Source organism: Macaca fascicularis, chromosome 7, assembly GCF_037993035.2.
Source record: "Macaca fascicularis isolate 582-1 chromosome 7, T2T-MFA8v1.1".
NCBI classification, from domain to species: domain Eukaryota; kingdom Metazoa; phylum Chordata; class Mammalia; order Primates; family Cercopithecidae; genus Macaca; species Macaca fascicularis.
The window spans coordinates 39535078-39597314 of record NC_088381.1 but is presented as its reverse complement, the minus strand read 5'-3'; the positions used below and the strand labels follow the sequence as shown (position 1 = coordinate 39597314).

Below are 62237 nucleotides of genomic sequence, written 5' to 3'. Positions count from 1 at the left end.
GGACCACAGCAGTTAACTTTTTGTTTTTCGAGATGGAGCCTCACTCTGTCATCCAGGCAGTGGCATGATCTTGGCTCACTGCAACCTTCGCCTCCTGGGTTCAAGCGGTTCTCCTGCCTCAGCCTCCTGAGTAGCTGGATTGTAAGTGCATACCACTGCGCCTGGCTAATTTTTGTAAGTTTTTTTTTTTTTTTTTTGAGACGGAGTCTCGCTTTGTCGCCCAGGCTGGAGTGCAGTGGCGCGATCTCGGCTCACTGCAAGCTCCGCCTCCCGGTTCACGCCATTCTCCTGCCTCAGCCTCCTGAGTAGCTGGGACTACAGGCGCCCGCCATCACGCCCGGCTAGTTTTTTGTATTTTTAGTAGAGACGGGGTTTCACTGTGTGAGCTGGGATGGGATGGTCTCGATCTCCTGACCTCGTGATCCGCCCGCCTCGGCCTCCAAAGTGCTGGGATTACAGGCGTGAGCCACTGTGCCCGGGCCAATTTTTGTAACTTTAGTAGAGACGGGGTTTTGCCATGTTGGCCATGCTGGTCTCATTCGAACTCCTGACCTCAAGTGATCCACCTGCCTCAGCCTCCCAGAGTGCTGGGATTTGCCTGGCCGAGCAGTTAACTTACATGGAACAAGCCTTAGGCGCCTGGTACTGTACCGTGTACTTGAAGTGGTTACAGATTTGACTCCCACAATGATAAACTATGAGCTAGGTGCTAATCTCATCTCTATTTTAAAGATGGAGCAGCTCAGATTTAGGAACTTGACAGGTTAGGCAGCCTAATAAAGGTGGAGTCCTAATTTGAAGCCAGATCTGGCTCCCAAGTGAAAAAGGCCAGGTTTAGGAAAGGCTTCCATGACTAGAGTGATGCAGAGAGGGTTTTTCCTAGCTGAGGATTGGCAGAGGGGAGGCTAGGGGTGCTGAAACTGTAGGAGGGTCGAGACCAGTGCATTTATTTGCCATGAGCAAGGGGACAGCTTTTTGGAAGGAGACCTAAAACCAGGTTCCGGGACCCTGCTTGGATTCTTTGCCTTACAGCCTTTGTCTTTCTGTGGAGAAGAGATTCCTGATTAAGGGGCATGGAAATACAGCTACAGAGATATTTAATACTTTTGAATGAAAATATATCTGCATCCAAATGAGTTTTCATTTATTTCCATTCTGTTTGCTTTTGGTGAGAACATCCTTTTTTCTCCCTGCAGACAGTTGAAGCCAGTATTGTTTGTAATCTATTTTTATTTGCTTAGAGTCTTCAAGAGCTAGGGAAATGACTGATGACATTTTTAGTTTCCAAGTCTGAGAAAATGGAGACGTCTTGGAATTGAGAACTCACAGGAGTTGGGAAGCATAAGGCCATAAAGACTCACTAAAGCACTAGTTTCAGTCAAATCACATTGCTGGGGGACAACAGCCGATCTGGCACATTAACCCATCCTTGGTTCTTGTGTGGCTATGCCACTGCTAGAGACTTAGCTAATATGTCAGGAAGAAAAATCCCCAAACCAGTAAAGCCACTGCCAAAGTCCTACATGGATGTGCAGATATACACCAACAACATTGAAAATGACGTTTGGAAAGGGCCTCTCCTGCTTGGTTATAACAGACCAAAATAATGCTGCCTTCAGTGTTTCTGAGAAGGTAACACATGAAACCCAGTTTCCCCTGGACTCTGGGATACCGTTTTGAGAACCTATTTGTGGCGGAAGGCAGGTCAGTGGCATGATCAAAAGTTCACAAATGAAGAACGTACAAATGACAGGACCACCAAATTTAGAAAATGTCCTACAATGTGCATTTTATTCCATGTCATTATACAATGTTTACATATAGTTATAACTCTCAAGAAAATGTCCTTTACCAATTGGATGTAGTGTCTAAATCTTTCACTTTAACATGAAGAACTGAAAACAGTGGAAATCCACATTGTTATCCTACAGATTGTCATGAGCTGCACGTGTGCCAATCAGAAAGGAATGGAAGTCTCGAAGAGCAGCGTGGCTTACAGACCCTTGGCTTTAGTGAATTCAGGCATGCGGGATCCATAGTCTCATCTTGTAGTAAAACTCAAGACAAAATAAATTAGTGTTGGACAGAGTTCTACATTGTACAATGTTGAACAAAGGACCACAGGGGGACCTTTTGTTTAAAGTAGCACCAATCCACACCTGATTGTGTTTCCAACATTCATCTTCCTGTTGACTCTATCATTGGCACTTTGAATGGAACTTCTTCTGCTTTATTGAGGATTCCTACACTGACTAAGCATACCGTGTTGCTAAACTCTCTACAAAGTGTGGCAACATCAACCCGGGAAATGGCACATTTAAACCAGGATCGCCCTGACATGGGCTTGCCTTTTTGTGTGTGTTTTCTCCACCCCCTGACCTAGCTGGTATTTCGTGGATGTTTCTGTGACAGTGGTAAAAGTAAATAAAAATGCATTTAAGGGGTAAGCAGGTGTTTAAAAACAAAACAAAACAACAACAAAATGAAAGAATGTGGTCGCAGCTAAGGAGGTTTTCACATGTTGTTTAACTCCAGTAAAGTCTGATCCAGCATCTGATGCATACTAAGGTTTTCTTCTTTGGCATGAGCCACTTTCTCTGTGGTGGGATTAGAAAATTAAGTCATGAATAGCTGTGCTTTGGACACAATGGTGGTTTGTACATTTAGGCAGGCACACATCAATCACAAACACAGGATGAGATGATTAGAACTAGGCATGCTTGTAAGACATTACTCATTTCTAGACAAGAACCTAAGATGGGGGAGGACGTCTTTGACCCAAAGGAGCCATGGCACGGATTCTCATAGAGCAGTCAGGTGCACCTCCACCAACAATGCACTGAGGATAAAATGCACATGGGGTTTGCTGAAGGTTCACTGACTGTGTGCCGTGGGAACAGGGAGAGGTAAAAAACCAAATACAGCTGCAGCACTGTTATACAGACTGGAGAAGTTACAAACGGCAGACATTTCGGAGGTACAGGCAGTTAAAAGTCTAGGAGTTGTGTGGTAACACAAACTCACAAAAACAAAGATGACATAAATAGGTTTTCTGAGAACTTTTAAAATGATTTATTTCTGTTGCTCATAAAAAATTATCAACATGTTTCATGCACACTTCATTAGGACATTCTCTTAATATTTTTATAGTGTTCTATGTATTAGCATGACATTCTCCCCAGACTCCAACAGCACCATTAGACTGAGTAAAGCATACCTTTCAGACAACCAGGAGCTTCTGGCATGAATTCCTGTTTTCAAAAGCTATTTTGCCCAAGCATAGGAACATTTAATCATATTTCAAACACTATACCATATGTTTAGAAGTTAGGAATATGAATACCTAATAGGAATATATATACACACATATATATGTATACTTAAAGTAGGACTCATGGCTGTCGGGAAATAGAAAACATGTTTTTGGGGGGGAGCTCCTCATTATTTATCAGTTCAAACAAAAGGACCTGCTATTTCAAAGAGCAGTGCTGAATTGACATAAGTATTTTACCATAAAAGCTGTTTTGTGATTAAAGAGAACGTAATTATTCCAGCCATACAGAGAAAAATGCAGGCAAGGCCAGCCTTTCAGCCAATTCCTTGTATTTGCATTTCTGCAGAAAGCAACTGTTTTCAACTCTATTAGTTGAAGGTAGGACAGTCTTAGATTTTCTGCACATGGGCTCCACTCCTAGAATTCAGCCCAAGTTTTTTCACTCTTAAGTTTAATCCTCATTCAGAGCCAGCTTTAGTTCATTAGTGAGGCGGCGGTTTTGCTCAAGTTGCTGGTAGAGTTGATCTGTACAGGTCAGCAAGCAGGTTAGCAGAAAAGAGGCAGAAGGAAGAGAGGTTAGCAGACTGGGTGAGAGGCAGTTAATAGAGAACAGAGACCTCAAGCAGGACAGCAACTGGTCACTTGCTGAGCAGTTTACTCTTACCCCATAGTCACCTGTCCTGTATTCAGGAAGGGTAGATCCTAAAAAGCTTGGTAGACTTAGGAAGGGTCAGAATTTCTCTCTTGGTGGGGAGAGGAGGGGAGGAGGAGCAACATGATAAGAGGAGGAGGAAGAGTGCACGTTCCTCTTATACCTCACTAAACCACTTTGTGAGCTGAGCCATACACTTTGTGAGCTGGCAACAGATTTGGGAATGGAGGCCTGGCTGGAGGTGAGCCCAGTGCGACATCCACCCCTTGCTAGGGCTATGTTGAACTTAGGTGAAACCTCGACCTGCCCGGTGCTGCCCACCTCTTCCAGAACCCCTTTCCTCTCCACTCACAGGGCAGGCTTTCCCCTCAGGTAGTACCAACTGGGGGTTACTGCTTTTGCTGCACTGAAATTTTCTGAAATTTGGAATTAAGTCCCTGTCCTTCCCCCAGTCACCACGATACAGGGTACACATTCTGACTCTCATCTAGCTTTGATAGTGTTATCCATTCAAACAGCAAAAGAACAAGCACTTGTCACCACTCAACACTGATTTAGAATTTATCTGCTTACTTCTTTTTTTTTTTTTTTTTTTTTGAGACAGAGTCTCGCTTGTCACCCGGACTGGATGCGGTGGCGCAACCTCGGCTCCCGGGTTCACGCCATTCTCCTGCCTCAGCCTCCCTAGTAGCTGGGACTGCAGGCGCTCACCACCTCGCCCGGCTAATTATTTTTGTATTTTTTAGTAGAGACGGGGTTTCACCGTGTTAGCCAGGATGATCTTGATCTCCTGACCTCGTGATCCACCTGCCTCAGCCTCCCAAAGTGCTGGGATTACAGGCGTGAGCCACCACCCCGCCCAGCCCTATCTGCTTACTTCTTGAAGAGGATGGCATTCATGTGTGGTGCTAATGGATGTGTATAAAATGAACAGAACTTGCAACACCTACATGAAGACCAGCGTGATATACATTTTACACACTGACACGTGATCTGCTTCTGGGGGAAAACAACTGCAGGAGTGTCTGTATCTGACGATCCAGGGGACACCCACGCTATGATAAGCAAGAGCCTGCTATGCACTGGCAACAGCCGGAGGATGCAGGGTGGCTTTGAATGCTGGTGACAACTTGGACCTAGAAATACTTCATAATCTTGAAAAGCTAACAGTCCTACCCCTGGGGAAAATGTGCCTGCAGCCCCCAGGTCTGTTGGGAGATTGAGCAGTTCTCACATTAACATTCTCTCATAAATGGTAGGACATGGGAGGATGCTATGCTTGTTATGTTTTCTCGCTTGGAATATCTGCTGCTCTGTCCTCCTCACTCATCCACATTTTCTGAATACGCAAAACTCCAGTCAAATGTCAGCAACCTCCTCCAGGGAGCTCCCAGTCAGAACAGTTCTCTCTTCCTTGTTGGCTCCAAATGCACATGCCTATGAGTTCAGACTCACTTCACTCCTCTATCTCCCCACCAGATGGCCAGCTCATTGAGGGCAAAGAGCCTTTCCAGCCCATCTCTTTACACACCCCCACTGCTTCCCATGGTGTTTTGCAAGTGACATATGCTTGGGGGTTGCAAGACATAAATCCCATGACTACATTCACACTATGGACACAGGGAACTGTCACCATGGGTAGGGAGCATGTCTCAGTTTGCTGAGCCCAAATGTTTGGCCAGGCTAGAATGGAAGAACTTTGGCGAAAATCTGGAGAATCTAGAGGGTCAGTGTGAACTCAGCAGGAAGGACAACGGTCCCTCCGACAGCTTCCTCTGGACCCGCTCTGCTTCAGCTGCTGTGGAGCTGGTGTGCATGGGTGGCCGAAAGGCAGGCACAAGACATGCTCATATCCTTGGAAGTGTTTTCCTTCCCGTTCTATAGAGACTCCCAGCTGTCTGAAGCTTCAAGTGCCCAAACTCAGTGATGCTTTTGGTTTGGCCTCCACTGGAGCAGCTGTAGCTATGACCTGGCCCTTTGAACCAGAAGCCTGGGCTCCAACAATTTCTTGATAAACTTGACTTGCTGTTTGCCTCTTGCACGTGCACACCTTGGGCTACTCCTGACCTGCCCTCCCAGTCCATTAGTGCCCCACTTCCCCTTGTAGAGTGTACTGATAGAAAGTGTGAAAGTCTCTGGAAGGATTTCCATAAAACAGATGTGCCTCCAGAATTACATGGACATCTGCTCAGCAGAACTTTCAGACTTGGCATTTTGTCTACGTCAGGAAGCAGAATTTACTCAGAGAAGGGTACTCTTCTCTTATTCTGAATTTAAAAAAGAACAAGGAAGGAATCATAGAAGCAGGCCCAAGGATTAAGAAAAGAAAAACATGAAATCATAGAAGTCTTTATACACTCAAGGGAGAGACACTGTCCAGATTCTAAAAGTCCACCATACTACGACCACAATACTTTAATTCTCAGCTTTCTTTTAAAAACATATTTCCTCTATGCTTTGAAGTCTCTGTAGAGTGAGAATGACACTATCTTCTGAGTTTGTCCAAATTTATTTCAGTATGGTGGTGTATCAGCCCTCTCCGGCTACAAAAACTATATACAAAACACGCAGATCATCCATGTTAAAAAAGAAAACCAGGAGAAATATATAGCTAGATTGTTCAGGAAGGAGAAATGTTGAGGATTATGACACTAAAGTCCATATAAGTTAAAGTTCTAATTTTTACAATGTATTTTTTTAAAAAATCAGTTAATTGCTGTTTGTGAAATAAAACAGAAGCCCAAATGAAATACAATTGTCTTCTGAACAATTTCCACCAACTATCTTTTTGGGAAGAAAAAAAAGAAACTTTCATTGCTATATTTTAAAAATGTCCACAAATGAAAACACAGCTATTGAACACAAAGATTATGAACAATCCCTCCAAAAGAGTATGTGCTAAAAATCACAAATCACGACTGACCAGAGTAATCATATTTAGAAAACCTAAGGTGTCATTTTCATGATCAAAATAAAAGTGGCTGAGTCATGAATATACTTCAAAAAAGCTTGAACTTTTCTTTGTGCTATAAAAGGATGATCAACAATAACCAAAACTTACATTGTTTGAATCCAAATTCTTTTTCACCCTTCTCAATGTATAACTTCCTAGTAATATGGGACAGCTATGGAACCATTCATCATGAGCCTTTGATTAGTTAGCCAGGTCCTCCCAAGCAGGGCCACCGAAACATCAACATAGAGGGGTCACTACATCCTGAGCTAAACCTCCAGCAAAGGAACACACTGATCAAGCCAGACCTTTCAACTCTCAACAAGCAGTGTCCCCTGTGTGTCCCAGACTCCAAAGCAGAGCCATCACAATTCCCCCAAAACCCCCACAGATGTCCAGACCTCATTCTAACCTTTGAAAAACAAAGGGATGCAGGCCTGGGTATTTTGTTAAAGTTCAACAAGGAACCACTGCTTTAGAAACTCCTGATACAATTCTGTATAGTGTTCAGAATTTAAAAAGAAAAAGACAGCAGCAGCCAAACACTAACCCTCATATGTGTGAAGCAGCTTTGTAGTTTTATTCGATGTTGAATCTAAAATGTCAATAAATAAGAAGTAAAAAGAATAGCAAACAGAAATAGCTTACACAGTGTTTATTTGACACTGAAACGAAGAGCTTCTGTACAATAGAAAGCACAGTGTGTGCCTGGCTCTAAAGCAGGATGCTAAGAGAGAGAACCAGGGTCAGCTGGAGAACAGACAAATGCAGAGCTCAGAGAGGTGGGACATCCAGCTCGACGAGGGAGTCTTGGGAGAAGTGAAGCAAAGAAACTTATCTGCGTGAAGATAAAAAGGTGGGAGGAAAAAAAAGTGACGCAATGAGAAAAAAAAAAAGAAAAAAGAAAACCAAACCAATAGATGACAGCACCTGAAACACAGACAGGAAGCAGTCATGCAAAACCCACTGCCAGCCACACCCTTGGGAGGTCGTCCCACCTGAGGCCGTCACAGGCCGCCTTTCAGCAAGGGTCCATTTTAAGAAAACCCATGAACAGAATTTAAAAACAAATTTTAAGCTACACTCATCTTTCAGAATATTTAATCATACTTGATGCAAAAAGTTTTTCCCAAAGAAATCACATTTTAGTACTGGAAAAGACCTTAGAGACAGATGATCGGCTCCTCCCCCTCATTTACAAATGAGGGGTGAGAAGATAGACTGTTCTCTGGTTTCCATGGCAACAGTCATGTCTCTAGGGGCTTTTTTGTTGAGTGTGGGGATTCTATAACCTCTAAGGCCACAGGCACATGCCATACTCTTCAAGTTACCATTTTTCCTGCATGGGTAAATGAATGACAGGTGGGCTTGGAAAATGACATTTCCAGCTTCAGTGGAATTTAGGGTGATATTAGAATGAAGAACTCTGAAACATTCCAGGTTAGAATTTAAAGTAGTAGGATAAGTTTAATATTGAAGTTTGGTTAGTAATACGTAAATTAGTTGTATCTGTTGAAGGTTCTTCTCATGATAACAAGACTACCTACTCCAACTCTTACTGCCTAAACAGTAAAATGTGGGCCATTAACTCCCAAGCTCACATTGTACAATCTGTGTTGAATTTCCCATTTCTTTGACACAGGTTGTGGTAAGTATTTATCGTGGGTATTTTAATTCTTTTCATGAAAACAGAAAATTAAAAGGCTTAGTTACTCAGCAGAGGGTTCTTTTCACTCTAGAATTCTTTGGTTTTTTTTGTTTTTTTTTTTTTTTTGAGACGGAGTCTTGGCTCTGTCGCCCAGGCTGGAGTGCAGTGGTGTGATCTCAGCTCACTGCAAGCTCCACCTCCCGGGTTCACACCATTCTCCTGCCTCAGCCTCCTGAGTAGCTGGGACTACAGGTGCCCGCCACCACACCCGGCTAATTTTTTTTGTATTTTTAGTAGAGACGGGGTTTCACCGTGTTAGCCGGGATGGTCTCAATCTCCTGACCTCGTGATCCGCCCGCCATGGCCTCCCAAAGTGCTGGGATTACAGGCGTGAGCCACTGTGCCTGGCCTACTCTAGAATTCTTAAAAGTAAAAGAGATGATCTTTTATAGTACCACTGTTAGGGCTGTATTGGATCATGCCAATTTCCTTGTCCTCAGATTCTCAATAACCTGACACTTTAAGGGTTCCTTCAATTTCTATTTATTTTATGAAAATGATTATGTTGTACTTAGTTGAATCTCAGGAAACAAAGTTTTGATATTTCTTGAGACGTTCCTGTACAACAAACAGCATGGCCATCTAGTTTTACTTGAGTTTAGCTTAATTTCCCAAAAGGATAGTGCTCAAGGTCACTCACTCTAGTTCACTGCTCTAGTTTAGCACTTACAAAATAAAAGGATTCTGAAAAGAAAATGGTTTGTATAGACACTTAATCTAGTTGGCCTTCATATTAGTAGAAAGTGAAAAAACAATAACTATTCTAGGTTATGACAAAAAGGGTGAACACAAGAGTGCAAAGATGGAGATCTGGGAGCAAGGAAGGGATGGTGGTGAGTTTATTACATTAGCATGAGGGCAGGGTGTAAGCAGGCAGAGTGGATGCACGTTTACATGGAAGTCATATCGTTGAGAGCGTGGTCCAGCTCCTCGCTGATGGCTTTGTACTTCAGTTTCTGAGCGTACAGCTCGTCTATGACCAGGAAGTGGAAGGCAGAGGTGCAAGAACATGGAGAGTGATCAAGAGATGGAAGGTGAGTGAGGGTGGTGCATGCACCATCCCAACACAGCAGCAAGAAAAGGGCAATGCATGAAGGGGTTGGTGCCGCAGCAGGTGGCCAATGCAGGAGGCGTGCGTTTTGTTTTAAATAAATTGAAACAAAAACAAAGAGAACAAAACCCATTAGAAAATAAAATGAGAAAGACTCAATACGAAAATCATAACAAATATGGTAGGTATATCAGTAAACCATGTTAAATCCTAAACGAAACCACAGAAGGCTGTCTCCTGGTGAGGGGAGACAGGGGCTAATGGAACATCTTTCTTTTGCAGAGCTATATTTTAATTACACTGGAGTAGTCAGCCATCTGCAGCTATAAACAATGGGAAAAAAAAATCCAACGGCAGTGTTTTGGAAGAACAATTTGTGACTACAGCCTGTAGTCCTTATCTGGCTCCACCTTCAAACCACCGACTTCCTGACCACACTAGACCACTGGGATAGCGATTTCTTAGTGTCATTTAAGCTACTCCTGTGGTCTTCCCACTCAAGCTGCCTATTACTGGTCCAGGAGGCTTGAAAAGCAATGAGTGCCACACTTTATATGGCAGTGGTATGGCAAGTCTGCAATTTAGTTTTGTAATGCTGCAGGTTTCATACTTTGCTGCACTTTGGCAGATCATTTTGCAACCATTTGTCATTCTCTCTTCTCCACTATTTTGATTATCTGTACCAAACACTAGTTCCTTCTCTAATCCCTTCTGTGATGTATATATTTGTTTGTCTTTTTTCTTTCTTGTTCACAGCTAATCCTTCACAAACGTCAAAGCTCAACATTTAGGATATCGGTGAGATAGAGTGGTTATTACTAAAATAAAACCTAAGTGCCTTAGGGGAGAAATGCTTAAGTATAATTTTTCCCTCCTCCTTCAGGATATAAAGTAGTTTGATAAGATAATACATGACTTAAAAAAACCCCCAAATCCTTACTATGAATTCATACTTGGAAGAAGATGGGTTCTTCTAAAAACAAGTCCATGATCACCACATCATTCCCAATTTAATTAGGAAGTAACACTAAAAATATAAAATATACTGAGTCATTCTCACCTATAAGCACCTCACTCACAATGAAAAATAAACCTGCCACACTTCTAATGAGCATGAAGTCAAGCTGGATGGCATCTGCCACTATGGCTGGTAGCTAACTAGTCACCTGGTGAGCAAAAGACTCAGATTCATGAGTTTAAGAGCCACAGAGGAAAACCCCAGAGGACAGACAGGAAGAATGTGCAGGTGCAAAGGAGCGTATCAAGGTGGATGCCCTTGAATTGGAAAATTGTTTTGCCACATCACTATTTAACCAGAAGGATTAAACTAAAAACACTACTTAAGATCTTACCTTCTAAGTCATCAATGCTTTTCTCCAATTTAGTTACTGACCTCTCCGCAAACTCAGCCCGAGTCTCAGCCTGTAATGATTTATTTGAGTTAAAGTTGGGAAGTTTGGTGTTTCCTGCAGCTACAAACACAGGGAAACTAGAGGATGTAAATGAAGCACATCACCCATAAAGTGGATCTGAAACTACTTGTCAGTTTCAGTCACCTCTGTGAGAAATGGCAGCTAGCACTGTACACACACTCCAAGGCAACCTTAGAATATTCCTGACTTGGATCACTAGAACTTTAAAATGAAAAGGCCCTGACCAGTTCCATGAAAACAAACTCATTTAAAATCCAGTTGGCTTCATCCACAACTCTCATATTACCTCCTTCAGCTTGTCGGAAAGGACCTTGATCTCTTCCTCATATTTGTCTTCCTTCTGCGAGTACTGTAATTAGAAAGAGCATTCCAGATGTCAGGCTGCAGCTCAATCTACTCATGGCTTCTCATGCAAAGAACTCGCCAGCCCAGCCAACAGATGTTAAGGATCTCTTAGGAGGTAATGGAACCTCTGATATCGAATGGCACACTGCAATACATTCTCTGCTTTCTTGCCTATTGTTTTACATGGGATAACAACAAGATAACTTATCCACTTGGCACTTGGTTTAAATTAAATTGATGACTCATATCCCTAAGATAAAATAAATTCTCTAGTTAATAAAAAGAATTTGTTACCTAGTAACTCTCCAAAAATCACCTCACAATATTGCCATTTACTAAAATGTCTACTGTATGTGTTGCTTTCACTGGCAGGGCCTCTTTGGAGCAGCTCTTAAAAGACGCCTTTCCCCCACACCATGCTCCTGGCCTACCTTCTCAGCCTGAGCCTCCAGTGACTTCAAGTTGTTCGTCACAGTTTTCAATTCTTCTTCAAGCTCGGCACATTTGCTAACGTTTTCGATCAGAGGCAGAAAGGGTGGGAGACAAGCCAAAGGAAGGAGGAGAGAAAAAGGAGAGGGATGGGAAAAAATGAAAACCGAGTCCTAGAGACGAAGGGCTGCCTGAAAGTAGCCAAATCATCGGGTATTAAAATGTTTAGTTTTGCCAGGAACACTGCCCCCCAACCTCGCAACAGCAGAAGGCAGGGTGACAAAATCCAACAACTTTGAAGTGCAATAATTTGGCTCCTTTTTTGGCTGCCCAAAGAGCATTTATGAAGGGAAAACAAAGGAGCATAAAGGACCAAGGGAAAGCACTTAAAGCAAGATATAAATAGCAGAGGGTGAAGTGAAGGTGCAGTCGTTATACCAAACGAACCAGTAGGCATTGGAAGCTGAAAGACGTCTGGGTTGCAGTTAAACCTAAAAACCACACATGAGCCATCAGTACCTTATCCTCTGCAGCCATTAATGCTTTCAAGGTCTGATCCATTATTCTTAATTGTTCTTCCAGCTGTCGGACTTGGCTGTTAGTGGACACAGGAAATGCACAAGGCCATTCACAAAATCAGTGTGCAGGTAAGGCATGCAGTGATACACGCATTCATACATAGACACCCCACACGAGTCCTCCATGTTCCATACTCGTGGCTCATCCACATCAAATGAGCACAAAAGGAGCCCGGAGCTGAAACAGGTAATGTGCAGCTGCCAGAAGGTCATGCTGTTTAGTCACTGCTCTGCAGCACCCCATTCGTGGCCTCCTGGTGCCGGGCCTGCTTACCCTTCTGAGAGCTCAGCCCGCTCCTCTGCACGTTCCAGGTCACTCTCAATGATGACCAGCTTACGGGCCACCTGCAGCAGGAAAACACAACACACACACCATGGATCTTGCAAGTTTTGTGTAGGAGGGCAGGGGGGTAGCGATCAGATCCCATCAGGCACTAAGGGTTTTGTCTACAAACAATATGATCCTCTTTCTGGTAGACCGGAAAGAAGCAACTCTCCATTAGGAGTGCGAGCAGAGAGGAGATCAGAGGCTTCTGCTTAGACTCAGAATGGTCAGCTGTGCTTGGGCAGTCTCAATTGGAAGTCTGATCCGGAACTGGCAGCCAGGCCAAAATGTGGAAGGAGGGAGAAAATACAAATTCACAATCTCAAAAACGGCAGTAGGATGAGACATATACTGAAAAGGTGGGGGCTGCCAGGAAAACAAAATAAACCTAAGAACTCCTTCAATTCGATGGCTGATCTGTACATCTACCTCCTTATTGCAGAGGAAGAATATGAGAGATACTAACGTGAGACAAGTTGGTGAGATAATTGACAAAATCAAATTTGTATTTAGTGGAAGAACCAGAGAGAGGAAGGGAGCCTCTGAAGCAGATCAAAACTTGTGAGCACAGTGTAATCTGAAGGTAATAATGATAATGAAAAGGAGGGGCAATGCTGTTTCAGGATAGCCACAATGTGATCCAATAAGGAAAAAACAGAAATCTTAATAATCATATTGCCTCTTATCGCAGGAGGCTGTTTTCATGGGAACATGACCAGCAGCAAATTCTACTGAAAATCTGCATTGATAATAGTTTTCTACCACCCTTGAGGAGAGAGGCCTCCATGAATCCACTGAGAAACTGTCTGTGGTCTCTGGGTTGCCCAATCTGGATGTGCCAGGTGACTCTGAGAAGAAGTGACTTGCACCATGACAGCATGAGAGCCTCTTTTCACAAGACACAGGGCCCAACTCTCCCTTCTGGCCAAAGATCTTCTGTCCAGGTCTTTGTGGTTTGGGGAGAGGAGTTTTGGTCCTTCTTCCCAGTGCCACTGATCGGCTTCCTGATAAAGCCTGGGATCCCCTAGCAGGATTAAAATGAGAACTGTTTTCTGGAGACAAAGGAACTTTGCTTCTCGAAACCACCCATTTCTGCCAACCAAGCAGATGGCCTCACTGAGGAATCAAGACTGTGCATTGCTCCCTGGCCTCCTGAAGGCCACTGTTGGAAGTCCACAAGGCTGTGGGCCCCAGGACCTGACCTCTTCATATTTGCGGTCGGCATCTTCAGCAATGTGCTTGGCCTCTTTTAGTTGGATCTCCTGAATTTCCATTTTTTCTTCATCCTTTTGGGCTCGACTCTCAATGACTTTCATGCCTCTGGAAAGAAAGACAAGCAGGAAAACCCAAGATTTAGAGCTGACCTTCCCAAATGCACCCTGCACTGCTGTGGCCTGTGAGGCTTAGTGTAAGTGGTAGACCAAAATAGAGCACAGAGCTACTTTTATTTTCCAAACCAGGAAACAACAATTTCCAGAGCTAAAGGTGGAAAAAAGAGACACATATCTCTCTGTTCATTCACTGTGAATGAACTCTCTCACCTTGAGTACCGATCAAACTATCAGGCATCTAACATTAATGATAAAAGGTACCATGTCAGGATCCTGTCTGAATCTTGGCAGCATGAAACCGGAAAAGCCAATATGCTTTACTATTAAAAAGATAATGAGATTTCTTGCCTTTCCTGTGGGAAGCCTCAGCTTGCACATGAATCAAAGCTAGAACAAAATCAAACTTATCTTTATATACCTCTTTCTACAAAGAATCTTCTTACCCTGCCAACCATAAGCAAAAATATTAGACTTAATAAAATATTAGACTTAATATTAGATTTAATAAACTAGTAGGCCCACAAAAAATGCTGATATTTGACCATTTCAGACAAGTAATAATGGCAATTTCCTATGGTTCACCTGAATTCTTCAAATTAAGTTTTACCTGTAATGGAACCCTTTCATGACAGCAATGCTGGGAGACAGGCCTGACACTGTCCTTACAGAGTGTATTACGGTCCTATGGCATGGTGTTATGTTTCAGAAAAATACTAACCGACCTATGATATTTTACAGATATATGGAATAACAAATATGTAAAATGGAATTCATTTATCAAAATTTAAGTAGGCAGTATAAGTGAATCACTATTTTTTTATTTTTATTTTTTGAGACAGAGTCTCACTCTGTCACCCAGGTTGGAGTGCAGTGACGTGATCTTGGCTCGCTGCAACCTCCACCTCCTGGGTTCAAGCGATTCTTCTGCCTCAGCCTCCCGAGTAGCTGGAATTACAGGTGTGCACCACCACACTTGGCTAAGTTTTGTATTTTTTAGTAGATTTAGGGGTTATGCCATGTTGGCCAGGCTGGTCTCGAACTCCTGGCCTCAAGTGATCTGCCCACCTCGGCCTCCTAAAGTGCTCGGATTACAGGTGTGAGCCACCACATCTGGCCCACTATCTTTTGATGAAGCACTGGAATACAGTTGAGGAGATCTGGGTCGCAGTCTTGGCTTAGCCACAAATATGCTGTGAGCCTTGGTGCAAGTCACACTGGTCTCTGAACCCTAGTTTTCTCATTTGTAAAACTAAGGGACTAAATGACCCCCAAGTCCCCTTTACTCCGAAGTCTAACACTACCAGACTGCCTTTAAGGTGCGCTAACAAGTATATTTCAGAAGGAAGTCAGCCACAAAACCGCTCTTATGTGTACACTGTAAGAGATGATTAGGCATCTTAAAGAAGTCCAAAATGCTTGGTTAGCAAAGAAACACTAAGCAGCAGTGGATAATGGCCTAAAAAGTTTAGCTAAAAATCTTCTCGAATCCTAAAGTCTGAAATCACTCTTTATACCGGGTACCTGGTGGCAGGATCACTTCAAAGAGTGAGAAATGGACAAGATGACTGTCTGCCTTCACTTGCCCAGGTCACAGCACAGATAGATACACATTCAGTGTTCTGAGCCCTTCATGCGATGCCATCCCTCAAGCAGCAGAACGCTCTCTCACTTCACGGAGTCTCTCTTGAAGTACTTCCATGCAATACGGCAAATCCTTAATTCCAACAGTTGAGCATAAGGGAAAATGCCTTCTAGACCACCCAAGGCTGTGCTGGTCTATACAAACCATGCTTTCCTTTACTACCACAGAGCTGAATCTTAGAGTAATGATTCAGCTAGAGCCAGATTACAGCAGAGGAGGGCTCAGAACACACGAGCATCTGACTATTTGTGTGCACGTGTCTTCTGTGTATAGAGACCAAGTCCAAAATATTTTACTTTTGCAGACCGTATTTCTGCTTTGTGTTTTTCCTTCCACCTATTTGTTAAGCTATTTGACAACTGACAGTCCACAGTTCCTTTATTTAGGCCTAAGCCTCCTTGGTATATTATAAAATAAAGTTATACTTTAACAAACGCACAACTGCTCTGTGGTCAGTAGGAATGAAAGGGCCAACTCGTATCCCTGACATTTCTCCTTTACATATCTGTCTGCCTCATTAGAGGGTGAGCTCAGTGAAGGCAGGAACAAGATCTTCTTCTTCTTTGTAACCTTAGGGCTTAGGACAGTGCTTCGGACATAGTAGGTGTTTCACTGATGCTAAATGAACAAAACCAACCGAGTTATACCTGGGATCAATAGAGGAAATGATCCCACCACCAGGGGACTGAAAAATTCTTAAACCTCAAAGATCACGGGAGCCCTCCGGTTTATTCCACCAGGAAAGGCAGCTGCAAAAGATGGCTGATGGGGCATTCTCACCTCTCACTCTCATCTGCTGCCTTCTCAGCTTCCTCCAGCTTCTGCAAAGCTGTTGCCAGACGCTCCTGGGCACGATCCAACTCTTCCTCAACGAGCTGGATGCGTCTGTTCAGAGAAGCTACATCGGCTTCAGCCTAGGTAGAGAGAGTGAAAAGCATTTCAGAGTTGGGGAGAAAGTGAGGGCGGTAGCTGCAGGAAATGGCTGGGACTGCAATGCTGATTTCAGACAGGAAGATTGTCTTGTGGTGAGCTACCTTTAAGTGCATTACAAGCCCTTATCAACTCCGGAGTTCTCGGACACATTCATACATTGATTCATACAGTGAACATCCATATTTGTGTATACACAAATCTATACACACAATTCTCATCAGACAGATCCTTAGCACATGCTCTTCCACATGGTTCCTTTCTTCCACAGATTTCAACACCCTGGCTTTACTTGCCTGTTAAACAAGAGCGTCATCACAGCCACCTCACTCACTGGGGGCCTGAAGTGTGAACTGAGACAAGACTTACCCAGGCTCAGCCATGTAAGACAATAGCAGTACAGCCAGAAATCGGACTCAAGAGTTTCACGCAAGTCTTTTCTTCTAGCCACTTTATCAAAGGATCCTTACAAAGGAACTCAAATAGTTTAAAATTCAGGGGTTCTAAAATACACACCACATGAAGGCCCAACACGATCCAGTAACCCCTTTTAGAATAACTGGCCTCACTGGAACAGAGCCAAGACAAATTTCCCAAGTGTTTTTGATGTAAGCCTATGAAATTTCTTCGAAGTCAAGGTTAATACAAGAAAAGTATCAAACTACTAAAAAGAAAAATAATACAAATACTGTTTTTACTTGGTATCTATCTCTGAAATAAAATGTTGGTTTCTTTGAGAAGTAATGATTTTTTCCCTGTCATAAGAAATTGTTGCTATGAGTCTCAGAACACTTGTAAGACTATGATGGTCCATTATACACACTTGCACTGGTGGCTGTTTAAATATTGTGCATGGAAGTGGGAGGCAGAATTTACTCATTAGGTACAATATCCTCATCCACTGTGAATGTATGTTCACTAAGGGGTGGTAGGGTTTTCAGAACACTTAGGAGTTTTCTAGAAATTACAATACACACTTAGGGACCCATGGTAATAGGATAACAAATTTCTCTACACACAGCCCTGTCTTTGCCATTGACCTGTAAGCTGCTCGCATCCAGAGAACTCACAGTTCTCTGCACAGAGTACGGGCTCAGTAAGATAAGTAAAACCAACCTAATTTTAATAAAAGCAATGTTCTTAGCTTATGGATCCACAATACAGAGTTGGAAATGCAAATGTAGTTAGAGACTGTGGTCAGTCTTTAATCAAAGAAATCTGAGAACCTTCAGCTCTTTGCTCATCTAGATTTGTAAGATTTTAAATGCCAAGTTTTATCTGAGAAGACAGGTGAGTAGGGCATCTCCAACCACGGTGAAGGACTCTATAAAAACATGTGAATACACTTTTATCTTGACAAAAATGTAGTAATTGGTTGATGGAGGCAGGGAGCAGGGCAAATGTGAAATAAACCAGAGGAAGAGCATTTACAACTGTACTGCCTACGAAGTAAATCATTATCAGTGCACAGCTGGTAAATGGGCCCAGCTAGGAATTACTGGCAGATGACTGTTGTTTCTGGTGTGTGTGTGTATTGAAGGGCAAGGGTAATAGGATAACAAATTTCTTAATTATAGAGAAGTGTCTTTGAAAAACCACTGGGCTTTTTTTTATTACTATTACTGGAAGGATGTATATATTAAGGATATACTTCTGGGTCAGTTAAGATTTCTTCACTTTTCTATATTTTCATTTTCCAGTAAAATTCTATTCCTTTTGAGGGTGGAGGGGAACTCAAAGCTGAAGCAAAAACAAAGGGCAAACAAAACAAAACAAAATTAAAAACCACACAAAAAAACCAAGCACACAATTCAAAAGCCCTACAACAACAAAAAGCCTCCGTAGAATGTCTAGGTTATGTATTCAAAAGCACCGTACACTTTCTTTTCTTTCCTCCTTTCTTATTATTTTCAATATGATGGCAAATATCCTTGTTACAGAGGCTATGGCCTATTAGAGCAATGCCAGCAAGATTTTCAAAACTTTTTTGTAGCTACCAAGTTCTAAGTTCTCTGCCCTGCTTTAGATCTGGGCCTAAACCTCAAGGACTTTGTACTCGCAGAAAGATGACTGTTTACATTTTGGGGATAGAACCCTCTGGGTGACAGGTCTCTATCCCCAGCTCCCCACACAGCTGAGTCACCAGAAAGGAAGGAGACAGCACCTCATGTTCATTCCAGCCTCGCACATGAGATCTCCCTACCCAAAGGGCCCCCACCAATCCATCCGTGTCTTCCCTCCGATCAACCCCACCCCCATCCTTTCCCTTAGCTCTTGGCACTGCGTGTACAGAATGCTGTTGTCTAAATGCCACTCCTGTGTTTCCCCAGGGTCATTCTGTAGAACCTCAGACTCCTGGAAATCAGAAAATATGTCCTACAGGAATACCAGCCAGCAGGGCTTCATACAGGGTGCCCCAGCAACAACTGGGCATGGAGACCCATTTCTAGGTGCCAGTTTGTGATACAGAGAGAGGAATGGTAGGGCACACACAGCAGACCTGAGGGTGCCTGCCCCTTCCTGAGGAGGCCCTGTAAATCCAAAAAATAGGGTCTCAACTTTTGAGCTAGAAGGATCCCTAGGCATTGTCCACATCAGCAATTCCCACAAGTGACTGAGTGTCAGAATCAACCCAGAGATGAGCATTAAAAAAATCAAAATTTCAGGTGGGCGCTGTGGCTCACGCCTATAATCCCAGCACTTTGGGAGGCCGAGGCAGCTGGGTCATGAGGTCAAGAGTTTGAGACCAGCCTGACCAACATGGTGAAACTCTACTAAAAACACAAAAATTAGCCAGGCGTGGTGGAACGTGCCTGTAATCCCAGCTACTCAGGAGGCTGAGCAGGAGAATCACTTGAACCCGGGAGGCAGAGGTTGCAGTGAGCCGAGATCACGCCACAGCACTCCAGCCTGGGTGACAGAGCAAGACTCTGCCTCAAAAAAATAAAAATAAAAAAAATTTAAAAAAAAATATTAAAAAAATCAAACTTCCACGCCCTGTCCCTAGGGATTCTGATTCAGGAGGTCAAAGGGGGAGGGCAGGAATCTGTACTATAAATAAACAATCCCCTTTGCCACCACCCAAAGAAGCTGGCCATTCTTCTAGCTCTTGACTAAAAAGAGGCGGCAGGAGGGAACTCTGACCCTGGGCACTGAAGTATGCGGAGGCCATAGAGCCATCAGTGGGAGACACGATTAAAATCCAAGTCACCAGGCTCCTGGCATGCCAGCTCTCCACTTGTCACTTCTCCTGGCTTCCCGGAACGTCATGGAAACCTTGGAACTGGCAGTTCTCACTCCTGTGGTCTTTATCTCTTCCGACATCAGATTGAGATGTTCTCCCACCCCCATCCCAACTCCCCAAGAAAGGCCTCAGGGACAGACCCTAATTAGGACTAGGAGAACAGCTGCTGCAATGCAAATCATCCACTAAAGTGATGATCACAATCTTTTTGAAATTAGGCAGGATATAAAATTGAAAACTTCATAAAACAATGCTAATGGGTAATAGGAAGCTCACGTAAGGACACAGAACATAAGGACACGGAACATTTACTCCCTAGCCCAGAAGTCAATGCCTACTGCCCCAGAGGTTTCAGAGCAGGACAGGCAGAGGGGCTTCGAGGTTAAAGCCAGGACCTGGGAGTAGTATCTGAGGCACACCTATCTTTATGGGAAAACTCTGAACCCATGACAGGCTCTGCAGGCCCTATTATACTGGCCTAGTAGAATTTTTGTTTGATTTGTTAGAATTCAAGATATGTTTAATTTTACAATTTAATCAGGGCTACTTTTTTCTCTTTCTTATTTTTACTTTTTATTCTGATTTATTATGCTCTATGCTCCAAAAGCCCCACACCTCTCACCTTTACTAGCTTTTATTTCTGGTATTTTTTTTTCTAAGTTTTGAGGTTATTTCGTTATTTTCTAAGGTTCTTTTCATCATGGCACCTGGGGATTCTTAAGGACCTGCTGTTGCCTCTGCTGGTACAAGCCTATAGACACATGACCACCTGTTATTTAAAAGCAGATATAAATAACAAGGCATTTGGGGAGGGGTCAAGACCCCAGACACAAATTATTTCTAGGCATGTAAATCACTCTTAGTGTACTAAGTTAGCTTTCTTCTTCTTCTTCTTCTTTTTTTCTTTGAGATGGAGTCTAGCTGTGTCTCCCAGGCTGGAGTGCAGTGGCATGACCACGGCTCACTGCAATCTCCGCCTCCTGGGTTCAAGCGATTCCCCTGCCTCAGCCTCCCCAGTAGCTAGGATTACAGGCACGTGACACTATGCCCAGCTAATTGCTGTATTTTTAGTAGAGGTGGGATTTCACCATGTTGGCTAGGCTAGTCTCGAACTGCCGACCTCAGGTGATCTACCCGCTTCGGCCTCCCAAAGTGCCGGGATTACAGGCGCGAGCCACTACACCCAGTGGAGTTAGCTTTCTTCTAACAACAGCCCCACGTGCTGACTGCCAGTTAACTCTTTCAATTTGGGATGATAGTTTCTTTTATTTCAAAAGTGCTATTGTGTTCTAACAATTAATGAACTACTCAAAAAAGAGACTGCTGTATTAGTCAAGGCTACCAATGTCTTCTTGCAGATCTGTTTTTAAATAACTTCCTGGTGCTTTGTACTTGAGGTGCCTTATAATGCATATGACCCTCCTCTAAGGTAACAGCCCAAGGGCATGCACCCCATTCCCCCACCTCAACATGGTACTATATAGAAATCAAGGGCATGCCCACCCCACCATAGTATAATATCCCAAATCAGATTTGGAAAAAAAAAAAAAAAACTTTTACGAGGCTTAGATTTTCATGAAATCCAGATGTTTTAGCCAATACAACCACAGAAAATTAAAAATGGCAGTGACTTTTACTTTTTGAAAAAGTATTCCAGGTAAGGCTATTAAGAAAAAATACTGGTGGGAGAATATTATATTCTAGAAATCAATCCTCTGCAATATGTTTCCAAAGTCCTGACTGAACCGGAGTGGAACCTGGGATGATCAAAGGTCAGGTCCTTTTTATTTTATGCAAACTGTAGTTATACGAAGAAGGTTTCACCCAACTTGCTGTGTAAGACCAAGTGACCACAGCCAAGCTAAACTTCTGCCCTTATATGGTAAGGAAAGGGGGGAAAAACACTGATGACATTAAGGGGCACTCCCATGGATAACAGATAAACACAACCTCCTGTGTGTGTGCCAAAGCCCATAATTTACGAGGCATATTTGTATAATGAGGGAGAACAGACATGAACAAGGCATTGTAGTGCCTCTGCCTTGCCTACATATGAAAGCAGAAATCGAGAGTGTACATTCCAGTTACAGCCACTCTGGGAGTGCCAATGCAAGCACAAAATGCACCCTCGGTTTCCTATCCCGGAAATATTTACCAAGTGTAAAGAGGGAAAATGCTGGGTATTTTTGTAAATTGGTTATTTCCCATGATTTAATCATGTTACTAATTAAGAACCTTCTGGCCACAACTCCCTGTCTCCTTGTTTGCTGGATACTACTCAGAAAGGAAGATTCTTCTTGCCTTTTTTTTTTTTTTTTTTTTTTTTTAATAATGAAAAAAGCAAACAAAACCCTAGTGGGTCACAAGATCTGGAGTCAATCATGTCAAGCAAAATAGCCTCATTTCAACATTTTGAAGGATCCACACAACTTGGAAATACAGACTAGGAGGAAGTAAGGGATGGCTGCTTTTTCCAAGGTAAGGGCTGGTTTAATAGGGCCTATTAACTACAGTCTGAACGTCTGAGTATTTGAATTTAGGCCAACTCTCTGGTCAAATATTTTTTGCAGTGGCTCATGGTTTTGTCACTAAACCTTTATCTTTGCTGCCAAAAGAAACTGTTACTGCTAGCTTAACTCACAGCCCAAGCTACATCTAAATACCTAAGGTAGCTACACTTCAGTTCCAATTTCAGAAGTTAGGAACAACTTGCAGCCTGAAAGTCTCTCTTCAATGGTCTGATCCAGTCCTCAAGTTGCTGTCTTAAAAGGTTCTGTGTTCAATCACCCAGGTAGACTGCTTGCAAAAATTACTTAAAATGAAACCACTTAAACCACTTTTGATATAAAGCCGTGAAAAGAATGAAAGTATTATCTTTAGCCGACTGGCACAGGAAGAGTACTGTTATAAAAACGATGCGCAAAAGATGCACATTAAAATAAAAGTAATAATGTGCCCTTCATAAAATTTATCTTCTGTGTCTAACATCAATCACTAGGCCAGGAGTCAATACAAGGCTCTTCCGCATAGGGTCACACATACTCTTTCTTAGCAGGGTGAGAAGACCTCAGACTTCTACCACTAACACCACTTCAACCCATCAAACATGCCTACCAGCCTGTCCACTTCCTCTTCATTCAAGCTCTCCGCCTCAAAAAATGTTGATTAAAAGCAGTAAATGAAGTGTTTTATGATGTCATAAAATGAGCAAGCCATCTTTAAGACCCCTTGCTGCGTGGGGAATTGAAGGTGAAGGAGCACTGTGTTGCCAGGGCTGTGCAGTTTTAATGACAGTGGGCACACAGCACTTACCCTGCTGCGCCAAGCACCACTGTACTGTCTGTACATAGTAACTCCTTTAACCGACAGGAAGATGCTGTTACTATCCACACTTTACACTGAGGGAACTGAAACACAGAGGTTAAGTAAATTGCCCACTGCTAGTAAGTAGTGGAGCCAGGATTCAAATTCTGACAGTCTGGGTCCAGAGTTCTTGTTCTTATCCATCATATTCTATATAGTTCAAATGGTTCAACGACAGCTGCTAGCCAGTTAGGGAGTCGGAATTAGTTTACCACCCAGCCAAGTTCAGGGATATCCACAGGACTTTTGCTGACTCGTCCTATAAAGCAAATACTGAGAATTATCTTTCGCCTATTGATTTCCTTTTTCCTGCTTGTATTTTATCTGAAACTTTCTCTAGTTGAGCTTTCCTCTGAAGAGGACCATTTCAGATCTTGAAGTTTCTGTGGCCAGCCATACAGCCATTTACAAACACTTAACCAGAACGATTTACTCAACTCAGAACAGCCCCGTATATTAAGCACAGCAAGACATATCGCTTGTCATAACATTCCTAAGGTGTTTGTTTCAGTATCTTGATTAAAATACACACACACGCACACACAAAATCGACAAATATCAAATACTAGACTACCTCTGAAATCCTGTTCCTGTTTGCTGGATACACTTGCCTTAGAAGAAAAGAAGGAAGCCAGGTATTACATTTAACAAGGGGGAGGGGAAGCCCGCAAGAGAATACACCCAATAACTGTTGATATTTCGCCAACTTTTTCCAAGACTTGGTAACAAAGGATTATCTATCTGTATGAGAGAAGAGCGAAGGAGGACTGCTGAAGAAAGGGAAGGGTGAAGGGTATTGTACTATATATTAGCTCTTCCAGCAGAACGCGGCGCTGTCAAGCTGTCAATGTCTCTCTACCACCTCAGAGACACAGGCCTCCGGGAAACCACAGGGTCGACGGGGACGGCGGAGTGCAGCATCCCCGGGCCCCAAGTCCACAGTGTCTCTCCCACTTGACCTGTCGGCACCCCCTTCTCAAAGGTACGCATGTCCAAGAGGAAGGACCTCCTCCCACTCCACTCTCAGAGTAAAGCAAGCCAGCAGCGCAAAGTGCACCTCCCGGGGACGCAGACACACGACCGAAAGCCACCACCCCAGAAACAGACCCTTCCTGGGAAAATGCTCCTTCCAGAACCTTCTCAACACCACCCCTGCTTCCGCTGGGAGCGTTTACTTTAGATCAGCGAGATGGAAAGGAAAGGCTGAGAATAGGCCGGGCCCCTCCCCAGAGCCCGCCGCCAGCTGGCCCAGGTGCGCCAGGTGCGCCCTGGAGGCGTGGGGACTGGGGACCGGAGCCTGCAGGAGGGCCCTGCTGGGCGCCGCGGGGCTGCCCGGGGAGGATGCGCCTCTGGGGTCTGCGGGGTGATGGGTGGGTCCCTTACGGTCTCCCTCAGCTTCCTCTCGTGGTCCAGCTCGCGCTGCAGGGTGCCCGCGCGCTCCTCTGCGGCGTCTGCCTGCTCCTGCAGGCTCCGGATCTTCCTCCGCACCGCCTCCAGGGAGCTACTCCCCGCCATCGCGCCGGACCGGTAGGCGGGCGGGCGGGCTGCAATGGGAGAGGCCGGCTGCTGCCCTGCGGACCCGGCTGCCGCGGCTGTCCCGGCTGCCCAGCGCCGGTCCGCCCCGCCCAGGCCTCTCTGTGCGACGGCGGCGCCCCCTGCGGCCAGGAGCAGTCCGGAAGTCGCGGCCTCCAGGGCGGCGCAGACGAACCGCAGGCGGGCGCACGAGCGCCGGGGGCGGGCACGGCAGGGCGGGGTGCGCGCCGCGGATCCCGGGACCGGCCGGGGTACTGCGCATGCTCGAGGCGGCGGGTAGAAAGGCGCGCCCGGAGCGCGGCGGGGGTACCTGGTGGGCTGGGCGCTCCGGGAGGCCACTGCACGAGGGTTCTGGCTTCCACTTCTAAGGCCCCTCCCCGGCGCCGTGGTGACCCGGGGAAACGGAGCTGGCTGCTAAGGGCAATAGCGACTCCTGCTGGCCGCGGGAGCGCTGCGCTCCGGAGTCCAGATTCCCATGCCCAGGAGCCAGAGAAGCTGAGCTGCGGGTCTGGAGCCGGAATATGCCCTAAAGGGACTGATCCTAACCACAAGATTATAACCCCAAAGGGACTGATCCTAACCACAAGATTATAACCCCAGCAATACCCCCATTCCCCCAAACTTCACGAAGTGAAAAGCACCCACGTGTAGAGCATAGTGGTTAGACCTCCTGTTCTAAATGCAGTTTTCCTACGTTGAATCTGGCGCCTAGTTTCCTGCTGCGTGACTTCGGACAAATAACTTGTCTTCTCTGGGCGTCATCTGTAAAAGTGGGAATAATAATAGTACTTTCCCCATGAGGCTGCTATGAGAATTATGAAGGACCATAAAGCGCTTAGCACAATACTTTGTACATAGTTAAAAACTCAAACGATAGCTACGATTAAGAAATACACAAGCACTGTTTTAAGAGTCAGGCTGAGGCCCATAAGCAGCTGTGTGATCCCAGGCCAACCTCGCTGGGGCTCACTTCCCATGAAAACAGCCATCCAAAGGGTCTCTTGTCTTTACAGCCTTCTTTGGTGTCAGACCAGCCTCTGCCATCTCCTGGAATCCGATCAATCCTGGGTTGGACTGGGATGCCTTTAAAAGGCGCCCCAAGGAAAGCCACAGAACCCTATGAGAGAACCTCTGTCTACAGGTGGAGAAAACCACTGCAGATACAATCTCCGCTGATTTCCCCCTTGGGATGTATTCTTAAATGCCTTCTAAGTATCAGGGTTTTTTCTCCTCAGCTTTGTCACAGAAAGCTCTTAAAGCCAGCTCCCTATGTGTGGGAATAATAAAGAAAACATGCTTGACAACCCTCTCCTCCTCCAAGCCCTAACAAAGAACTTTTGCTTTCCTGACTCATTTTCTGTGGAGTTCCTCATAGCCTCTGCTGAGACTCTCACAAATCCCAGCTTGGGTCCTTGCCTCCTGTAGGTGGGAGCGTCTCGCTTTGTTTTCACGTGGTTTATCTGGTCAGGCGGGGAGGTTACAGCTGGTCCCCTAAGTGCAGAGACTGTGGGCCTCCAACATTGAGAATGGGGGAACCGGGTGTCTGGGAACCTCCAGGAGCTGCCAGGAAACTGCTGGACACTGGCAAGTGCTCTAAGCAGCCAATTAGTGACTTAATGTCCTGGGAAAGTCAGTTTCAGGTGAGTTCATTTTCATGCTGATGTCATTATGCAAGAGTTTAGAAGCGTTTTCTCACCCTTGTCTGCAGGTTGGAATCACTTGGGTATTTTTCAAATGCTGCCGCCTGGGTTGCACCCCAGGGATTCTGATTTAACTGGCCTTGGGTGCATCCTAACTGTAGGTTTTAAAAGCTTCCTAAGTGATTATGTTTAGAGGAGGTTGAGAATCCCTAAGTTAGGAAGTAAAGACCTACAAAGGGATAAAGACTCACATGCTATAAATATCAGATATATCACAGTTACTGGGGAAGAGATTGGGGGCCAGAAAAAAATGGAGTCTTTGATCCCCTTCAGCCTCACTTTTGACTTAGGTGGAACGACAACACAAAATTCGAAACAAGACCATCAGGGATACTACTCCTGGATGACAATCTTCTAAGCTAGGAAGAGCCCACTTCCAGAATAGGATTTGTAAAGTACATCAGTAAAGTAGCAGAAAAATGTTTTTAGTAATAATAATAAAAAAAATGTAAAAGTGTTTTACACTTGTGAACAATGATAGTAAAATGTCCTAATCCCAAAGATAATATGATTCCACCTCAGGAAACTGACTTCTCCCTCACCCCACTTCTCCCTTTTTCTAGTGACATCTGTCTCTTCCTCCTCAAGTTCTGACTATTTTGTAATAAATAAAAGCTACCACTCTGAATACGGTCATGCACCACATAATGATGTTTCGGTCAACGAGGGGCTGCATATATGAGAGTAGCCTCATAAGATTATAATAGAGCTAAAAAATTCCTATGGCCTGGTGATTTGTCTTACAATTGTTGACAGTATTCAGTACAGTAACATGCTGTACAGGTTTGTAGCCTAGGTGTTTAGTAGGCTATACCCTCTAGGTTTGTGTAAGTACTATACACTGTATGGTGTTTTCACAATGAAGAAATCACCTAACGACACATGTCTCAGACTTTATCCCCCTTCGTTAATCAACAAATGACTGTATAGCATTTCTTCACTAACTTCTTCAATATTCCTACGGGCTCCAAACTCCAGACAACCTAAAGTGTCCTAAAAGGGAATGTGATCAATACACTACCAAAAAAACCATATATGCCAGATTTAGGGGCAGTTCCCCAGTGGGAAAAATAAGCAAAACAAGATCCAAGAAGGTCCCTCCCCTGCTGCTTCCCACACCAGCTGACTTTAAATAACTTCTTTTCCATTTCTGCCCCACCCCATTCCAGTGCTCCCTTCAACAAGACTTTTCAATAAAGACATGTTAGCACTGCATAGTTATAATAATTATTATCCTTTTTTTTTTTTTTTTTTTTTTAAGAATTGTAGTAACCTTTTTCTCCCTCTTTTGCCTTCAGTCTTACTGGGCTATTTTCAAATTCTCTGCATTCTTTTCCTTATAAGGACTATCTTTCCTTGATCTATCAGCAGCTCTTTTGAAAAAGCTAAATAAACGTCCTGCTGGAGAATTTGCGGGAGGCAGGCATCTTTCATTTAGCCATATATAGAGCAGGCATCTGATCTGCATTATACAAAGTAGGCTCAGAGTTATATATGGTTTTTGGCTCTTTTTCCAAAGCCAGGTAGTTTATAAGTTAAATGTTTTAGCGAAATCAGTGCTTCCCCCAAATCCCCTTTCCAGGAACCTTTTCACTGAAAATTTCTTTTTGTCAGATTCTAAATGTCCTCTCTGGATTTCTCATTTACAAAGCACACCTGGACATACATCTCAAGCCTTTCATGCTACAAAGGCCTTTACTAATTTCAAGACCTGAGACCCTTCAGTTATTTGCATGTTACTTTCATATAAAAAAGTCTGCTGTTGCCCTTGGTGTTTCAACTGCTGGCATAGCTTTCCCTGTGCTCACGCATTCTTGGAATTGTTACCAACTTCCCAAGGAATTCTTTTCTAATTGGGCCTCTAGGCTTAATTAGCTTTTAGCATGGAATCCAATGGTGTGAAAAGAAATTGGTCCTTTGGCTTGACTTTCTGAGGCAGAAGAGGCAAGCCCTCAATTAAAAAGCTTCCAAAGGGCAGTGGACAAAGAGCTTAGGAGGGCCTTAGCTGTGTGCATCACCCCTGCAACTATGTGGCGGTTGTCAAAAGGCTGACAGGTGGGGGCGGGGCCAGCAGGAGGGGCAGGGGGCAGCTAGCTCACTATACCATATAAAGCACTGAGCTATATATAACTCACAGCTTACTTTCTGGACCTAGTGCCTTCAGACTGCAGACCCAAGCAAGTATCATCTTCCCAGGCAGATCTTAAGGGGTGGATTAAGGCTTACGCTAGTGAGAAAGGAAGCCTCAAAGTGTCTCTGTGCCTCACCATGAAGTGCAACCTTCTAAGTAAAAGTACCATTGTGTCATTTCTTTCATTTAGAGGCCAGGTTCTCTGAGCCCTGACTAGACCCACCACCAAAATCCAGAACTTCCCACCCACTGGAGAGGGCAAAAGGAAAGAAAGTGAAGAAAACCTGGCATTCTCTCCACAAAGCTTGGTGACGACATCTCAGGGTTTTCTGCCACCAGGGAAGTGAAGTTCACCTCCAGAGTCCAATTTCAGCTGCTCTATTCTCCCAGCCTCTCATCTACCCACCTCCACCCCCAGGGAGGTACAGGAAAGGAGAAGAAGAGAGGAGTGGATGAAATATAAATGAATGTGTGCAGTAGCAGTCAGAGGCGGCATCCAATGCTCTGGGCCATGGCAGGGCTGTGTGCAGGTGTCCCGCAGGAGAAGGTAACCTTCCTCCATTGCTCTCCAGCCCTGTGGTGACCGCAGAGTGGCCACGCAGGCAAGAGGTGAGGGAAGCAGTGTGAGCGTGCACTTACGTCGGTGGCCTTTTTCTCTGCCAGCTCCAGCTTCTCCTGGGCATCTTTGAGAGCCTCAGAGTATTTGTCCAGTTCATCTTCGGTGCCCTTGAGTTTCTTTTGCAGTGACACCAGCTCATCTTCCAGCTGGGATTTGGCCAGGGGGTACGGGGAGGGAGGGGGGTGCAGCAGGCAGCGTGATCCCGAAGGGGAGGGGTGTGGGTGCACAGAACCAGAAGGACAGGGACAGCGGGAGAGACAGAGGGAAAGACAGGGAGAGAGAGAGAGAGAAAGAGAAAGAGTTAGCCATTCGTGCGCCACGCTGTGCCGCGCGCCCCGGGTACCTTGGCGGCGGCCTCCTCGGCGGCCAGGAGGCTGTCCTCCGCCTTGTGCAGCTCCTCCAGCACCCGGTCCCGCTCGTCCTCCGACACCCGCAGCAACTTCTCCTTGGCCGCGATGTCCTCCTCGAGCTGGGGGCAGCGGCGGGCGGGCGCGGGCGGCCGGCACGGACCGGGTGTTAGACACACACAACACACGGGCATCGGGTTGACTGGGGCCCCTGGGGCTCGGGGCACCGCCGCCGAGATGGAGTGCAAGGGACCCAAGGTAACTTTCTCTTTACCCGAGCTGGAACCGCTCCAGGGCTTACCCCGCACACCCACCTGCCCTGGGAGGAGACTTCCGCCGAGGTCTCAGCGGGCTCAAGTCCACTACTTGGGGACACAGAAGAACGCCACTGCTGGCCTGGCTTTCGGGCTGTAGCCTCCATTCCGTCCCATCTTTGTTCTTTGGTAACAACTCCACGACTCCCCTTTCCTCCCCAAGTTTAACGTTCCTTTCTCCCCAGTCAAAAGTCAAATAACTTATAACACTTGAATTACTCGACACCCTTTCTCCATCCCGCGCCCTTCCTTCAAACGTCCCCAGGAACCGGGTGTCCTCCTCCCTGCCCCATACTGATTCCCAGTCCTGAGAATAAAGCGCCTCTAGGACTTGACTTCGCGGGTCATGGGAACCAGAGAAGGGAAATAAGCGTCCTCAGATCAGACTGCAAAGTTAGACTAAGCCTGGCTTTTGCATTTCCCTTCCTTCTTTCCAGACGCGCGCCCTGGCCGCCCTGGGTGGTGGTGGGGGTAGGGTGGTATCTCCCCGAGTCCTCGGGGTGGGGATCCAGCCGGGGGTGCCAGGCTCGGGTCCCCGCACTCGGGGCGCGGGTTCAGGGCCGGGGAGGCGCAGACCTGCTTGCTCCTGTCTTCCGCCGCCTTCTTGTCGGCCTCCGCCTGCTCAGCTCGATCCAAGGCGTTCTCCTTGTCGAGCTTCAGCATCTGCATCTTCTTCTTGATGGCGTCCATGGTGGCGGCTGCGAGGGGCCCTGGGGCTGCGGCAGGAGCGGCGGGGCGAGCGCGCGATCGGGCGGAGGAGCGGGAGTGCGAGCGCGGAGCCGCCTGCTGCTCCCAGATATGTACTTTCCCAAGGGGGCGACCGCATTCCTCAAGACAGCCAATACTTTTTTGGAAAAGCTTTTTTCTCCTGCCCCCCTTCCTCCTCTCCTCCCTCCGCCCCGTGCCCCCTCCCCGCTCCTCCCGCGGGGGCTGCTCGCCCATTCGCTGCCGGCCGCCGGCCTCCCAGTTGACGGTGGATATGACTATATATGGGGACCCGAGCAGCCGAGTCGGCTGCCGAGCAAGGCCGCCCTGTTTCTAAACCTGCGCGCCAGGGAGAGGGCGTTGGGGCCGAGCCGAGGCTAAGGCGCAACCCTCTTCCCTCCGCGCCCCCTTCTCTCAGGGCCGACACCCCGCCATTTGGATCCCCAGCCGAGCCCGCTGTGAGCCGCCGGAGGCTGGGAGAGCGCGGGCCAAGTGGTGGATGCGCGTCGCCCCCCTGGGCCGTCCCCCGGCGCGCTGAGCCAAAGGCCGGGAGGCTTCCCAGCCGTGCCGCACCCCGCGTCAGGGCCGGTGCGCTCTCGGCACCCGCCAGCGCCTCCCAGGCAGCTCTCAGCCAGCCAGGTGTCATCCTGGGCGCTCACGCTCTGGAAACTCAACTGAAACAGAGAAAGGGAGAACGTGGGAGAAAGCCTGGGGCGGCTTCTGAGACTTTCTCTGCGGGCGCGGGTCAGAAAGGCAGGGGGCGGCACAGCGACAGCACACGGAGTCTTGTTTTCTGCGTGCCCTTTCCCCCAGCGGAGGTGACAGTCAAATACTTTAGGGACACAGGACTCAGTGGCGTACTTCTGTGCTTGCTGTGCGGTGCCTCCAAAAAGGTGTACGTGTGTACGTGTGTACGTGTGTGTGTGCGGGTGGCAGTTTAAGGGGAAAGAACATTGAGTTTAGACTCACGCAACTTGGTCTGTGGTCTCTACTCTGCCACCAGCAACTGTGTGAACTTGTTTGCTGCCCGCGGCTTTCTCAACTTTAAATCTAGGGTGTAGATGATCTCCGAGGTCCCTCCAGATCTAACTTGTTATAATTTTTCTTGCACTGATTTTAGGGAGTCGGCCTTTCCATGTTAGATGCTTAGGTGCCAGGTTTCGGAAAACGTGGGATCGGCGTTATCCCGGCTAAGTCATTGCATCCGCAGCCGCAATTCTGAGGAGGGAGCAGGCCCGGCTTTGCCATGTGAGCTGTGCTTGGAAGCGGGAGGATTTTTCCCCCAACACTTCTTATTTTGAACTCTACTGCTCCCATCCCCCAAGGGGGAAAGCCTGCTTTTTTTCAGAGCTTCAGTGGGAGGGGAGGAGAGAGGGCTACCCCCAAGCCCTGAGCTCAGCTGAGGCACGGTTGGTGAGGGTCTTGTTAACAGTCCCCACAGAATAATTCACAGTCTGTACTGCATGGTTACCGAATATTCCCCGGACGGTATCTGAGCAGATTAGGCAGGCCAAACAACTTGTAAGTCCTTCAGAGAATGATCAAGTTCCTCTCCAGGATTTTATCGGGTTTCTTCCACTAACCCAACTGCCCAGGAGGGAAAAGATACACTGACACTGACCTAACGGTCAGAACATTAGAGCTGTGTGCATAGGGGCTGCATGGCACAGAAATTGACCACAGCCCTTTAATCACAGTACGTCAACCCAGCCACCGGAACAGTGACAAAGTTCCAGGCATGTGGACAATATCCAGATGCGTGGACTCCAGGGAGCTGACTCCCCATGTTGGAGCTCAGCAGAGGAGGCAAGAATAGGGAGTTAGGAGTCAGTTTCAAGGATCCAAACCTGGCCTGGTCACTTCCTTGCAGTGTGACCTTAGCCATGTTACAATCTCTCTAAGCCTTTTTTGTCACTTATAAAAAGAGGCAACTGAACTAGAGAAGCTCCTTGCGGGACCACACGTTACTGACTTCTTTTCTCACTGTGCCATATGTAGCCGAGGAACTCATTAACGTTTCCTTAAATGAAATCATGCTACAAGCAACTTTTTAAACATGCGATTATTGAGTACCTGCTATATACTAGGCAGGTACTAGGCTCTGGAATCCAAAGAATGAGTAGCACAGGTCTATGTCCTCCAGGTGTTTGGCTTGAGCAGGGTATAAGAATTCACAGGAGGAAGAAATAGAAATGACTAGGTCAGAGCAGATGAGAAAAGCTTCTCTGAAAAGGTGGTGTGGTTTTTAAACTGATTTCAAAGGAAGGGTAGCAGTTAGCTAGAGAGGAGGGCCATTGTATGAGTCAAGGAAAGAAAAAGGAATGTTTTGTGGTGGTTGGACAGTAGGATTTTGGGGGTGAGTGGGGACATGAGACAAAAGGAAGGTTGGGGTGGTATGATAAAGGGCCTTGAATTCCAGATTCAGACATTCAGACCTTATTGTGTAGTTTAAAGCCATCTCTTCTCTTCTTTTCACCTCTTCCTCTCCCAGACTCCCTCACCTACGGCTATATTCAGAGGTTGAAGCGTCGGGCAGGAAATGCCATGTGTAAAGGTGATTAAGGTTATTCACAATTTCTTAGGCTTTCTCCCCAGTCAATTTCTTGGCAGCATTGTACATCCCACTAAGTTAAGTTGGCTGTGGCCATTTGACTTGCTTTGGCCAAGGAAATGTGAGCAGAAATGACTTATGCTGGATACTTAGTTAGTCCACGTTTAACCATGTTCATTTTTCAAGACTGTGGCTGCTCTATCATTGTGGGTTTTCAAGGGGCTCCCTCTTTCCCCCCAATTAACCCTTGGTGGACATGTAGTGAGAACAAGATATAAATATTTGTTATTTTAGGACACTGAGATTGGGGGTTATTTGTTACTGAAGCATCACTAGCTTCTCCTGACTAATACAGCACAATAGGCATGCATCAGCTAAGTTATGAAAAAGCAGAGAAGTGATTATAGAGAAAGAATGAAGCAGGCATATCAGGATAAACAGAAGCACCATTTAGAGAAAGAGATTGGGAGAATATGACCAAATTTCAGTTCCAGGGGTCCTTATAATAACCCCCTGTATTTCCTGAGGTTACATGAGAGGGTCTATATTCCTTGACAGTAAAAAGCTTACCAAATCATGGTGGCATGAGAGCCTGCAGAACATTCTTGGCCCAGAGGCTCTATGTGAACACCACGAACATGCTTGGAATTTCCCGATTTCTCCAATGTTTGGTATTCAGTCATTTCTCAATGAATGTTTGTTGAATGATTTTTTTTTTTTATGACTGACAAGTCCAACTTTCTTATTGACTTATAGGTAAGTCTGGGAAGGTAAAGTAACAAATCTAGGTTCAAAAGATCTTGTTTCCATTCAAAATATGGGCTGTGTGTTTTATTTCATGAAGAATGAATATAAGTATCGTGATAGGGTAAGACAAATGTCTCCAAATATTTATTGGACACCTTTTGTGTGCAAGACATTTAGGGCTTATGGGATCCAGGGAAGTAGACAAAAGATATGGATCTTTTTGTGTAGGAAAAGTGTCTATGCATGATGCAGGGAGAACCCTCTCTTTGGGAGTCATTTAATGGGTATTTCCCATGGCATGACCATTAGCCCAGTTGGTCACCTGGGGCCCCCTATAGTTCTGAGGATCACATATCTCAGGTTTTCTAGGAAACCTTTAATATTAAATATACTGTCTTTTCCTTCCATAAAAGCACTTGTGTCATACTACATTTTTCAATATTTGGTTACAGAGGAGAGTCAACATGAGCATCGTTTCCCAATGTGACACCTTTGACAGGAATGCTCACTTGTATATGTACATTAGGGTTTGTTTGTTTGAAAAAAACAGAATGGAAACCTCATTACCTGATAGTCACCCCTTGTTTAACAGCAATAGCCCTGCCCGTGTACTGTGACTCCCCCAGAATCAACAGTGCTGACTGAAGCAATTAAGGAAAAGTGAAGAATCTATAATTAAACTGAGAGACGATTGCTTCTTCCACTGGGTTTTGGAATGCAGTGTTTTATGCTCACGGCTCAGTGTCCCCGGAACAAGACACGGCATGCTCTCCTCATACACTGGGAAGTTTTGTTTCCCAGGGGTTTGTGATGCTACCATCAAGGCCTCACAGAAAATATGCTATGTTTCCTGGGGCTGGGGGGTGGGGCTGGTGTGGAGCTCTGAGAAAGGTCTTTAGGCCATTTTCAAGGCTTGCCTGCCTTTATTGTTTAGTAACACACAGCTGGTCCTGTTTCTTCGGAGAGACTGTTGAGCATGCTTATTACCTGGAATGTTTGCATGGGCAAAAAGTTTGTCCCAGTACAAAAAAAAAAAAAAAAAAAAAAAAAAAAAAAAAAAAAAAGGCATAGGAGTTTTCCTGCCTTACCTCTTATTGCCTGTCTCTCAACAGTAACAACTCAGTGTAGATTTAATCAAGCTCCAAATGTGGGGGAATTTAGCTGTCTTAAGAAAGGCGATAGTCCCTCATGTTTGTACAGTTTATAAAGCATTTTCAAGTTCATTACCTCCTCCTCCCAACCTCTTATGACAGCATCAGGATGAGTTCTCTGATTTTCACTCTGTAGATGAGAACACCAGGCCGAGCACAGTGGCTCTTGCTTGTAATCCCAGCACTTTGGAAGGCCGAAGCAGGAGGATCACTTGAAGCCAGGAGTTCAAAACCAGCCTGGGCAAATTTGTAGAGATTCCCCCCATCTCTACCAAAAAAAATTATAAATTAGCCGGGCATGGTGAGTCACACCTGTGGTTCCAGCTACTCGGCAGCCTGAGGCAGGAGGATCGCTTGAACTCAGGAGTTCGAGATTGCAATGAGTGCTACTGTACTCTAGCCTAGGTGACAGAATGAGACCCTATCTGGAAAAGAAAAAAACCTAAACCAAAACAAAACCACACACACCAAGGGCAGTGACTGGTTCAAGACCCCTCAGCCGTGCAGGCACAAAAATGCAGATATCTGAACTCTCGGTAACAATGATCTTTTCATTCATTAATTCCCAGCCTGTTTTGGGGTTCAGTTTGATTTCATATTTATTTTATTTTTATTATTATTTTTGAGATGAAGTCTTGCTCTGTTGCCTAGGCTGGAATGCAGTGGCACTATCTCAGCTCACTGCAACCTCCACCTCCCGGGTTCAAGCAATTCTCCTGCCTCAGCCTCCCGAGTAGCTGGGATTATAGGTGTGTGCCACAACACCCAGCTAATTTTTGTATTTTAAATAGAGACGGGGTTTTACCATGTTGGCCAGGCTGGTCTCAAACTCCTGACCTCAGGTGATCCGCCCACCTGGGCCTCCCAAAGTGCTGGGATTACAGGCATGAGCCACCATGCCTGGCCTTGTTTCACATTTAAAAGCAATACATTATAAGGGGAAGAGGAGAGGGGGCTTCTAAGGTCTTTTCTACACCAGAATGTGATTAAAACATGATACTAACGAGGCTAAGATTGAAGGGTTGCCCTAGCCTGCACGGGCCAGCTCGCTACAGCAGCCTGGGCTCCTAAACTCTCCCACCCACTCTCAGTGAAGGAAGAATCTGGTGAGAAAATGTTAAGCCAACAAAATCTTTTTCCACTCTTGTGTTTATGACCAAAGATAGGATAATAAGGACATCTTGAAGCTAGAAAGGTGAGTATGTTCATTTTATTCCCAGTAGCTTTAAGGGAGGATTTGAGGTAATCAATGGATATCTACACTTGATTCCCTCAAAACCCTTGGGTTCGCAAAGGAATGAGCCACCAGTTAACCCAGGTAGTATGTTTGGGGGGAAAAATGAAGACAAAATTTGGAGCAAAACAGCATCTAGTGCCTCCTTAAGACCCAGCCTGCACAGAAACGAAAGCCTCTGTGCAGACTTCACAGTCCAGAGCCTTGAGGGCCACGTCGGAGCCTTGGACTGGTTTCAATCATGACTTCCCGGCAAACCCCACATTCTTTTCCTATTGAATGCCACCTGTTCATTTTTATATTTTTATACTTGCTTCTCAAGTTTCTGCTGATGTCCTTAACAGGAACATATGTGGAAGTGACCTTTGCAGCCTCCTGAATGGCAAGTAGAGCCCCACCCTTACTTCCCAGACCATGTAATTCGGTGCAAAAAAAGTCCACGGAGGCGGACAGCCCAGGTACCTCTCCTCTACTTGAGGTCTCGCTACAACCCACTCAGGCTCTAGGAGGCAGCCGTGTTAGGTAAATTCAAAATTAGGATTTCTAAAATTTTGTTTCTGCACCTATGCCAGACCTAGTGCTAACAGCTTAATTCTCAGTGGAGGTTATTTGATTTGAGGCCTATGGGTGGGCCTAGGTTACTGAAAGTAAGCAATGGGCTTTCCTTTGGTTTTGTAAAGACCCTTTCTTGGCAGACTAGCAAAACCCGTTCCCCCAAGGTTTAACTGGTTAACATGTAGGTTTATTCAAGCTCTCTATGTGGGGGAATTTAGCTGTCTTAAGAATGGTGATATTCCCTTATGTATGTATAGTTTAAAAAGCACTTACAAGTTCATTACCTCCTCCTACCCGCCTCTCATGACAGCATCAGGATGAGTGCACTAAAAGCAAAACCTTTTACCCCAGGGTTTAGCACTTTCTTCTGGGACCCTGAGTTCTTAAGAGAACCTGTTTTCTTCCTTTGATAGAAATTGCTATTCCTCAATAGAAATGCTTCTCTAAGTATTTTCTCCTGAGGACCATTCTACCTCAGGAACTTCAGCGGAGGAGGAAGCCAGACTTTTCTTACTGCTTAAGGCAGAGGAAGCTGTCCTTTTGCTGAGGTACTGCTGCTTGAGGAAGGAGCTCCGGCCGAGTTCCAGAAGAGGCCTGTATTTTTAGCATGGCCTTCTTCACTTCCCAGCACCTGCCGTGATCTGTAACCCAAGGGGCTACTTAAATGCCACTGAGATGACTGAGGACAAGGCAGCCTGAGCTAATGTCCTAAAATACCACCCAAGGGAGGTTTTGCTTTTGGGAGCCATTTCATTTCTACCTCGTCTTGTTCCTTCCTCAGCTGTGGGCTATTATAGATCCTGCCTGAGAAGGGTGACATCTGCCCTGGGAAGAAGTTAGGAAAAAATCCACTGGATCTGTCTACCTTGATGCCAGCCATCTACCCTTGGCTCCCAGTTTCTTTTTTTTTGTTGTTGTTTGTTTGCTTATTTTATTTTATAACTTCATTGTTCCTTCTTCCCCAAGGCTTCCAGTTTCAGTCTTTCTACTGTCCTTGCCAGATGGAGGTAACAAAAGCACGTCTACACATATTTTTCCCGAAGCAAAGTCCTTTTTTGATATCCCTGAAAATAGGTGAAGATGAGAGACAAAGTCAGGTAATGTTTCAGATGAGATGACGGTAAAGGGAAGGCAAACCCCTCTCCTACCAGATATAACTCATGGAGCCCATTAGTCCATAAAGATGGTACAAGCTGGAAATAGAAATATGTTATCAAGAAGCTCGATACATTTGTGGAGGACAGATGCACCGTGGGTCATGAAGGATAATGAGGATGTCTTAGGATGACTCTAATCCTGGAGTTTGACATCAGCCCATCCATCCACAGCATTCCTTGGCATCACTGTCAGATGTACAATGCTGGGCTGCTAAATCCTAGGGATGACCCAGTGTGGAAGTTCTTATGTGCCTCTGCTGATTTCTCTGGCAACTCTAAATTCTCCCAAACGCTGTGGAAGGCCTGGTATGAAATCAAGAGTTCATTTTAAAAGGAAGGAAATCAGAACTTTTATATTGAAATGGATTTTGTCACCATGGTCGGTTTTCCTTTTGTTGGGCAAAAAATGTAAGCTGTAAAATCATACATATGGTAATATAATTTAGTTAAAAATGTTTTTTTTTTTTTTTTTTTTTTTTAAAGACGGAGTCTCGCTTTGTCACCCAGGCTGGAGTGCAGTGGTGTGGTCTCTGCTCACTGCAAGTTCCGCCTCCCGGGTTCATGCCATTCTCCTGCCTCCTGAGTTGCTGGGACTACAGGCACCCGCCACCACGCCCAGCTAATTTTTTTGCATTTTTAGTAGAGACAGGGTTTCACCATGTGGGCCAGGTTGATCTCGATCTTTTGACCTTGTGATCTGTCCGCCTGGGCCTCCCAAAGTGCTAGGATTACAGGCGTGAGCCACTGCGCCTGGCCCAATATGTATTATATATATACAATGTATGTCACATATGCATATGATTACACACACACACACACACAATGTGGGAAGTTAGCCATTAATTTGATAACTGAATTCACTTCCTTTGAAGAGGTAGGAGGGGTGCTAGGATCAGATATGGTCTTCAAAAAGGAGTATAGCTATATCTTTATGGTTTAATTTTTAAAGTAGACTATACTTGTGAATTATATAAAGTATTAATAATCTATTTTCCCTTCTTTGTTATTTAAAAATATGTTCTTGAGTGTATTACAGAAAACTGTGGAGGGTTTATAATTGCCCGAGTCTCTTAAAGGAAGAAAAATCCACTTTGGCGTGTACCTAAGCCAAAGCCTCACAGCAAGTAAAAACTAATATAAAAGTAAAGTGGTCAATTTCCTTTGGGGCACCCAACTGTTTTTCAGTGCCTACTATTTGTCAGGCATAAAACTTGGCACCAGAAATTTAAAAGTGAACAACCTGGAATTCTGGCCCTCTGTGGGATCCTTTATTTCTAAGTTACTGCTTGTGGCAAACCCAAATTTCAAAAGACCTACTGGAACTGCTGTTAGTGGTCTTTTACAAGCCACCCAGTAAAATTAGCTTCATTGCTTTACCATCTTGTGTTTGGACCAAAAGCAACATGCCCCTAGATTGATCATTTATTAAGTTTGCCACACCTGGTTCCTGATGACTTACGGGTGTTTCCAAAACTCCAACCTACCTTAAAAGGATAAAGAAGATTTGCTTCACCAGGCAAAGTCAAAAGAATGTGCTGCAGTCTGGCCACGGTGGCTCACGCCTGTAATTCCAGCACTTTGGGAGACCGAGGTGGGTGAATCACGAGTTCAAGAGTTCAAGACCAGTCTGGCCAACATGGCGAAACCCCATCTCTACTAAAAATATAAAATTAGTCAGGCATGGTGGTGCATGCCTGTCATCCCAGCTACTTGGGAGGCTAAGGCAGGAGAATTGCTTGGACCCGGGAGGCGAAGTTACAGTGAGCTGAGATTGTGCCACTGTACTCTAGTCCCGGCGGCAGTGTGAGACTCCATCTAGTGCTAGAGTCTAAAGGAATAGCAGCTCCAAATGTGGAGCTAAAAAACGCTTTTGGAAACAAATCCAAATAAAAGAACAGACAGCAAAATGTTGACTGTCATTGTTTTGGATGATTGAGTTGTTAGTGATTTCAGAAATTCTTTATTTTCCAGTGTTCGAAAAATGAGCATGTTCTACTTTTATAATAATAGTTATTTAAAAAGTGAATAAGCTTGCCTAAAAGCTCCTTTAGCCATCCACAACAATGCTTTATGTATAAATAAGAGGTCTCCCGAAGAGACAGTTTTGAAAGGAATAGTGCTTGTGACTCTGAATGACCTGTTAGATTACATGCCAGATTCTACCTGTTCTGTCTTCACCATCACAGGTACTTGCGTACTTGTCCTAAAGCCTCTCCTAGAAGGTATGCTCCTCACCAGCACTCACCTTAGGTTCCACTGAGTCATAACACAAGTAGTCATGGCCGCAGACCCTCACTAGACGAGGCTTAGATGAGGCTAGGACTGAACTCTGCAGACAGGCAGCAGAGTCCACGTTCTTAACCAATAGACTACGTCTCCCCTCCCGATGACCGATGGGAGTAGGCCCACCACACGTATTTACTGAGTGAACAATTGTTCCTAAGTGCATTAAAAAAGTACAGCCATGATATCTTGTGGTTATACATTATTAACAGCAATAGGAAAGCCAGCAGCCAGGATCTTCTCGGCTTGAGAAGAGACAAAGCAGAGGTCACTGCGGCCTTACCTCTGTTCCCTCTCGTCAGCCTTGAACTCTGAGTAAGGACAGTGAGCTCATGGCTGGAATGATGTGCTTCTCATGCCCTTCTCCCTTCCAAGGAAGCTGGTTTGGCTTGTGACTTCTCAGTCTTCATTCAAATTTCTCCAAGGCACGTGGGCTGATGGCTGTTCCCTGGGTTCCTGGGTTCCTGTGTGACAGGGAGCCCAGGGTGGGTTTTTTCCTCAGTGTCATCATTTCTGGGTACTTGCTGAGCTGGTTGGCCAGAGCACCCTGGTATTGCCAGAGGCAAACAGAAGCCCTGAGAGTGACAGTCCAGTAACTGAGCATTCCTGGCCTGGTGCAAGGCCCCAGCATACATGAGCCCTCCTGTCCAACCCAGTGACCCAGTGGGGCCAGTTCAGAGGTTAACACAAGGATATGGACTGCCTTGTTTGAGAGTGAACATGCCTTCTTGGGCTTTGGAGTCACCCAGGCAAGGGTCTGATGAAGGCCCTTAATTGCATCCAGCCTCAGTTTCTCCTTCCATAAACTAGAGATAAGAATATGTACCTCATCAAATTGTTAGGAGGGTTAAGTGTGCTAGTAAAACCGCCGTGTCTGCCGCTTCCTCTCCAACATTCACATACGAAAATGATCGGCAAATTAGCTGTTTCCTATTTACACCTTGAAACAAACAAGCTCACTTGTCTTGCTGTTGGATGTGTTAGCTGTAGAAGCCATTGATGAATGAAATGGAACGTATCCTGTCCTGTATTTCACACAGAGGTGTTAAGGGTATAAATGTCTGTGTCTGTATGTTTTTGGGGAGTTGGAAAGTGTTATTTTAAAAGCATAGGTTTTGCATTTAGACCAACCTAATTTTCCCATTTATTACCAGGGTGACATCAGCCGAATCACTGACTCTTTGAACCTTGATTTCTTCATCTGAAAAATGGGGATAATAATAGTACCCATTTCACCAGGTTATTATCATGATCAAGCTATTTAATGAATGTCAAACACAGTACCTACCACGTAGAAAAGTTACATATTCTCTTTATAATTGTTATAAATGTATCAAAAGGCGTGTGTACACGTGGACACACATATGTGTGTTTGTTTGTGGGTCTGTGTATAAAACATTAGCCCAAACACATTACTGTTATCACATCATTTGGGACTGTCTTCTTGGCAACGAGTTCTTTTTCTACCCCCCGAATTCCTCTGAGCATAACGCTACCCTTCTCTGACTTGGCTTCTGGTTGCCATTTTCTTCCAGGCCACTTTGATTATTTGTTTTAATCAGATATTGCTTGTATGAAAATGCTAGGGAGATGGAACCTTGAATTCCTGCCAGAACTGTATCAGGTGGGCTCTGGGTAAGTCAAGACCTGACTCCCGTTTGTTGTACCATTAAACTTATTATTGACATATACCATACATACAGAGATGTGCGTATGTCATGCTCATATAGCTCACTGAATTTTCACAAGGCCAACAGCCCCTTGTAACCAGCACCCAGATCAGGAATCAGAATGTTCCACAAGCCCTTTGTGCCCCCTTCCACATATTATCCCCCCTACAGTTGACCACCATCCTCACTATTTTTCCTGCGTTTGAGCTTTATATAAACCTGGCCCCTGATTTTAAGGAGTTCAGTGGCTCTTTGTTTCTCCCTGAAATCTACACTGTGATTAGATCCCTACTTGTTTTTGATTATTAATGAGTGTCAATAAACTTGTATTCAGTAGCACCTATGCATGCAAGGCACTCTGTTACTTCACTAAAGTGATGAGGCAAGAGAGGTTGTGTGTCTTCATTGAGTGGTTTTTTTTTTTTTTTTTTTTTTTTTTTTGCAGTGTTCCTCATGCAGGGCTGCCTGCTTGAGCTGTTTCTCTTGGAATGAGGCGTGCGTTTCCCATACTCTTCTCTCTTATCTGGCTTCCAGTCTGTATTCCATCCATGAAAGTGAGTCTTCCTGGGTAAAGATCCCAACGGAAGTTGACCAGTGTCCAGTTTCCAAGTCCAGAATTCCAGGAGAGAGAATGTGACTGGCCCAACTTGGTCCGCTCTCAGTCATGTCAACTGTGGCTGGAGGGCTTAGGGACACACGATGCTAAAAGGATGTGGGACCCAGCCCTGAAAAGAGGAAGAGAAAGGGGAGAAGGGAGGGGCTTGGAAATTTGCAGCAAGGATGTTGGTCTGAGCTGGTTCCTTCCAACTCCGATAGTTTATCATTTCCTTTTCTTCTCAGATGAAGATCCTTGACCCAATGCCTAAACTGATTTATTATTCACCTTCTGCATCAAAGTTGCAATTCAGTAATGTGGCTCATGGAGCCAGGCTAGGGCTGATGCTCCCCAAACTGCCTCTGTGGGGCATTTCTGGCTCTGATGCCGCAGCTGGCCACTCAGGGAGGCGGCTCTTTCATCTGGCTCTGAGGATTAGCTGTGGTTTTATAGACACACATGCTCTGCACTCTCTCTCTCTGAGGGAGGGGCATGTTCCCTCACAGCACAGACTTGGCCCCTAAAAACTAATTTCCTGGATGCAGGGACCACCAACTGTTTATGATGATGATTATTATTGCAGAGCATTGGGATTCCTGGACAGGTTCCAAAAGTCACCCCCATGAAAGACTGTTCACAGCAGCATCCTAAATCCTGCACAACATCGTGGTCAGAGCGAAAAATATAATGTGGGGTCTGCAGTCCAAGCTCTGTTATGACATGGACAGGGCCAGAGATGAAGGCAGGGGACTGTGCTCACTTTGCCTTACAGACACGACCTCATGGAATCCTCACTGCAAATCCAGGCGGGAGACATATCACTACTCCTGTTTTCATGGATGTGCCAGCTGAGGCAGAGAGAGGTTAAGCATAACATGAGTAAAGCCCATTATTGTTTAAGAAGTGCTTTCTCTTTGTTATCTCATTTTATCTTCATGAAACCCCATTTTATAGATGACTTTCTTGTGACTCAGTTTCCCAATTTTGCATAGGTCATAAGTGCCAGAGGTTGGACAGACTCAGAACTCTGACTCCTATCCCCTAAGACAAATCTGCAAATATGCTGCCGTAATAAGAAGCAGAGAGAGATGAACACCTTTAGATGATCCACTTGTAATTTTATGGTGTTTCAGAGAAAGGCAAGCTCATATATGGATGGAGAAAATCAGGAAAGGATTGAAGGAGGAGGTGATATTTGGGCCTAGTTTTTGTATTCTGAGCAGTAATTGGACAAGCATTACTTGAGAGAAGAGCACTCCAGGAGGAGGAAAGGACATGCTCCCAAGCCTGGGGAGGGGGTATGTTCAGGAAATAGTGGGGAGTCATTTGATATATTGGGGAGACTGACGGGCAGAGTGGGGGATGAGGCTGGAAAACCAGAGTGCCTCTCACATGGGCTGTGGCAATTGTCTCCTTGACAGGTTGGGGCAGAAGGGTCAAAGGGTCGACCACCCATGGATGGAGGTCTGTGACCTCAGAAGAATCCCCTGACTGAGCTTCCTCATGGGATTCTTGTTGCTTCCTTGTTGGCTGTTGGATTATTACCCACTGGGTGCCTATGGTGAGGGACAGGGTGGAGATAGAGGCTGGAGCACACATTATTTACAAGTGCTAGGGAGATCCAGCAACTTTCTAAAAGAAGGAACAATAAAACTTTTATAGACCATTACAGAGTCAGATGTTCCAATAAGGTAGGGTTGGAGTGTGTGTGTGTGTGTGTGTGTGTGTGTATACATGTGTGTCGGGAAGTTTGCAGGTCACAGACAGTAAGGAGCAAGACAGCAGGGGTTAACAGCCAGGCATGACCCCCTCTGGCCCCAGGTTAGTTTCCTCCTCCAGAGGCAAGGCTTATAGGAAGATGGCATACGCCTCAGTTTCCTCACCTACAAAATGGGAAATTGTAATACTTGTCACCCAGGATTGCTCCAAGAATCCAATGAGATGTGCCAATGTGTCCTGAGATGTTACTTTCATTGTTATTTTGTACTATTATTAACCTCAAACCTTCTCATGGGTACATACCTTCCCAACTAGAAAATAAAAGTCTTTAGGAGTAGTGGCCATGTCATCTATTTCTTTTAATCTTTGGTGGTGCCTGACAAGCACACAACAAAATGTTTCAACCATCAAAATAGACAAATTCATAGTAAGGCACATTTACCCATGAAATGAGCATAGCCGTTGTTTTTGGGAGCCATGTTTTAGTTTCTGAAATGGCAATGAGCCAGATGTCATACAGCTGAAATAAACAAGGCGGGTTTCACCCAATCCATCAATACTTCTACAACCCTGCACTGAGCTCTGTGAGGGTGGCAGAACCGAGGGTGGGATGGCTGCCTGAAAGCTTAAGGACCATGGCACCTGTGGAGTTGGCTTCTGTCCATGGTTGAGCTTGATATGGTGGTTGTGGACATATTTGTGGAGCAGCCTACCTTTGAATGGACCCCACAGCTTGGACCAGAGACCCTAACAGTGACCCCGGTGGACCACAACCAGAGGCCTTGCCCCTGTTTTCTCATGGGTCATAAAAGCCTTGGGGAAAGGGAAAGGAAGCCACAAAAATGGACCCACATGAGACATCACACTGAGCGTGGCTTGCGAGGAATTGGAGCCCAGCTGATTTAATTCAGAAGTATTTCCAATAGAGACAATTCTTATAGCTCCAGGGAGGGGCAAAGATGTATGCCAGTTCTGTTCACAATGGTGAACATTATGTAAAGAAATTGTTACCGAAAAATTGTCCTAGGACCTGAACAATGGGGTGATGAGGGTGGGAGGGAGAGGTCAGAAGCTGACGTGGAAGAGCTCAGGACCAATCTGCATAAATTTTGGGTGATGTATGTCCCTTTATTTGGAGAATTTACTTTTGGGATGGATGCTTAGAAAATTAGGGTCTTTTATATATTTCAAAAACTAGAAGATGCTGCGAAATCACAGGTAGTCTCTGTAAGTAACACGATGGAGTTTGGATTTGAGCCCATCATCTCACATTGTGTTATACTTTTGTGGTTAGAGAGTATCTGGCTTTTGGAGAAGACAAAGGTATTTATGGGAAGTGAGGGCCTTATCTTGGTTACTCTGTATTTGATTTCCATCTTATTGTCCCCAGAACTCCTGTGTTGACTAAGTCCTCCTTTTGTCAATATAGTTTCCTGCCTTGTCTCCACAATGGAGTCTCACAGTCTAGTGTCATCACTGTCATTGTAGTCACCTGCTTTGGAGATATCGTTTATTATCTCAGAAACCCAGAGACTACAGAAAGGAAAACTGTGAAGATGTGGTGAAGGAGAGGCTGCTTCTCCTGAGATTTCAATATGAAGGATTATGTTGCAGTCCCATCATCCCAAATCAAAGTGAATTCTAGACTTTAGAGCTGTATGCTTTTGAGGCACGTTTGTGTGGGAGCTCTACAGCTAAGAGGGGTGCCCGGCTAGAAGGGTCCAGGTGCCAGGTGAGGGATAATCGGTGTTACCTGGGGCAGTAGATGAAGGATGCCTTTCCAGGTTGAGGATAGTCTCATATCACTACAAACTGATATTTGTTGCCTGACAATCTTCACTTGGCTGAGGAACTCCCATAGTACCAATCATAGAGTTGGTGCTCCAAGAACGCTTACTTGTTGGCTCTTGGATTCATGACTTTAGAACTGAGGAGCACAGGCATGGGGCCTGCAGCTGCCATTCTGCAGACACTTCCTGAGTCAGCCTGGGCCTCTCCAGCCTTGCTGCACCCTCAGCTCCACCTGCGCCTGAGCTCCTGGGATGGGCTTCTGACTTGCCCACCATTTCTACGTTGACCTCCTAATCCTCCAATACTGGGCTCCTCTATCTTGCCCCCCACGCCCATCTTGCAGTCATCTCTTGATCTGAAGTCTTGCCCTTGGGCCTCAGTACCTGTCTTTCCATGATAGCCTTTCCTCCCTCCAATCCAGACTGTCCATCAGACTCAGATCTGCATGAATGCAGTGCTCTGACTGACCACCAGGATCCTGCCCCTCAGGCCATCCCGAGGGTCCTGTCTATCTGGATTCATAGGATCACCTGTTCCTGAGACCATCCTCACCTACCCCTGGTCCTGCCTGGGTGGGTCTCTCTGTGCCTCAGCCAACTTTTGTGTGACCTCGTCCCTATCCACCAAGCCATAGTTGTGCTCTTCAGCTCCAGAATCATGAATCCAACAGCCAACAAGTAAGTATTATGGAGCACCAACTGTATGCTTGGTACCCACGGGAGTTCCTCAACAAAATGAAGATTGTCAGGCAACAAATATCAGTTTGTAGTGATGAGACCAAAGGTGGAATTATCTTCCTTTACCCTTTTGGAAGAGTTATGTAATGAAATGTATTAGTTATATATTGCTGCATAGCAACTCACCTCAAAATGTAGTGGCTTAGAATAAGAATAAATATTTGTTACCTCTTACATTTCTATGGGTCAGATATGGAGAAGTGATTTAGCTGGCAACTGAGGCTTGAGGTCTCTTATGAAGTTGTCCTCAAGATGTGAGCTAGGTCGCAGCCGTCTGAAGGCTTGTCTGGTGCTGGAAGATTTACTTCTAAGGTAACACGTGCCTGGCATTTTGGTGCTGGATACTGACAGAACACAGCATTTCTCCTCGCCAGCCTCTTGGTGGCTTCTTGAGTGTCCTCACGACATGGTGGCTGGCTTCCCCAGAGCAAGTAGTCCAGGAGGCCAAGGATGAGGCAGCAACGTCCTTTATGGCCCAGTCTTGGAAGTCATAGACTGTTGGTTCTACCACATTCTCATGCGTAGGTCAGCCTGATTCAGTATGGTGGGGACAACGATAGGAGGTGGGGTCCCTGGGGGCCATCTTGGAGACTGACTACTGTCCCAAGGGCTATTCAGCTTAAAGGCCAGAAGGAAAATACATTTTATCTCTTAAAGAGATAGTCATATTTGTTTATTGCTGTATCTCCAATGCTGGAACAGTACCTAGCATATAGTAGGTGCTTAATAAATATTTAGTGAATGCATGATTTTATGAACAAAAGACATTACATTCAAGAAGTTCTTTCTAGTTTGTAAAGTAATTTTCCAGATGTTTTACAACTTGGTTCCCATACCTGTGAGGTATAGAGGGCTAGTATTATGAAGACTACTTTAGAGAAGATGTTCATATAGTCACATATGAAAAGCATTGTCCTAATTCACCCAGCCCAGTATCTGATGCTCTTTCCTTCATGCTCTACTCATATCACATAATCATGTCATGACTCTGGTTCCCTGGGCTTCATCCATGCTCACTGGCTGTGAGGTGGGTGTCTTGAAGGGCAGATAAAATGACCCCTGGGAGGCTGGGACAAACCCTTTTTATGGTTTGCAGGGCAGGTCTACTGTGAAGCCAGAGACATTTAAGCATCAAAACTCGTATTCCCATGGACCCTTCCATGACAATTCCTAACTTTTTTGCCAAGTGCAAGCCATCTATGTGTGACTACATTTGATAAACTGATACAAATTCTAGATGATGGTGACCTGCTGTTTAGCAATATCCACAGTCATTAATGACAATGCAGCTATAAGCATCCCTTAAAGGCATCAATAAGTTCTCAGAATAGATGCCATGAACATATAGATGATTCACTTAATCTCACAGGAGAAATATTTTCAAGGATACCTGAAGTCATTGACAATTTCAGTGTTTCCCTTTTTAATATATTTTAGAGATGACGTCTCGCTCTGTCACCCAGGCTGGAGGGCAGTGGCACGATCTTCGCTTACTGCAGCCTTGAACTCCTGGACTCAAGTGATCCTCCCACCTCAGCCTCCTGAGTAGCTGGGACTGCATGTGCATACCACCATGCCCAGCTACTTATTTAATTTTTTTTTAGAGATTGGGTCTTTCTATGTTGCCCAGGCTTCATAGAAGAAATATTTTAAGCATAGATACTAACTTGAATTTTTCTTTAGCTAAAGAACTGAGAAAAATCAGATAAAAAATTAATAAATTATGAAAATGATAAAATGAACCTAAATTATTTTGATTTTAAGAAACAAGTTGTAACAAAAGAACTCTTAGTGCTAGAGGCATTCATTCATTAAGAAGAAGAGGCACATTTTGAAGATAAGTAATGAACGGGGTCTTGGCCAGTTGATAGTCCCATCTGTAGGGAGGGCTCGTCTGGGTATGCAGGGGATTCTGTGAGAAGGTACGTCTTCCTCTCAGCCCAGGCCCCGTGGGACACAGCTCCTAACAGCCTTGGCCAGACAGGGAGCTCCAGTGAGCTGCGGCTTCTCCTGTAGGCTCATGCACACCCAGCTTCTCCTCTGACCCATGGGACCCGGCGTGTCTCTAAGGAGCCAGTTAGGGGTTCTTAGGCATGAGCAAATAAAAAGAAACCCAGAAGAAACATGCTGTGCAGCTGGACGTGGTGGCTCACACCTGTAATCCCAGAACTCTGGAAGGATGAGGCAGGAGGAGCACTTGAGCCCAGGAGTTTGAGGCTGCAGTGGTCCATAACTGCATGCCCCTGCACTCCAGCCTCGGCAGCAAGTGAGACTCTGTCTCTAAAACAAAGCAAAGAAAGAAATATTCTGTGTTTATTTGAAAGAAATGTTTGCTCCCCTCCAGTTCTATCCTTTTGCAATTTCAGAAGAAACTTTGTCTCTGGATTAGTCCAGCTGAAGTTATTTTTCTTGCCATTCGTGTGGGGAATTTTTCCATTTTTCCAACAAGAAAATAACCCTTGGGCCAAAGGAACTGTGAAAATGTTTAGTCTCCAGAAAGGCATGCAGTCTCTCAGGGCAGCGGAAGCCCTGCAACTCAATTTTGGAGAGTGCCATTGTGTCATTTATGAAACAACCTCCCTTGCTTTTCCTTTGCACACCCAGCATCCAACTTCTTACTGCACCCCCCGCCCCCAATTCACAATAACTGCCCTTTGGGATGTCATGTGGAGATTGATTAGGGTGGGGTGCTGCTGGAATGCCACACAATTATCCGGATATGTGGCATTTCAGAACCAGAGTGTGGATGTGGGCTTGGAGCTTGGAGACTGGCTCTAGTCTCAATTCACTTGCTGGGTGATCATGGGAAAGTCATTTTTTCTCCTTGTGTCTCAGTTTCTCCAACTGTAAAAAGACAGTGTTTGAACTGGATGAATTCAGTGCTTAATGATTTTTGTGAATTATCCTGAAGGGCAGAGGGTGAAGCTAGGATCAGGGTAGTTTTTACAATGATTTACGTGAAATGAGTGATGAAGAAGGCCATTCTCTGTATATTCTTGGGGAGTGGGTAAGGGAGGGGGGAGAGCTCTGATTTTCAAAGTATGTATTCATAATACTTTCTGTTCTTTAATACATTAATTTTTGGGGGGTTTGTGATATGTGAGACCTGTTAAAGCATGGGTTCAGAAAAGGGGACCCTTTTGTATGGGCCTTATCCAGATAGTGGATGACTCATTTAGTAGATGCCAGTGTGGACAGTTGATGGCTAAAGATTACACAGTTAAAATAGAAAATAATTTGAATCATAGATAAAGTTCCATTTAATAAGCGTTTCTCTGGGAAGCCTTCCCTAATCTCTCTTCCTTCCTTATTGACAGAATTAATAACCATCCTTTGATTCATTCCTACACATAATTATCACTACAAATATCACACTGTAATATATACTTCAAAAACATGTTAATACTTATTTCCCTGTATCATTGCAGGCCAGTGGATATCAGGAAATACTTGGTGGGGAGGAAGCAAGCGTTGTGATGGTCAAAGCAAGGTTGACAAAGACCTGGCTCAAGAGGTCAGTGACTGAGGCTATCAGTCAAAGCAGATCAGGAAGCCAGGTGAATAATTAGGTACCAGGGGACAGTCAGAAGGCCCAGGTCAAAGTAAGACAGAGTGAGGCACTGAGCAGTATATGTAGTAGCAGTGAAAATAGCTTGCAACTGAGGCCCCTCCTGTCCTGGCCTGGGGGCCTTTTACATGCTTCCTGCTGAGCCAGGTGCTGTGGGTGAGGCTCTGCACCTGGCCAATCTGCTGTTTGCTGGCCCAGGAGGGATCCTGAGGGAGATAAGTGAGTGAGACTAAAGAGGGGAGCAAACCCATCTGTCTCGGTCAGTTTGGGTTGTATAACAAAGTACCATAGACTGCTGGCTTATCAACAACAATTTTTTCCTCACGGTTCTGGAGGTCGGAAGTCTGAGATCAGGGTGCCAGCCTGGTTGGTTTCTGGTGAGGGGCCTCTTCCAGGTTGCATACTACTGACTTCTGGTTGCATTCTCACGAGGTGGAAAGAGAGCTAGCCAGCTCTCTGGCGTCTTCTTATGAGGACACTAATCCCATTCCTGAGGGTTCCACCTTCATGACCTGATTACCTCCCAAAGGCCCCACCTCCAAATACCATCACATTGGGATTAGGGTTTCAACATGTTACTTCTGGCAAGACATAACACTCAGTTCATTGCACCATCTAATGTTTTTCTATGACTGAATATTTATGTAAATAAAATATGCAAAACAATCTATTGAAATTAAAAGACAAAATATAATTTATAACAAATTCATATCAGCTTTAAAAATCAACATCACTTAGGTTAAAATTATTTAATCTTTTGAAAATGTAATTAAATCTTTAAACCTATTTTTATAAAATAAAACCTACTTATTAATACAATTCTAACCGTTGAGGTCTGCCTGTGGCCAACATAAAGAATTAATATCATGCTTTTTGTGTGTTACAGACAGGCCTGCAAATATACAAATTATAAGTATTAGGATGTGTTTAATATTGCAAACTATTTCCCAACCATCATGTGTAACTGTTGTGAATACTGCATTAATTTTTGACGGCTTCCAGAATCACAGATTGGAGCATCGAGAGAAGCAAGAAATAGACACTCAGCACTCCTGGGAAAGGATACTGCCCTTTGCATGAATCTGTGCATTCATGCAATCTGTGAGGAAGAATAAGGTAAGTTAACTAATTTGCCTTAATTCTTGTCTGAGTTCATCTGGGGCTCACATCCTGCCCATCCTCCAAAGGCAGGTGTCCACCTCCAGCGCTGGCAGCGGCCCAACCCACAAATCTTCATGGATGGCATTTGGACAAGATTTCCTTTTGGTTCACAGACACAGGACAAGGGATGTGGAGAAGTGTTTCTCTGGGGTCTATCAGGTGTTACTCATCCGAGTGGTGTTTAGGATTATTGGTTGTGTTGTGCCGATGCTGAGTTCTGAATCCTGAGTGACAGAAATGCTCTCAAGTTCTTTAACACATTAATCTATTTTGGGTTTGTGATATGTGAGACCGATAAAGCGTGGGCTCAGAGAAGGGGACCCTTTGACTGGGTCTTTCCCAGATGATGGATGACTCATTCAATAGAGGCCAGTGTGGACGGATGGTGGCTAAAGATCACACACTCAAAATAGAAAAGAAATTGAATCATAAAGTTTCATTTTTTGAATGTTCCTCTGTGATGCTTTCCGGAAGCTCTGTTCCTCCCTTATTGACAGAATTCATCACCATCCTTCCATTCCTACATATAATTTTTATGATTACAAATATCACACTGTAATATATAATTAAAATTATGCTAATGTTTCTCTGACGAGGTTGAAAGCTTGAGCAACAAAGTGGTACCTTAATTGTCCCTATGTCTCCAACAAGTAGCACAGTGATTGATATTTCATAAATATGTGGGTAGAAGTGGACTGTTAGCAGTAAGAGTCTGTGCTTTGAAGCCAAATGTTCCTGGGTTTGAATCCTGGTCTTACTTCCCAGTTGGGTGACTTTGGAAGTTTCTTAACACCTACCTCTAAGCCTCAGTTTGCTCATCTGAAACTGGGGATTGTGACATTCCCCCTTTCATGTGGTGGTTCTGAGGCTTACCTTTTTGTAAAACGTTTAGTATAATGTTAGCTGTTGTAGCCATTCCATTATTTATCACTCAGTACATCTCCAAATCAAACAATCCCATGTCCTGCCTCACAGTATTGACTTGTGGGCAAAGCAGGCAGTGCATACCAGGCCACTTGCAAGGACATTACAAGGAGGCATTATTGTTAGGTCAATTTCTAAACTTAAAAGGGACACTGAGTGTGTGGAAGATTTGCAAGTCTTTGAGCCGATGGGTAGAGAAGAAGGATTAAGGAATTCATCTAAGCTAAAAGAGTCCTGGAATAGATGAGATATAGACCTTCAGTTGTTATTCTCCTCCTGGAGGGTGACGCTCTCTGGCAAATATTTCCTTCACTAATGGGCTGGTGGTGATGGCCCTGTCCAGAAGCAGCTCCCATCCAAAGCTGAGAAGCTGAGGAGTTGGTGTAACCTGAGACCTCACTCCAGCAGGCCTGAAATTGCCCCTGAGATTGCAGAAGCGTTCTGAGCAGCAGCCTTGCGGGGGCTCTACTCCGTGTCTAGGGTGGCTGTGTCTTGTCTATCAGGAATGACCTGGCTGTGTCCTGCCTAACAGGTACAGGCTATGTCCTGCCTCTCCAACCTGGACAAAAATGCACAGACTATTGTGGCCTGGTGAGATCATATCTCTTGGCCGATATTCTTAACTATCTGCTGTGGCCCTGGGAGGCACCTCAGCTTTCCACAGCCCCATGGCCCACAGTATTTGCTATTTTGGGCCAGGTAGTCAGGGTCTGCAGCTGTGTTCTGTGTCATCCATGGAGCAGCCATTCGACAAGTATTTCGTCAGCTCTGATTCATCTTCAGGCAAGGTGCCAGGTGCAGAGGACAGGGAAAGTATAAGAAGGCTCTCGCTCCAGGTGGCTTATACTCTTGCTAGGAAAAGATAGAGGCTACTACTCAGCTGCTAGTCTAAAAAATATATGTCCTAAGTGGCAAATCAGTGCTTTGGAAGACGAACGAGGGGCCTGTAGGGTTAACTGGGTTGTTCAAGGAGGGAGTCTTAGAACAAGAGAATGTTTCTTTCTGTGTTAGGATGATTTCCTGACCTTGCAGTTGCCCATTTATCTATAGTACCCACATAACCAGCATAGGTGCCACCTCACCCAATGCTATGATTTGGGGTGAAGGTAGGGGTCAGACTCTTTCCCAGACTGGTATGAGGGTATAATTCTTAGAGCAGCGTGGGATGGGGTTTGCAAATTACTTCTCATGAACACCCTAGACTCTGGAACAACCCTTAGAAAAATGGAAACACTATGCAACAGCTCTGCCAGCTCGGAGATGGGATGGGAGAAACCAGGGCTCCTGCTACAGCGCAGTGTCTTAGAGTGTGGCTTGCCATCCAGGATGTATCTCTAGTAGTTGTGAAGCTATGTCAGGCTGTGAGGCCAGGTCAAGGGTCTGGATGACCTGAGATCAGATTGCAAGGACCACAGTGGGACTTGAAGTTGCATGCTCATCTTAGATGCTCTAGGATCTCAGAGCAGGCCAGAAAGAGCTCCATTTGCAAAGCATTGCAGATAGGAGGGGCTGGGGGGTGTATCTCTGAATCATGCTCTGGACTAGTCCCCAGGGGACTTATAGCAAGTTCCTTGTTGAAAGAGTTTATTCAACTCCATGAGTAAGACTCGCTTTGAGCGTTCTAAAGAGCAATTAGTACTGAGAAGACAGACCATTTAAGGTAGCTCCAGAGACCTGTCATCAAACGGGAGTAGCTTTGCCTCTGCAAGAAACCCTGGATGGGGTTCACATAAGGACAAACTTCAGCACATGTCCATGATCATCATCATCATCACCATTATACTTTATTATACAAGAGCAGGCATAAGCACCTACTCTGTGCCAGGCACAATGCTATGTGCAGATCCTCATAGCAGTCTTGCAAGCTAAATGTCACTTCCCTCATTGTGCAGGGGAAGCAACAGAAGTCCAGAGATATTAAACAACTTGTAGAAAGTCACACTGCATTAAAGTGGCAGGGCTGGGACTCAAACCTAGATCTGTCTGACTCTGAAGTCTATGCTCAACTTCAGCAACTGAAGCCACAGCAACAGCAGAGATGTAGTGGCTTTGGCACCGGGAGAGCTTTGTCTGAGAGTAAGTGTTGGAGACTCTGAACCAGCTAGGATTCTAGGTTGCAAGCAACAGAAACAGACTAATTTTCTGCCTTTTTTTTCTTTTTGAGATAGAGTCTTGCTCTGTCGCCCAGGCTGGAGTGCAGTGGCACAATCTCAGCTCCCTGCAACCTCGGCTCACTGCAACCTCTGCCTCCCAGGTTCAAGCGATTCTCCTGTCTCAGTCTCCTGAGTAGATGGGATTACAGGTGCGTGCCACCGTGCCTGACTAATTTTTGTATTTTTAGCAGGAAGGTGTTTCACCGTGTTGACCAGGCTGGTCTCAAACTCCTGACCACAGGTGATCCGCCTGCCTCTGCGTCCCAAAGTGCTGGGATTATAAGTTTGACTGACTAGCTAATTTAAATAGCAAGAGGTATATTGGAGTGACATAGGGTCAGTCAAATACTGACAGAAAGACTGAAGAACCGGGCAGGGACCTGCCCCCACCAAGAGTCACACAACGAGAAGTTCCACTAGGCAAGCGTCAGATGCTGGGAAGCCAGAACAGAATGACAAACGTCTACTGCAGATGCCTAAGAATGGCAGAAGAACAAGGAAGATGAGATTGAAACCCCAGCAATGAAAACTTGTGGTCAAATGTAGCTAAAAACTATAGACATCGGCAGCTGAGTATCAATATCTCCTATGAACAAGTCACCCATACAGATTTGAGCAGACAGGTGATAGAAGGCCGGGCACTGTGGCTCACGCCTGTAATCCCCAGCACTTTGGGAGGCCAAGGCAAGCGGATCACTTGAGCTCAAGAGTTTGAGACTAGCCTGGGCAACATGGTGAAACTTCGTCTCTACAAAAAATACGAAAATTAGCCGGGCATGGTGGCATGTGCCTATGGTCCCAGCTACTTGGGAGTCTGAGGTGGGAGGATCGCTTGAGCCCAGGAGGTCGAGGCTGCAGTGAGCCCTGATCATGCTACTGCACTGCAGCCTGGGTGACATGACGAGACCTCATTTCAAACAAACAACAAACAAATAAACAACAACAAAACAGGTATTAGAGTCCTTCCTCACACAACTACCAAAATTAAGTGGGTGAGCTTTTGTAGGGATCACTCCCATGGGGCACTAACCTCAGGATGCATTCATCGTACCCAGCCTCCACAATGGGGGTCCTTGCCTGCTGGTATCCATGTCTTTGCATAGTCCCCTCTCACACAGAATCAGGGCTGACCTGTGTGAACAATGGGACAGTGGATGTGATGACACATGACTTCCAGGGCTAGGTCAGAGAGGCACTGCAGCTTCTTCCTTGGTCTCCTGGATAAGTAGTTGTGGGGGAAGCCCATCACCATACTGTGAGGACACCCAGGCAGCCTCATGGAGAAGTTTGTGTGGAGAGGAACCAACCCGCCAGCCATGTGAGTAAGTTATTGAGTTTCGGGGTTCATTTGTTACACAAAAATAATTGTAGGTAAGAAAGAAAGGAGGTAATATGTGAACAAGCAGTAACTACTGGAGCAGCATCTGGACACTGTTGCTCCCGGGGTTGAAAGAAATCTTCTAGCTGGTGTGGACATTTCCTTAGTAATATCCCTCACAGGTGCTCAGACTCTCAGCAAACCTGGAGCTCCCTTAGCTATCTTCATACGTGGTGGTTGTTTGCAAGAGATGATAAATATCTTGGCTTCCTGGGGCAAAGGTAGAGCAATGGTGGGGCCAAAGGTAGGGCAGTTTAGGAACAGCCTCCCCTCTATGGGAAGTGTCCTGTGGGCCCTTTAAACCTCCCTGGCCACAGACCTTTATGGACTGTGTTTTTCCTTTCTCTAAACCAGGGATTAGCATAGTATGATCCTTGAATCAGCCACTTGATTTTATAAATAAAGCTTTATTAGAATCAGCCAAGCCTATTTGTTTATGTATTGTCTAATGCTGTTTTGGTGCTTTAATGGCAGAGCTGAGTAGTTGCAGCAGATACTATATGTGGCCTGCAAAGCCTAAAATACTTAGTACCAGACCTTCTAAGAAGAATTTTGCTGACTCTTGGTAGAAATGGTCAAGTATTGTTGGCTAGCACAGATGAGAGCCAGAAAGGCAGCGTCAGTTGTCCACTCTGTCTCCAGCTCTACGGAGGACAGAGGGGCACTACGGCCTCTCTCTTTCCCTCTCTCATGACGAAGGACTTTCCAGCAGGACAGAGAGTAGAAATGTCAGAGGAAATGTCCTCAAATCCTAACACATGAGCCAACAGATGTTTACCCTCTATTAATTATTTATTGCTGTGTCACAAGTCATCTCAAAATGTCGTGACTTAACAAACAATGATTATTTCTCATGGTTTCTGTGAGTCTGAAATCTAGGAGTGGCTTAGCTTGTTGGTTCTGGCTTGGGGTCTTTCATGAGGTTGCAGTCAAGATGTCCTTTGGGCGGAAGAAATGGACACTCTGCTTTCTCTCTGTGTGGTGGGGTGGAGAGAGCTATGAGTAGGCAGTCAGGAGACCTGGATGTCAGCCCTTGCTCTATGCCTGACCTCCTGAGTCTTTGATTGAGTCATGTTTCCTATTGCAGCTGTAGTTTTCTGATCTTTTGAACTTGGGTCAGTTTTGCATGGGGGTCCAGTCCCCAATACTGAGCGAGTTCCTTCATCCCTATAGACTTGTTTTCTCATCTACAAAATGACGATAAAAACACCTTCCTCTTAGTGTATGAGGAATAAATGAGCTAGGCCATATAGTGTGCCTAGCACATAGAAAGTGTTCAATAAACTTTAGCTGTCACTATCAGCAACAGAAATAGCAATATTAAAATATCTGATGCCACAATTTGCTCTGAGCCCTGAGAACAAGGGCTTCTGCATCTTCCCTCCTCCTTCATCAGTTTAGCCCCTTGCTGATACCCTCCAAGGCTGGCTCTAGGTGGTTATGCGTAGGCCTCTGGCGTAGGCCAGGGTGTCTGTTTCCTTACTCAGCCTCTGGTGATTAAGGCACATTTGTTAAACAGCTAATTGAAATTATAAATTAAGCAACCAGCATATCTCATGGTTGGGTCAGTCTGCGGGACAGCTGTGAAGTATGTGATCACAGGTGGCAGTGATGGAATGGACTTCAGAGCTCATCTGCTCCCTGATCCATCCACCCCTCTAGCCCGTGGGGTCACCATCCCTCCTCACAAGTTCTATTTGAGCAGTTAACTGAAGGGTCATCCACCATGCATGGTTCCTGGAAGCAGCCCTTCAGTGCCTGCAGACCTGAGGCCAGCCAAAGCCATCGTGGCTGCCTGCCCAGACCCACTCTGCGGCCAAGCCATTGTGTGAAGTCTTTAGTCCCAAGTCCTCACTCCACTGTAGAGACCCAGCGGGTGAAATCCATTGGGCCCATTCTCGTTCTTTTCGGTCTCAGCCAGGATCCCAGGCCTCTTCCTGCACCCACTGGCCCCCAGACTCTATCCCTACACTGCTCTGTTCTCTTCTCAGCTGCCCTGGCCCCCATCCCCCTTTCCCTGACCCCTTCACTGCTCCAAGCAGCACATTCCTCTGTACTTTAGCCTTTCCTGGAACATTCCCTTCTTTTTGCCCTCTGACCCTTCAGAGAGGGCCTGCTTATCCTCACATTCCCCCCTCAGGGTCAGGGGGACAGGCTGGAATCCTCCTGGCTCCTCAGGCCACTCCTAAACTCCCTTTCATCTTGTGAAAGCCCAGTTCCTTTAATGCCATTCAGTCCCCTCCCCATCCCTAATGCTCACTCATAGTCAACCCCTTCGATGTACTGACCACCTTGGCTCTGGGTTTCCTGGATCCTTTCTACCCCAACTCCCTCATCATCGTGGAGCTCTTTATCATCTATGAGGATGACTTTTCCAGGATCCCAAACGTGACCTCCTAATTACCAAGTACAGTTTCAGACCTTAGCTACCCACTCCCTTCCCATCACCAAAATGACATTCCCTACAAAACCTCAAACCCAGACATCTCACTCTGAAGATTATCTCTTGACCTCCCAGCTTACTTCTTCTAGGCCCCTTATGGCAATTTTTCAACCTCCTCATGAACCCAGACCTACTGGGCCCAGTTCTTTCTCACTGTCCACCAGTCTCCTTCTGACTTCATGTCCTTTTTCTTCTGTCTTAGATTCCATGGTTCTTCATTGGAATCACTCTCTTGCAAACACCTCCAATTCCTTTGCTTTTCTTCCTCCCCTTCTCACTAACGCTTTGCGTTAGTATAAGTCTCTTGAGTTTGCAGAGCTTTTGAAAAGGCATGACTTCTTTTGATATTTCAGTGCTCACGTATGATGCAGGGCAGATAGCAGGGAAGGTATACCTATTTCTGACTGACAGATGAGTTATTAAGTGGCTTTTCCAGGGTTGCTCAGAGTTGAGCTTCAAATCCATGTCTCCTGGCCTTCAGTTCACCTTGCCTCTAGAACAGGGTGGGCTTTGATCCATACCTTCCTCACCAAGTATCCAAAGCCCTGCAGAGGGAAGAGTGTTCCCAAAGTGTGCCCAAATGATGATGGGGGCAGGAAAGGCGGCATCCAGGGGGAGTGTGACTCTTCACAGGCCATGGATTGCTGAGAAATCCTTTCCGAGAGGCCGGCCTCCTGAGGCACGCCAGCTGCCAAACGCAAAACCAGATGCCATTAGTAACACACACACTGTCTGAAACAGAATTCCTCCAGCTTCCCAGCCTTCTGCAAATCCCATTTTCTTTCCTTATTGGGGCTCAGGGGGCCAAGGGCCCCGCATCACTCTGCACATCAAAGGCGTCACCAGCTTTCCCAGCACAACTCCCAGAGGCTTTTAACCAGCCTTAGACAATAAAATCGCTTTTAAATAAAAACCAAGACTCAATATTCGGCAGGAAAGGGATTAACAGGATCAGTCGGGAGATGACATCATGCTATTTTTGTTGGCATTTCCCCAACTTAAGTGTGAGGAGTCTGGGTGTGGAGGGAGAATATATATATTTTCTTTTCAACTGCCTTGGCCACTCTAAATCTAGGTCTGGAAAATCCAAGGACTGGAAGCGGCTGGCACAGCTGGAGGTGGCCTCCAGCATGGTCAGGGCATCCACGAGCCTGAGGGGTGAAGACACGGGACCTGCATGGGAAGAGCAGGGACCGGGATGGGCTTTTTGCTGAGTCATTCTCCCTGGGCCTCAGGCAAGAGGAAAGGAAAGGCCCCTTTTGGTGATCAGACCCATTACTTGCAGAAAGGTGCCCTCTGCAGTGGGCAAGCATCCTGGTACAGCTCTCGAAGACAGAGTAGGCTACAGCAGAGGTCCCCAACCTTTTTGGCACCAGGGACCAGTTTTGTGGAAGAGAATTTTTCTATGGACCAGTGTGGGTGGGAGTGATGGTTTTGGAATGATTCAAGTGCATTACTTTTATTATTCGTCTTATTTCTATTATTATTCCATTGTAATAAATAATGAAGTAATTATGCAACTCAACATAACATAGAATCAGTGGGAGCCCTGAGCTTGTTTTCCTGAAACTAGAGGGTTCCATCTGGGGTTGATGGGAGACAGTGACAGATCATCAGGCATTAGATTTTCATAAAGAGTACACAACCTAGATCCCTCATATGTGCAGATCACAATAGGGTTTGTGCTTCTATGAGAATCAAATGCCACTGCTGATCTGACAGGAGGCAGAGCTCAGGTGGTAATGCAAGCGATGGGGAGTGACTGTAAATACAGATGAAGCTTCGCTGGCTCACCTACCACTCACCTCCTGCTGTGTGGCTGGTTCCTAGCAGGCCACAGACCAGAACCAGTCCGTGGCCTGGGGGTTAGGGGCCCCTGGGCCAGAGAATCTGGGCCTGGCTTATCCATATACCGGCCTCTGGGTGATGGCCACTAGGATAGAACGGTAAGGCCCTTTGAGGACATCTGCTCCAGTGGCTTCCAAATTTGTGTTTTTTTTAAGTTAAGGAACTCTTGCTTCAAATGAGATAATATACATATACTGCATACAGACGGCTGGAGGAAGTGGAACTACCACACTTGGAGCCTCCTGACTGGGCCTCACCAGTGCCTGAGGCTACCTTGGATTCTAACACCAAAAATACAAGTTGAAAATCTCTGACCATTCATTAACTTAGTGACCAGTCACCAAGTGTCTGCTCCACGCCTGGCACTTCTCCAGGTGAGCCAAGTCAGGCACAGTGCCCCTTGGCCTCTCGGGGCTCACAGTTTGATGCACGAGATAGACATCAATCAAATAAGGACACAAATAAATGTGAACTCTGCCTCTCCTCCCCTGACTTATTATATATAAGGAAAGTGAGTCATGAAAGTGTCAAATTCTTAGCCAGGCACTCAGGTTATCATTATTAAGCCTCAAATAGCCTTTCCAGCTTTGTTTCACATTACTCTCGCACCTGAACCCCCAGCATCATCCGGAGCCTCAACTGATGCATGTTTCCCAGGTATAACTTACCTTTTCTCACCTCCAATTTCCCTGGCCTGCCTGGTGCTCCCTCCCATCTTTCTCCCTGCCAACCATCCCTAACCACCACTGGGAAGTCCACTGACAACCCCACGGGTCCAGAAGTCCCCTCAGTTGGAGATATTCCGCCCCTGTCCTCAGCCTCCCTCAGCACCTATGCCTGGTCCAGAGAGGAGGGGGGCTGCTGGCTCCGTTAAGGAGTAAGAAACCTTGGCAGCATCCTCATCCGGCTACTGAGACCTTAGATGAGTCTCCCAACCTCACAGAGGAGTCCGTGAGCTCACCCTTGGAATTAATGATTTGTGCAAACTTCCACTCAGGAAATTCCCTGAAGGCCGGAATTGATTTTTTTCCTTCTTTGTCCCCTCCCAATACCAAGTCCAGTGGCTCATTGGAAGCCAAAAATGGCCTTTGTTCATTGACTGGGGTATCATATTGGATACTCCCTGGTGCAAAGTCTCTCAGTTTTTCATGACCGCTGCAGGGCTGGCTCCACACAAGCTTCACTGAGTTTTCTTTTCATGGGAAGACTAAAGGCACATTTTATCAAGAGTCTAGGTTTTCAAGTTTCCATTCACCTCCCTTGGGAAACTCCTGCCCCTTCCCACCAAAATTTCTAACTCTCCAGATGCATCCATTCCATGCCTTCCTTCCAATGCCCCTGCCCAAAGACATTAATTCTAGAATATTGCTTATTCAGCCCTTTGTTAAGCCATCCCTTCCTCTCCAATCTCTCTCATGGCCACTCAAATCCTAGGGCCCAGCCAGAACCAAAGAGGGAGGAATTCCAGGTCCTGCAGTCCACAGCAGGTGGTGGATGTGGATCCTTCTCATTGGATTTCTTCTCAACAGTCCCATCAGTGTGAGCTGAATGCATGCAGGTTCTATGATGTAATAGCACTATGAAATTATACATGCGATCTTCTCCCCAAACAGTAATTAACTTTGGGAACTAGTACTGTTTAAGACATACACAGAAATTCAGGTGTTTGGTAGTGTGCTGGAGATGGTCCATGCTGGCTTACAAGAGCTGTTTGATGGGAATTTTCAGGAATTTTGTCAGCCAGTTGTTAAACATTACCACCATTATTAAATTGTAAATTCCATAAACTTGTAATTACAGTGTATTAAAAATTTTAATACATGCTAAAAATGCATTACTTCCTAATTATCTTGCTACACTTTACTATTATCTATTGTGTCTATAATGGTTATACCATATGTACACTACTGCACATTACAACCCAATTCCAGGCCCGTTGAAATCAGCCATTGTCAGAGTATTTAC

General features: G+C 45.4%; 1 protein-coding gene across 31 annotated transcripts; it reads right to left on the bottom strand.

The window, feature by feature from the left end:
* Positions 1-1763: 1763 nt before the first annotated feature.
* Positions 1764-30675, bottom strand: TPM1 (tropomyosin 1). 31 transcript variants are annotated; one of them, XM_005559715.4, is made up of 10 exons: positions 30479-30675; positions 29585-29710; positions 29262-29387; positions 16502-16635; positions 13951-14068; positions 12698-12768; positions 11848-11923; positions 11358-11420; positions 10991-11060; positions 1764-2597 (listed from the first exon to the last, which is right to left on the bottom strand). In XM_005559715.4, the coding sequence occupies exons 1-10, from the start codon at positions 30590-30592 to the stop codon at positions 2515-2517; spliced, it is 981 nt and encodes a 326-aa protein (XP_005559772.2). In that variant the 5' UTR covers positions 30593-30675; the 3' UTR covers positions 1764-2514. The 31 variants fall into 31 exon arrangements, 30 of the variants coding, with proteins under 30 accessions (XP_005559772.2, XP_073852060.1, XP_065404080.1 ...); XM_073995958.1 differs by lacking the exons at positions 1764-2597; positions 11848-11923 and adding exons at positions 7520-7717; positions 9482-9560; positions 12365-12440 and having other exon boundaries at positions 29262-29710; XM_073995957.1 differs by lacking the exon at positions 1764-2597 and adding exons at positions 7520-7717; positions 9482-9560 and having other exon boundaries at positions 29262-29710.
* Positions 30676-62237: the final 31562 nt, after the last annotated feature.

Excerpts from the sequence above, each read along its gene's own strand:
- TPM1 (XM_005559715.4), bottom strand. The coding sequence starts at position 30,592 with ATGGACGCCATCAAGAAGAAGATGCAGATGCTGAAGCTCGACAAGGAG. Across the intron at positions 29,711-30,478 it reads CGGAAGACAGGAGCAAGCAG|CTCGAGGAGGACATCGCGGC; the intron begins GTCTGCGCCTCC and ends CGCTGCCCCCAG. Across the intron at positions 11,061-11,357 it reads TTTCCGACAAGCTGAAGGAG|GCTGAGACTCGGGCTGAGTT; the intron begins GTAATATGAGAG and ends AAATCATTACAG.